The following is a 72,089-nucleotide window of genomic DNA, read 5'->3' as shown; positions in this document are numbered from 1 at the left end:
CTGTGACACAGGTGTTTTGTTTCACCAGAGTTCTGTGACACCAGGGTACTGTGACACTGGTGTACTGTGACAACGGGGTTCTGTGACACCAGGATACTTTGGCACCGGGGTACAGTGACACAGGGGTTCTGTGACACCGGGGTTCTGTGACACCAGGGTTCTGTGACACCGGGGTACTGTGATACCGGTGTTCTGTGACACAGGGATGCTTTGGCACTGGGGTTTTGTGATACCGGAGTTCTGTGACACAGGGGTTCTGTGACACCGGGGTACTGTGATACCGGGGTTCTGTGACACTGGTGTTTTGGGACACCGGGGTACTGTGACACCAGGAGTCTGTGACACCGGGGTTTTGTGACACCGGGGTTCTGTTATACCAGGGTTTTGTTACACCGGGGTACTGCGACACCGGGGTTCTGTGACATCGGTGTTTTGTGACACCGAGGTACTGTGACACCAGGGTTCTGTGACACCGGGGTTCTGTGACACTAGGGTTTTGAGACACCGGGGGAATGTGACACCGGGGTCCTGTCACCGGGGTTCTGTGAAACCAGGGTTCTGTGACACCGGTGTTTTGTTTCACCAGAGTTCTGTGACACCAGGGTACTGTAGCACCGGGGTACTGTGATACTGGGTTTCTATAGCACCGGGGTACTGTGAGACCGGGTTTGTGCAGCACCTGGGTACTGTGACACCGGGTTTCTGTAGCACCGTTGTACAGTGACACGGGGGTTCTGTGACACCAGGATTCTTTGGCACCGGGGAACTGTGATCCCAGGGTTTTGTGACACCGGATTACTTTGGCACTGGGGATTTATGACTCCAGGGTACTGTGATAACAGGGTTCTGTGACACCGGGATAGTTTGGCACTGGGGATTTATGACACCGGGGTTCTGTCACACCGGGGTACTGGGACATCAGGGTTCTGTGACACCAGGGTTCTGTGACACCGGGTTTCTGTGACACCGGGGTTCTGTGACACCAGTGTTTTGTGACACCGGGTTACTGTGACACCAGGGTACTGTGACACCTGGGTTCTGTGACACCAGGGTTTTGTGACACCGGGGTACTGTGATACCGGGATTCTGTGACACCGGGGTTCTGTGACACCAGGGTTCTGTGACACCAGTGTTTTGTTGCACCAGGGTTCAGTGACGCCAGGGTACTGTAGCAGCGGGGTACTGTGATACTGTGTTTCTGTAGCACCGGGGTACTGTGACACCGGGTTTCTGTAGCACCTGGGTACTGTGACACCGGGTTTCTGCTGCACTGGGTTTCTGTGTCAGCGGCGTACAGTGATACCAGGGTTCTGTGACACCGGGTTACTTTGGCACTGGTGTTTTTTGACACCGGGGTACTGTGAAACCGGGGTTCTGTGACACCAGGATACTTTGGCACCGGGGTACTGTGACACAGGGTTTCTGTGACACCGGGGTTCTGTGACACCAGGGTTCAGTGACACGGGGGTTCTGTGACACCGGCGTTTTGTGACACCAGGTTTCCGTGACACCGGGTTCTGTGACACCGGGATTCGGTGACACCAGGGTTTTGTGACACCGGGGTTCTGTGACACCGGGGTTCTGTGACACCAGGGTTTTGTGACAACGGGGTACTGTGACACCGGGTTTCTCTGACACCGTGGTACTGTGACACTGGGGTATTGTGACACCGGGTTTCTCTGACACCGTGGTACTGTGACATAGGGGTTCTGTGACACCAGGAAACTTTGGCACTGGGGTTCTGTGACACCGGGGTCCTGTGACACCACGGTTGCATGACCCCTGGCGTTTTGTGACACCGCGGTTCTGTTATACCAGGGTTTTGTGACACCGGGGTACTGCGACACCAGGGTTCTGTGACACCGGGGTTCTGTGACACCAGGGTTTTGAGACACCGGGGGAATGTGACACCGGGGTCCTGTCACCGGGGTTCTGTGAAACCAGGATTCTGTGACACCGGTGTTTTGTTTCACCAGAGTTCTGTGACACCAGGGTACTGTAGCACCGGGGTACTGTGATACTGGGTTTCTATAGCACCGGGGTACTGTGAGACCGGGTTTGTGCAGCACCTGGGTACTGTGACACCGGGTTTCTGTAGCACCGTTGTACAGTGACACGGGGGTTCTGTGACACCAGGATACTTTGGCACCGTGGTACTGTGATCCCAGGGTTTTGTGACACCGGATTACTTTGGCACTGGGGATTTATGACTCCAGGGTACCGTGATAACAGGGTTCTGTGACACCGGGATAGTTTGGCACTGGGGATTTATGACACCGGGGTACTGTGACACAGGGGTTCTGTGACACCAGGTTTCTGTTACACCGGGGTTCTGTCACACCGGGGTTCTGTGACACCAGGATTTTGTGACAACGGGGTACTGTGACACCGGGGTTCTGTCACACCAGGTTTCTGTGACACCAGGGTTCTGTGACACCGGGTTTCTGTGACACCGGGGTTCTGTGACACCAGTGTTTTGTGACACCGGGTTACTGTGACACCAGGGTACTGTGACACCTGGGTTCCGTGACACCAGGGTTCTGTGACACCGGTGTTTTGTTGCACCAGGGTTCTGTGACGCCAGGGTACTGTAGCAGCGGGGTACTGTGATACTGGGTTTCTGTAGCACCGGGGTACTGTGACACCGGGTTACTGTAGCACCTGGGTACTGTGACACCGGGTTTCTGCTGCACTGGGTTTCTGTGTCACCGGCGTACAGTGATACCAGGGTTCTGTGACACGGGGTTACTTTGGCACTGGTGTTTTTTGACACCGGGGTACTGTGAAACCGGGGTTCTGTGACACCAGGATACTTTGGCACCGGGGTACTGCGACACAGGGTTTCTGTGACACCGGGGTTCTGTGACACCAGGGTTCAGTGACACGGGGGTTCTGTGACACCGGCGTTTTGTGACGCCAGGTTTCCGTGACACCGGGTTCTGTGACACCGGGATTCGGTGACACCAGGGTTTTGTGACACCGGGGTTCTGTGACACCGGGGTTCTGTGACACCAGGGTTTTGTGACAACGGGGTACTGTGACACCGGGTTTCTCTGACACGTGGTACTGTGACACTGGGGTATTGTGACACCGGGTTTCTCTGACACCGTGGTACTGTGACATAGGGGTTCTGTGACACCAGGAAACTTTGGCACTGGGGTTCTGTGACACCGGGGTCCTGTGACACCACGGTTGCATGACCCCTTGCGTTTTGTGACACCGCGGTTCTGTTATACCAGGGTTTTGTGACACCGGGGTACTGCGACACCAGTGTTCTGTGACACCGTGGTTCTGTGACACCGGGTTTCTGTAGCTCCGGTGTACAGTGACACCGGGGTACTGTGACTCCGGGGTTCTGTGACACCAGGGTTCTGTGACACCGGGGTTCTGCGACACCAGGTGTTTTGTGACACCGGGGTTCTGTGACACCGGGGTACTGTGACACCGGGTTTCTGTGAAACCAGGGTTCTGTGACACCGGTGTTTTGTTTCACCAGAGTTCTGTGACACCAGGGTACTGTAGCACCGGGGTACTGTGATACTGGGTTTCTATAGCACCGGGGTACTGTGAGACCGGGTTTCTGTAGCACCTGGGTACTGTGACACCGGGTTTCTGTAGCACCTGGGTACTGTGACACCGGGTTTCTGTAGAACCTGTGTACAGTGACACGGGGGTTCTGTGACACGAGGATACTTTGGCACCGGGGTACTGTGATCCCCGGGTTTTGTCACACCGGGATACTTTGGCACTGGGGATTAATGACTCCGGGGTACTGTGATAACAGGGTTCTGTGACGCTGGGATACTTTGGCACTGGGGATTTATGACACCGGGGTACTGTGACACAGGGGTTCTGTGACACCGGTGTTTTGTGACAATGAGGTACTGTGACACCAGGGTTCTGTGACACTGGTGTTTTGTGACACCGGGGTACTGTGACACCAGGAGACTGTGACACCGGGGTTGTGTCACACCAGCGATCTGTGACCCCGCTAACTGTGACACCGGGGTTCTGTGACACCGGGGTCCTGTGACACCACGGTTCCATGACACCGGGGTTCTGTGACACCAGGGTTTCTGTATCACCGGGGTAACGTGACACCGGGTTTCTGTAGCACAGGGCTAGTGTGTACACCGGCGTACAGTGATACCAGGGTTCTGTGACACCGGGATACTTTGGGACTGTGGTTTTATGACACCGGGGTACTGTGACACAGGCGTTCTGTTACACCAGGATACTTTGGCACTGGGGTTCTGTGACACCAGGGTTCTGTGACACCAGGGTTCTATGACACCGGCGTTTTGTGACACCGGGGTTCTGTTATACCAGGGTTTTGTGACACCAGGGTACTGTGTCACCGGGGTTCTGTGACACCGGTGTTTTGTGACACCGGGGTACTCTGACACCAGGGTTCTGTGACACCGGGATCCTGTGACACCACGGTTGCATGACCCCTGGCGTTTTGTGACACCGCGGTTCTGTTATACCAGGGTTTTGTGACACCGGGGTACTGCGACACCAGTGTTCTGTGACACCGTGGTTCTGTGACACCGGGTTTCTGTAGCTCCGGTGTACAGTGACACCGGGGTACTGTGACTCCGGGGTTCTGTGACACCAGGGTTCTGTGACACCGGGGTTCTGTGACACCAGGGTTTTGTGACACCGGGGTTCTGTGACACCGGGGTACTGTGACACCGGGCTTCTGTGAAACCAGGGTTCTGTGACACCGGTGTTTTGTTTCACCAGAGTTCTGTGACACCAGGGTACTGTAGCACCGGGGAACTGTGATACTGGGTTTCTATAGCACCGGGGTACTGTGAGACCGGGTTTCTGTAGCACCTGGGTACTGTGACACCGGGTTTCTGTAGCACCTGGGTACTGTGACACCGGGTTTCTGTAGAACCTGTGTACAGTGACACGGGGGTTCTGTGACACGAGGATACTTTGTCACCGGGGTACTGTGATCCCCGGGTTTTGTGACACCGGGATACTTTGGCACTGGGGATTAATGACTCCGGGGTACTGTGATAACAGGGTTCTGTGACGCTGGGATACTTTGGCACTGGGGAGTTATGACACCGGGGTACTGTGACACAGGGGTTCTGTGACACCGGTGTTTTGTGACAACGAGGTACTGTGACACCAGGGTTCTGTGACACTGGTGTTTTGTGACACCGGGGTACTGTGACACCAGGAGACTGTGACACCGGGGTTGTGTCACACCAGCGATCTGTGACCCCGCTAACTGTGACACCGGGGTTCTGTGACACCGGGGTCCTGTGACACCACGGTTCCATGACACCGGGGTTCTGTGACACCAGGGTTTCTGTAGCACAGGGCTAGTGTGTACACCGGCGTACAGTGATACCAGGGTTCTGTGACACCGGGATACTTTGGGACTGTGGTTTTATGACACCGGGGTACTGTGACACAGGCGTTCTGTTACACCAGGATACTTTGGCACTGGGTTTCTGTGACACCAGGGTTCTGTGACACCAGGGTTCTATGACACCGGCGTTTTGTGACACCGGGGTACTCTGACACCAGGGTTCTGTGACACCAGGGTTCTGTGACACCAGGGTTTTGTGACAACGGGGTACAGATTCTCCTGCGTACTTTTGCACTGGGGTTCCGTGATACAGGGGATCTGTGAAACCAGGGTTCTGCTTACACCGGAGTACTGTGACACCAGGGTTCTGTGACACAGGGGTTCTGTGACACCGGTGTTTTGTGACGCCGGGGTACTGTGACACCGGGGTTATGTGACACCATGGTTCTGTGACACCGGGTTACTGTGACACCGGGGTTATGTGACACAAGGGTTTTGTGACACTGGGCATCTGTGACACCGGCGTACAGTGATACCAGGATTCTGTGACACCGGGATACTTTGGCACTGGGGTTTTATGACACCGTGTAACTGTGACACCGGGGTTCTGTGACACCGGGGTTATGTGACACCATGGTTCTGTGACACCGGGTTACTGTGACAACGGGGTTATGTGACACAAGGGTTCTGTGACACGAGGATACTTTGGCACCGGGGTACTGTGATCCCAGGGTTTTGTGACACCGGGATACTTTGGCACTGGGGATTAATGACTCCGGGGTACTGTGATAACAGGGTTCTGTGACGCTGGGATACTTTGGCACTGGGGATTTATGACACCGGGGTACTGTGACACGGGGGTTCTGTGACACCAGGTTTCTGTTACACCGGTGTTCTGTGACACCGGGGTACTGTGACACCGGGGTTCTGTGACACCGGTGTTTTGTGACAACGAGGTACTGTGACACCGGGACACTTTGGCACCGGGGTACTGTGAAACCGGGATACTTTGGCACCGGGGTTCTGTGACACCGGGGTTATGTGACACCATGGTTCTGTGACACCGGGTTACTGTGACACCGGGGTTATGTGACACAAGGGTTTTGTGACACTGGGCTTCTGTGACACCGGCGTACAGTGATACCAGGATTCTGTGACACCGGGATACTTTGGCACTGGGGTTTTATGACACCGTGTAACTGTGACACCGGGGTTCTGTGACACCGGCGTTTTGTGACACCAGGGTTCTGTGACACTGGTGTTTTGTGACACCGGGGTACTGTGACACCAGGAGACTGTGACACCGGGGTTGTGTCACACCAGCGATCTGTGACCCCGCTAACTGTGACACCGGGGTTCTGTGACACCGGGGTCCTGTGACACCACGGTTCCATGACACCGGGGTTCTGTGACACCAGGGTTTCTGTAGCACAGGGCTAGTGTGTACACCGGCGTACAGTGATACCAGGGTTCTGTGACACCGGGATACTTTGGGACTGTGGTTTTATGACACCGGGGTACTGTGACACAGGCGTTCTGTTACACCAGGATACTTTGGCACTGGGTTTCTGTGACACCAGGGTTCTGTGACACCAGGGTTCTATGACACCGGCGTTTTGTGACACCGGGGTACTCTGACACCAGGGTTCTGTGACACCAGGGTTCTGTGACACCAGGGTTTTGTGACAACGGGGTACAGATTCTCCTGCGTACTTTTGCACTGGGGTTCCGTGATACAGGGGATCTGTGAAACCAGGGTTCTGCTTACACCGGAGTACTGTGACACCAGGGTTCTGTGACACAGGGGTTCTGTGACACCGGTGTTTTGTGACGCCGGGGTACTGTGACACCGGGGTTATGTGACACCATGGTTCTGTGACACCGGGTTACTGTGACACCGGGGTTATGTGACACAAGGGTTTTGTGACACTGGGCATCTGTGACACCGGCGTACAGTGATACCAGGATTCTGTGACACCGGGATACTTTGGCACTGGGGTTTTATGACACCGTGTAACTGTGACACCGGGGTTCTGTGACACCGGGGTTATGTGACACCATGGTTCTGTGACACCGGGTTACTGTGACAACGGGGTTATGTGACACAAGGGTTCTGTGACACGAGGATACTTTGGCACCGGGGTACTGTGATCCCAGGGTTTTGTGACACCGGGATACTTTGGCACTGGGGATTAATGACTCCGGGGTACTGTGATAACAGGGTTCTGTGACGCTGGGATACTTTGGCACTGGGGATTTATGACACCGGGGTACTGTGACACGGGGGTTCTGTGACACCAGGTTTCTGTTACACCGGTGTTCTGTGACACCGGGGTACTGTGACACCGGGGTTCTGTGACACCGGTGTTTTGTGACAACGAGGTACTGTGACACCGGGACACTTTGGCACCGGGGTACTGTGAAACCGGGATACTTTGGCACCGGGGTTCTGTGACACCGGGGTTATGTGACACCATGGTTCTGTGACACCGGGTTACTGTGACACCGGGGTTATGTGACACAAGGGTTTTGTGACACTGGGCTTCTGTGACACCGGCGTACAGTGATACCAGGATTCTGTGACACCGGGATACTTTGGCACTGGGGTTTTATGACACCGTGTAACTGTGACACCGGGGTTCTGTGACACCGGCGTTTTGTGACACCAGGGTTCTGGGACACCGGGTTTCTGTGACATTGGGGTTCTGTGACACAAGGGTTTTGTGACACCGGGGTACTGTGACACCGGGACACTTTGGCACCGGGTTACTGTGACACCGGGATACTTTGACACCGGGGTTCTGTGACACCGGGGTACTGTGACACCGTGGTTATGTGATTCCAGGGTTATGTGACACAGGGGTACTGTGACACCGGGGTTATGTGACACAAAGGTTTTGTGACACTGGGATACTTTGGAACTGGGGTTTTATGACACAGTGGTACTGTGACACCGGGGTTCTGTGACACGGGGGTTCTGTGATACCGGGGTTTTGTGACACCAGGTTTCTGTTATACCAGGGTTTTGCGACACCAGGGTACTGTGTCACCGGGGTTCTGTGATACCGGTGTTTTGTGACACCGGTGTTTTGTGACACCGGGGTACTGTGACACCGGGGTACTGTGACACCGGGGTTTTGTGACACCGGGGTACTCTGACACAATGGTTCTGTGACACGGGGTTTCTGTGACACCGGTGTTTTGTAACACCGGGGTACCGTGACTCCAGAGTTCTGTGACACCAGGGTACTGTGACACCGGTGTTCTGTGACACCTGGGTTCTATGACACCAGGGTTTTGTGACACCGGTGTACTGTGATACCCGGGTACTGTGACACCGGGGTTCTGTGACGCCAGTGTTCTGTGACACCAGTGTTCTCTGAAACCAGGGTACTGTGACACCGGGGTAATGTGACACCGGGGTTCCGTGACACCGGGATACATTGGCACTGGGGTTCTTTGACCCTGGGTTTCTGTATCACCGGGTTAATGTGACACCGGGTTTCTGTGACACCGGGTTACTGTGACACCGGGGTTATGTGACACAAGGGTTTTGTGACACTGGGCTTCTGTGACACCGGCGTACAGTGATACCAGGATTCTGTGACACCGGGATACTTTGGCACTGGGGTTTTATGACACCGTGTAACTGTGACACCGGGGTTCTGTGACACCGGCGTTTTGTGACACCAGGGTTCTGGGACACCGGGTTTCTGTGACATCGGGGTTCTGTGACACAAGGGTTTTGTGACACCGGGGTACTGTGACACCGGGACACTTTGGCACCGGGTTACTGTGACACCGGGATACTTTGACACCGGGGTTCTGTGACACCGGGGTACTGTGACACCGTGGTTATGTGATTCCAGGGTTATGTGACACAGGGGTACTGTGACACCGGGGTTATGTGACACAAAGGTTTTGTGACACTGGGATACTTTGGAACTGGGGTTTTATGACACAGTGGTACTGTGACACCGGGGTTCTGTGACACGGGGGTTCTGTGATACCGGGGTTTTGTGACACCAGGTTTCTGTTATACCAGGGTTTTGCGACACCAGGGTACTGTGTCACCGGGGTTCTGTGATACCGGTGTTTTGTGACACCGGGGTACTGTGACACCGGGGTACTGTGACACCGGGGTTTTGTGACACCGGGGTACTCTGACACAATGGTTCTGTGACACGGGGTTTCTGTGACACCGGTGTTTTGTAACACCGGGGTACCGTGACTCCAGAGTTCTGTGACACCAGGGTACTGTGACACCGGTGTTCTGTGACACCTGGGTTCTATGACACCAGGGTTTTGTGACACCGGTGTACTGTGATACCCGGGTACTGTGACACCGGGGTTCTGTGACGCCAGTGTTCTGTGACACCAGTGTTCTCTGAAACCAGGGTACTGTGACACCGGGGTAATGTGACACCGGGGTTCCGTGACACCGGGATACATTGGCACTGGGGTTCTTTGACCCTGGGTTTCTGTATCACCGGGTTAATGTGACACCGGGTTTCTGTAGCACAGGGGTAGTGTGTACACCGGCGTACAGTGATACCAGGGTTCTGTGACACCGGGATACTTTGGCACTGTGGTTTTATGACACCGGGGTACTGTGACACAGGCGTTCTGTTACACCAGGATACTTTGGCACTGGGGTTCTGTGACACCAGGGTTCTGTGACACCAGGGTTCTGTGACACCAGGGTTCTATGACACCGGCGTTTTGTGACACCGGGGTACTATGATACCCAGGTACTGTGACACCGGGGTTCTGTGACACCAGTGTTCTGTGACAACAGGGTTCTGTGACACCGGGATACATTGGCACTGGGTTTCTTTGACCCTGGGTTTCTGTCTCACCGGGGTAATGTGACACCGGGTTTCTGTAGCATAGGGGTACTGTGTACACCGGCGTACAGTGATACCAGGGCACTGTGATACCGGGATACTCTGGCACTGGGTTTCATGACACCGGTGTTTTGTGACACCGAGGTACTGTGACTCCAGGGTTCTGTGCCACCAGGGTTCTGTGACACCAGGGTTTTGTGACAGCGGGGTACTGTGACACCGGGGTACTGTGACAACGGGGTTCTGTGAAACCAGGGTTCTGTGACACAAGTGTTTTGTTTCACCAGAGTTCTGTGACACCAGGGTACTGTGATACAAGGGTTCTGTGACACCAGGATACTTTGGCACCGGTGTACTGTGACACCGGGGTTCTGTGACACCAGGATACTTTGGCACCGGGGTACTGTGACACAGGGGTTCTGTGACACCGGCGTTTTGTGACACCAGGGTTCCGTGACACCGGGTTTCTGTGACACCGGGTTTCGGTGACACCAGGGTTTTGTGACACCGGGGTACTGTGACACCACGTTTCCATGACACCGGGGTTCTGTGACACCGGGGTTCTGTGACACCAGGGTTTTGTGACACCGGGGTACTGTGATACCGGGGTTCTGTGACTCCGGGATACTTTGGCACTGGTGTTTTGTGACACCGGGTTTCTGTGACACAGGGGTACTGTGACACCGGGGTACTGTGACACCGGGGTTCTGTGACACTGGTGTTTTGTGACACCGGGGTACTGTGACACCAGGAGTCTGTGACACCGGGGTTGTGTCACACCAGCGATGTGTGACCCCGGGTAAATGTGACACCGGGGTTCTGTGACACCGGGGTAGTTTGGCACTGGGGTTCTGTCACACCAGGTTTCTGTGACACCGGGGTTTTTTTGACACGGGGTACTGTGACACAGGGGTTTTGTGACACCGGCGTTCTGTGATATCGGGATACATTGGTACTGGGGTTCTTTGACCCTGGGTTTCTCTATCACCGGGGTAATGTGACACCGGGTTTCTGTAGCACAGTGGTACTGTGTACTCCGGCATACAATGATACCAGGGTTCTGTGACACCTGGGTACTTTGGCACTGTGGTTTAATGACACCGGGCTACTGTGACACAGGGGTTCTGTGACACCAGGAAACTTTGGCACTGGGGTTCTGTGACACCGGTGTCCTGTGACACCACGGTTCCATGACACCGGCGTTTTGTGACACCGCGGTTCTGTTATACCAGGGTTTTGTGACACCGGGTTTCTCTGACACCGGGGTACTGAGATACCGGGGTTCTGTGACACAGGGAGGCTTTGGCACTGGTGTTTTGTAACACCGGGGTTCTGTGACAACGGGATACTCTGGCACTGGGGTTTAATGACACCGGTGTTTTGTGACACCGGGGTACTGTGACAACGGGGTTCTGTGAAACCAGGGTTCTGTGACACAGGTGTTTTGTTTCACCAGAGTTCTGTGACACCAGGATACTTTGGCACCGGGGTACTGTGACACAGGGGTTCTGTGACACCGGGGTTCTGTGACACCAGGGTTCTGTGACACCGGGGTACAGTGACACCGGGTTACTCTGACACCGGGGTACTGTGATACCGGTGTTCTGTGACACAGGGATGCTTTGGCACTGGGGTTTTGATATACCGCAGTTCTGTGACACAGGGGTACTGTGACACCGGGGTACTGTGATACCGGGGTTCTGTGACACTGGTGTTTTGGGACACCGGGGTACTGTGACACCAGGAGTCTGTGACACCGGGGTTTTGTGACACCGGGGTTCTGTTATACCAGGGTTTTGTTACACCGTGGTACTGCGACACCGGGGTTCTGTGACACCGGTGTTTTGTGACACCGAGGTACTGTGACACCAGAGTTCTGTGACACCGGGGTTCTGTGACACCAGGGTTTTGAGACACCGGGGGACTGTGACACCGGGGTCCTGTCACCGGGGTTCTGTGAAACCAGGGTTCTGTGACAACGGTGTTTTGTTTCACCAGAGTTCTGTGACACCAGGGTACTGTAGCACCGCGGTACTGTGATACTGGGTTTCTATAGTACCGGGGTACTGTGAGACCGGGTTTGTGCAGCACCTGGGTACTGTGACACCGGGTTTCTGTAGCACCGGTGTACAGTGACACGGGTGTTCTGTGACACCAGGATACTTTGGCACCGGGGTACTGTGATCCCAGAGTTTTGTGACACCGGGATACTTTGGCACTGGGGATTTATGACTCCAGGGTACTGTGATAACAGGGTACTGTGACACCGGGATAGTTTGGCACTGGGGATTTATGACACCGGGGTACTGTGACACAGGGGTTCTGTGACACCAGGTTTCTGTTACACCGGGGTTCTGTCACACCGGGGTTCTGTGACACCAGGATTTTGTGACAATGGGGTACTGTGACACCGGGGTTCTGTCACACCAGGTTTCTGTTACACCGGGGTTCTGTCACACCGGTGTACTGGGACATCAGGGTTCTGTGACACCAGGGTTCTGTGACACCGGGTTTCTGTGACACCGGGGTTCTGTGACACCAGTGTTTTGTGACACCGGGTTACTGTGACACCAGGGTACTGTGACACTGGGGTTCTGTGACACCAGGGTTCTGTGACACCGGTGTTTTGTTGCACCAGGGTTCTGTGACGCCAGGGTACTGTGATACTGGGTTTCTGCAGCACCGGGGTACTGTGACACCGGGTTTCTGTAGCACCTGGGTACTGTGACACCGGGTTTCTGCTACACTGGGTTTCTGTGTCACCGGCGTACAGTGATACCAGGGTTCTGTGACACCGGGTTACTTTGGCACTGGTGTTTTTTGACACCGGGGTACTGTGAAACCGGGGTTCTGTGACACCAGGATACTTTGGCACCGGGGTACTGTGACACAGGGTTTCTGTGACACCGGGGTTCTGTGACACCAGGGTTCTGTGACACGGGGGTTCTGTGATACCGGCGTTTTGTGACACCAGGTTTCCGTGACACCCGGGTTCTGTGACAACGGGATTCGGTGACACCAGGGTTTTGTGACACCGGGGTTCTGTGACACCGGGGTTCTGTGACACCAGGGTTTTGTGACACCGGGGTACTGTGACACCGGGTTTCTCTGACACCGTGGTACTGTGACACTGGGGTATTGTGACACCTGGTTTCTCTGACACCGTGGTACTGTGACACAGGGGTTCTGTGACACCAGGAAACTTTGGCACTGGGGTTCTGTGACACCGGGGTTTTATGACACCGGGGTACTGTGACACCGTGGTTATGTGACGCCCGGGTTCTGTGACTCCGGGATACTTTGGCACTGTGGTTTTATGACACCGGGGTACTGTGACACAGGCGTTTTGTTACACCAGGATACTTTGGCACTGGGGTTCTGTGACACCAGGGTTCTGTGTCACCAGGGTTCTATGACACCGGCGTTTGGTGACACCAGGTTTCTGTTATACCAGGGTTTTGCGACACCAGGGTACTGTGTCACCGGGGTTCTGTGATACCGTTGTTTTGTGACACCGGGGTACTGTGACACCGGGGTACTGTGACACCGGGGTTTTGTGACACCGGGGTACTCTGACACCATGGTTCTGTGACACGGGGTTTCTGTGACACCGGTGTTTTGTAACACCGGGGTACCGTGACTCCAGAGTTCTGTGACACCAGGGTACTGTGACACCGGTGTTCTGTGACACCTGGGTTCTATGACACCAGGGTTTTGTGACACCGGTGTACTGTGATACCCGGGTATTGTGACACCGGGGTTCTGTGACGCCAGTGTTCTGTGACACCAGTGTTCTCTGAAACCAGGTTCTGTGACACCGGGATACTTTGGCATTGTGGTTTTATGACACCGGGGTACTGTGACACAGGCGTTCTGTTACACCAGGATACTTTGGCACTGGGGTTCTGTGACACCAGGGTTCTGTGACACCAGGGTTCTATGACACCGGCGTTTTGTGACACCGGGGTACTATGATACCCGGGTTCTGTGACACTGGTGTTTTGTGACACCGGGGTACTGTGACACCAGGAGTCTGTGACACCGGGGTTGTGTCACACCAGCGATGTGTGACCCCGGGTAAATGTGACACCGGGGTTCTGTGACACCGGGGTAGTTTGGTACTGGGGTTCTGTCACACCAGGTTTCTGTGACACCGGGGTTTTTTTGACACGGGGTACTGTGACACAGGTGTTTTGTGACACCGGCGTTCTGTGATATCGGGATACATTGTTACTTGTGTTCTTTGACCCTGGGTTTCTCTATCACAGGGGTAAAGTGACACCGGGTTTCTGTAGCACAGGGGTACTGTGTACTCCGGCATACAGTGATACCAGGGTTCTGTGACACCGGGGTACTTTGGCACTGGGGTTTAATGACAGCGGGCTACTGTGACACAGGGGTTCTGTGACACCAGAAACCTTTGGCACTGGGGTTCTGTGACACTGGTGTCCTGTGACACCATGTTTCCATGACACCGGCGCTTTGTGACACCGGCGGTTCTGTTATACCAGGGTTTTGTGACACCGGGTTTCTCTGACACCGGGGTACTGAGATACCGGGGTTCTGTGACACAGGGAGGCTTTGGCACTGGTGTTTTGTAACACAGGGGTTCTGTGACAACGGGATACTCTGGCACTGGGGTTTAATGACACCGGTGTTTTGTGACACCGAGGTACTGTGACTCCAGGGTTCTGTGCCACCAGGGTTCTGTGACACCTGTGTTTTGTGACACCGGGGTACTGTGACACCGGGTACTGTGACAACGGGGTTCTGTGAAACCAGGGTTCTGTGACACCGGTGTTTTGTTTCACCAGAGTTCAGTGACACCAGGATACTTTGGCACCGGGGTACTGTGACACAGGGGTTCTGTGACACCGGGGTTCTGTGACACCAGGGTTCTGTGACACCGGGGTACTGTGACACCGGGTTACTCTGACACCGGGGTACTGTGATACCGGTGTTCTGTGACACAGGGATGCTTTGGCACTGGGGTTTTGTGATACCGGAGTTCTGTGACACAGGGGTACTGTGACACCGGGGTACTGTGATACCGGGGTTCTGTGACACTGGTGTTTTGGGACACCGGGGTACTGTGACACCAGGAGTCTGTGACACCGGGGTTTTGTGACACCGGGGTTCTGTTATACCAGGGTTTTGTTACACCGGGGTACTGCGACACTGGGGTTCTGTGACACCGGTGTTTTGTGACACCGAGGTACTGTGACACCAGGGTTCTGTGACACCGGGGTTCTGTGACACCAGGGTTTTGAGACACCGGGGGACTGTGACACCGGGGTCCTGTCACCGGGGTTCTGTGAAACCAGGGTTCTGTGACAACGGTGTTTTGTTTCACCAGAGTTCTGTGACACCAGGGTACTGTAGCACCGCGGTACTGTGATACTGGGTTTCTATAGTACCGGGGTACTGTGAGACCGGGTTTGTGCAGCACCTGGGTACTGTGACACCGGGTTTCTGTAGCACCGGTGTACAGTGACACGGGTGTTCTGTGACACCAGGATACTTTGGCACCGGGGTACTGTGATCCCAGAATTTTGTGACACCGGGATACTTTGGCACTGGGGATTTATGACTCCAGGGTACTGTGATAACAGGGTTCTGTGACACCGGGATAGTTTGGCACTGGGGATTTATGACACCGGGGTACTGTGACACAGGGGTTCTGTGACACCAGGTTTCTGTTACACCGGGGTTCTGTCACACCGGGGTTCTGTGACACCAGGATTTTGTCACAATGGGTTTCTGTGACACCGGTGTTCTGTCACACTAGGTTTCTGTTACACCGGGGTTCTGTCACACCGGTGTACTGGGACATCAGGGTTCTGTGACTCCAGGGTTCTGTGACACCGGGTTTCTGTGACACCGGGGTTCTGTGACACCAGTGTTTTGTGACACCGGGTTACTGTGACACCAGGGTACTGTGACACCGGGGTTCTGTGACACCAGGGTTCTGTGACACCGGTGTTTTGTTGCACCAGGGTTCTGTGACGCCAGGGTACTGTGATACTGGGTTTCTGTAGCACCGGGGTACTGTGACACCGGGTTTCTGTAGCACCTGGGTACTGTGACACCGGGTTTCTGCTACACTGGGTTTCTGTGTCACCGGCGTACAGTGATACCAGGGTTCTGTGACACCGGGTTACTTTGGCACTGGTGTTTTTTGACACCGGGGTACTGTGAAACCGGGGTTCTGTGACACCAGGATACTTTGGCACCGGGGTACTGTGACACAGGGTTTCTGTGACACCGGGGTTCTGTGACACCAGGGTTCTGTGACACGGGTGTTCTGTGACACCGGCGATTTGTGACACCAGGTTTCAGTGGCACCCGGGTTCTGTGACACCGGGATTCGGTGACACCAGGGTTTTGTGACACCGGGGTTCTGTGACACCGGGGTTCTGTGACACCAGGGTTTCGTGACACCGGGGTACTGTGACACCGGGTTTCTCTGACACCGTGGTACTGTGACACTGGGGTATTGTGACACCAGGTTTCTCTGACACCGTGGTACTGTGACACAGGGGTTCTGTGACACCAGGAAACTTTGGCACTGGGGTTCTGTGACACCGGGGTCCTGTGACACCACGGTTCCATGACACCGGCGTTTTGTGACACCACGGTTCTGTTATAGAAGGGTTTTGTGACACCGGGGTACTGCGACACCAGTGTTCTGTGACACCGGGGTTCTGTGACACCGGGTTTCTGTAGCTCCGGTGTACAGTGACACAGGGGTACTGTGACTCCGGGGTTCTGTGACACCAGGGTTCTGTGACACCGGGGTTCTGTGACACCAGGGTTTTGTGACACCGGGGTTCTGTGACACCGGGGTACTGTGACACCGGGGTTCTGTGAAACCAGGGTTCTGTGACACCGGTGTTTTGTTTCACCAGAGTTCTGTGACACCAGGGTACTGTGATACAAGGGTTCTGTGAAACCGGGATACTTTGGCACTGGTGTTTTTTGACACCGAGGTACTGTGACACGGGGGTTCTGTGACACCAGGATACTTTGGCACCGGTGTACTGTGACACCGGGGTTCTGTGACACCAGGATACTTTGGCACCGGGGTACTGTGACACAGGGGTTCTGTGACACCGGCGTTTTGTGACACCAGGGTTCCGTGACACCGGGTTTCTGTGACACCGGGTTTCGGTGACACCAGGGTTTTGTGACACCGGTGTACTGTGATACCGGGGTTCTGTGACCCCGGGATACTTTGGCACTGGTGTTTTGTGACACCGGGTTTCTGTGACACAGGGGTACTGTGACACCGGGGTACTGTGACACCGGGGTTCTGTGACACTGGTGTTTTGTGACACCGGGGTACTGTGACACCAGGAGTCTGTGACACCGGGGTTGTGTCACACCAGCGATGTGTGACCCCGGGTAAATGTGACACCGGGGTTCTGTGACACCGGGGTAGTTTGGCACTGGGGTTCTGTCACACCAGGTTTCTGTGACACCGGGGTTTTTTTGACACGGGGTACTGTGACACAGGGGTTTTGTGACACCGGCGTTCTGTGATATCGGGATACATTGTTACTGGGGTTCTTTGACCCTGGGTTTCTCTATCACCGGGGTAAAGTGACACCGGGTTTCTGTAGCACAGGGGTACTGTGTACTCCGGCATACAGTGATACCAGGGTTCTGTGACACCGGGGTACTTTGGCACTGGGGTTTAATGACAGCGGGCTGCTGTGACACAGGGGTTCTGTGACACCAGGAACCTTTGGCACTGGGGTTCTGTGACACTGGTGTCCTGTGACACCACGTTTCCATGACTCCGGCGTTTTGTGACACCGGCGGTTCTGTTATACCAGGGTTTTGTGACACCGGGTTTCTCTGACACCGGGGTACTGAGATACCGGGGTTCTGTGACACAGGGAGGCTTTGGCACTGGTGTTTTGTAACACAGGGGTTCTGTGACAACGGGATACTCTGGCACTGGGGTTTAATGACACCGGTGTTTTGTGACACCGAGGTACTGTGACTCCAGGGTTCTGTGCCACCAGGGTTCTGTGACACCAGTGTTTTGTGACACCGGGGTACTGTGACACCGGGTACTGTGACAACGGGGTTCTGTGAAACCAGGGTTCTGTGACACCGGTGTTTTGTTTCACCAGAGTTCAGTGACACCAGGATACTTTGGCACCGGGGTACTGTGACACAGGGGTTCTGTGACACCGGGGTTCTGTGACACCAGGGTTCTGTGACACCGGGGTACTGTGACACCGGGTTACTCTGACACCGGGGTACTGTGATACCGGTGTTCTGTGACACAGGGATGCTTTGGCACTGGGGTTTTGTGATACCGGAGTTCTGTGACACAGGGGTACTGTGACACCGGGGTACTGTGATACCGGGGTTCTGTGACACTGGTGTTTTGGGACACCGGGGTACTGTGACACCAGGAGTCTGTGACACCGGGGTTTTGTGACACCGGGGTTCTGTTATACCAGGGTTTTGTTACACCGGGGTACTGCGACACTGGGGTTCTGTGACACCGGTGTTTTGTGACACCGAGGTACTGTGACACCAGGGTTCTGTGACACCGGGGTTCTGTGACACCAGGGTTTTGAGACACCGGGGGACTGTGACACCGGGGTTCTGTGAAACCAGGGTTCTGTGACACCGGTGTTTTGTTTCACCAGAGTTCTGTGACACCAGGGTACTGTGATACAAGGGTTCTGTGAAACCGGGATACTTTGGCACTGGTGTTTTTTGACACCGAGGTACTGTGACACCGGGGTTCTGTGACACCAGGATACTTTGGCACCGGTGTACTGTGACACCGGGGTTCTGTGACACCAGGATACTTTGGCACCGGGGTACTGTGACACAGGGGTTCTGTGACACCGGCGTTTTGTGACACCAGGGTTCCGTGACACCGAGTTTCTGTGACACCGGGTTTCGGTGACACCAGGGTTTTGTGACACCGGTGTACTGTGACACCGTGGTTATGTGACGCCCGGGTTCTGTGACTCCGGGATACTTTGGCACTGTGGTTTTATGACACCGGGGTACTGTGACACAGGCGTTTTGTTACACCAGGATACTTTGGCACTGGGGTTCTGTGACACCAGGGTTCTGTGTCACCAGGGTTCTATGACACCGGCGTTTGGTGACACCAGGTTTCTGTTATAACAGGGTTTTGCGACACCAGGGTACTGTGTCACCGGGGTTCTGTGATACCGGTGTTTTGTGACACCGGGGTACTGTGACACCGGGGTACTGTGACACCGGGGTTTTGTGACACCGGGGTACTCTGACACCATGGTTCTGTGACACGGGGTTTCTGTGACACCGGTGTTTTGTAACACCGGGGTACCGTGACTCCAGAGTTCTGTGACACCAGGGTACTGTGACACCGGTGTTCTGTGACACCTGGGTTCTATGACACCAGGGTTTTGTGACACCGGTGTACTGTGATACCCGGGTATTGTGACACCGGGGTTCTGTGACGCCAGTGTTCTGTGACACCAGTGTTCTTGAAACCAGTTTCTGTGACACCGGGATACTTTGGCACTGTGGTTTTATGACACCGGGGTACTGTGACACAGGCGTTCTGTTACACCAGGATACTTTGGCACTGGGGTTCTGTGACACCAGGGTTCTGTGACACCAGGGTTCTATGACACCGGCGTTTTGTGACACCGGGGTACTATGATACCCGGGTACTGTGACACCGGGGTTCTGTGACACCAGTGTTCTGTGACAACAGGGTTCTGTGACACCGGGATACATTGGCACTGGGTTTCTTTGACCCTGGGTTTCTCTCTCACCGGGGTAATGTGACACCGGGTTTCTGTAGCATAGGGGTACTGTGTACACCGGCGTACAGTGATACCAGGGCACTGTGATACCGGGATACTCTGGCACTGGGTTTCATGACACCGGGGTACTGTGACACCGGTGTTCTGTGACACCGGTGTTTTGTGACACCGAGGTACTGTGACTCCAGGGTTCTGTGCCACCAGGGTTCTGTGACACCAGGGTTTTGTGACAGCGGGGTACTGTGACACCGGGGTACTGTGACAACGGGGTTCTGTGAAACCAGGGTTCTGTGACACAAGTGTTTTGTTTCACCAGAGTTCTGTGACACCGGGGTTCTGTGACACCAGGGTTTTGTGACACCGGGGTACTGTGATACCGGGGTTCTGTGACTCCGGGATACTTTGGCACTGGTGTTTTGTGACACCGGGTTTCTGTGACACAGGGGTACTGTGACACCGGGGTACTGTGACACCGGGGTTCTGTGACACTGGTGTTTTGTGGCACCGGGGTACTGTGACACCAGGAGTCTGTGACACCGGGGTTGTGTCACACCAGCGATGTGTGACCCCGGGTAAATGTGACACCGGGGTAGTTTGGCACTGGGGTTCTGTCACACCAGGTTTCTGTGACACCGGGGTTTTTTTGACACGGGGTACTGTGACACAGGGGTTTTGTGACACCGGCGTTCTGTGATATCGGGATACATTGGTACTGGGGTTTCTCTATCACCGGGGTAATGTGACACCGGGTTTCTGTAGCACAGGGGTACTGTGTACTCCGGCATACAGTGATACCAGGGTTCTGTGACACCGGGGTACTTTGGCACTGGGGTTTAATGACACCGGGCTACTGTGACACAGGGGTTCTGTGACACCAGGAAACTTTGGCACTGGGGTTCTGTGACACCGGTGTCCTGTGACACCACGGTTCCATGACACCGGCGTTTTGTGACACCGCGGTTCTGTTATACCAGGGTTTTGTGACACCGGGTTTCTCTGACACCGGGTTACTGAGATACCGGGGTTCTGTGACACAGGGAGGCTTTGGCACTGGTGTTTTGTAACACCGGGGTTCTGTGACAACGGGATACTCTGGCACTGGGGTTTAATGACACCGATGTTTTGTGACACCGAGGTACTGTGACTCCAGGGTTCTGTGCCACCAGGGTTCTGTGACACCAGTGTTTTGTGACACCGGGGTACTGTGACACCGGGGTACTGTGACAACGGGGTTCTGTGAAACCAGGGTTCTGTGACACAGGTGTTTTGTTTCACCAGAGTTCTGTGACACCAGGATACTTTGGCACCGGGGTACTGTGACACAGGGGTTCTGTGACACCGGGGTTCTGAGACACCAGGGTTCTGAGACACCGGGGTACTGTGACACCGGGTTACTCTGACACCGGGGTACAGTGATACCGGTGTTCTGTGACACAGGGATGCTTTGGCACTGGGGTTTTGTGATACCGCAGTTCTGTGACACAGGGGTACTGTGACACCGGGGTACTGTGATACCGGGGTTCTGTGACACTGGTGTTTTGGGACACCGGGGTACTGTGACACCAGGAGTCTGTGACACCGGGGTTTTGTGACACCGGGGTTCTGTTATACCAGGTTCTGTGACACCGGGATACTTTGGCACTGTGGTTTTATGACACCGGGGTACTGTGACACAGGCGTTCTGTTACACAAGGATACTTTGGCACTGGGGTTCTGTGACACCAGGGTTCTGTGACACCAGGGTTCTATGACACCGGCGTTTTGTGACACCGGGGTACTATGATACCCGGGTACTGTGACACCGGGGTTCTGTGACACCAGTGTTCTGTGACAACAGGGTTCTGTGACACCGGGATACATTGGCACTGGGTTTCTTTGACCCTGGGTTTCTCTCTCACCGGGGTAATGTGACACCGGGTTTCTGTAGCATAGGGGTACTGTGTACACTGGCGTACAGTGATACCAGGGCACTGTGATACCGGGATACTCTGGCACTGGGTTTCATGACACCGGGGTACTGTGACACCGGTGTTCTGTGACACCGGTGTTTTGTGACACCGAGGTACTGTGACTCCAGGGTTCTGTGCCACCAGGGTTCTGTGACACCAGGGTTTTGTGACAGCGGGGTACTGTGACACCGGGGTACTGTGACAACGGGGTTCTGTGAAACCAGGGTTCTGTGACACAAGTGTTTTGTTTCACCAGAGTTCTGTGACACCGCGGTTCTGTGACACCAGGGTTTTGTGACACCGGGGTACTGTGATACCGGGGTTCTGTGACTCCGGGATACTTTGGCACTGGTGTTTTGTGACACCGGGTTTCTGTGACACAGGGGTACTGTGACACCGGGGTACTGTGACACCGGGGTTCTGTGACACTGGTGTTTTGTGGCACCGGGGTACTGTGACACCAGGAGTCTGTGACACCGGGGTTGTGTCACACCAGCGATGTGTGACCCCGGGTAAATGTGACACCGGGGTAGTTTGGCACTGGGGTTCTGTCACACCAGGTTTCTGTGACACCGGGGTTTTTTTGACACGGGGTACTGTGACACAGGGGTTTTGTGACACCGGCGTTCTGTGATATCGGGATACATTGGTACTGGGGTTCTTTGACCCTGGGTTTCTCTATCACCGGGGTAATGTGACACCGGGTTTCTGTAGCACAGGGGTACTGTGTACTCCGGCATACAGTGATACCAGGGTTCTGTGACACCGGGGTACTTTGGCACTGGGGTTTAATGACACCGGGCTACTGTGACACAGGGGTTCTGTGACACCAGGAAACTTTGGCACTGGGGTTCTGTGACACCGGTGTCCTGTGACACCACGGTTCCATGACACCGGCGTTTTGTGACACCGCGGTTCTGTTATACCAGGGTTTTGTGACACCGGGTTTCTCTGACACCGGGTTACTGAGATACCGGGGTTCTGTGACACAGGGAGGCTTTGGCACTGGTGTTTTGTAACACCGGGGTTCTGTGACAACGGGATACTCTGGCACTGGGGTTTAATGACACCGATGTTTTGTGACACCGAGGTACTGTGACTCCAGGGTTCTGTGCCACCAGGGTTCTGTGACACCAGTGTTTTGTGACACCGGGGTACTGTGACACCGGGGTACTGTGATAACGGGGTTCTGTGAAACCAGGGTTCTGTGACACAGGTGTTTTGTTTCACCAGAGTTCTGTGACACCAGGATACTTTGGCACCGGGGTACTGTGACACAGGGGTTCTGTGACACCGGGGTTCTGAGACACCAGGGTTCTGAGACACCGGGGTACTGTGACACCGGGTTACTCTGACACCGGGGTACTGTGATACCGGTGTTCTGTGACACAGGGATGCTTTGGCACTGGGGTTTTGTGATACCGCAGTTCTGTGACACAGGGGTACTGTGACACCGGGGTACTGTGATACCGGGGTTCTGTGACACTGGTGTTTTGGGACACCGGGGTACTGTGACACCAGGAGTCTGTGACACCGGGGTTTTGTGACACCGGGGTTCTGTTATACCAGGGTTTTGTTACACCGGGGTACTGCGACACCGGGGTTCTGTGACACCGGTGTTTTGTGACACCGAGGTACTGTGACACCAGGGTTCTGTGACACCGGGGTTCTGTGACACCAGGGTTTTGAGACACCGGGGGACTGTGACACCGGGGTCCTGTCACCGGGGTTCTGTGAAACCAGGGTTCTGTGACAACGGTGTTTTGTTTCACCAGAGTTCTGTGACACCAGGGTACTGTAGCACCGCGGTACTGTGATACTGGGTTTCTATAGTACCGGGGTACTGTGAGACCGGGTTTGTGCAGCACCTGGGTACTGTGACACCGGGTTTCTGTAGCACCGGTGTACAGTGACACGGGTGTTCTGTGAAACCAGGATACTTTGGCACCGGGGTACTGTGATCCCAGAGTTTTGTGACACCGGGATACTTTGGCACTGGGGATTTATGACTCCAGGGTACTGTGATAACAGGGTACTGTGACACCGGGATAGTTTGGCACTGGGGATTTATGACACCGGGGTACTGTGACACAGGGGTTCTGTGACACCAGGTTTCTGTTACACCGGGGTTCTGTCACACCGGGGTTCTGGGATATCAGGGTTCTGTGACACCAGGGTTCTGTGACACCGGGTTTCTGTGACACCGGGGTTCTGTGACACCAGTGTTTTGTGACACCGGGTTACTGTGACACCAGGGTACTGTGACACCGGGGTTCTGTGACACCAGGGTTCTGTGACACCGGTGTTTTGTTGCACCAGGGTTCTGTGACGCCAGGGTACTGTGATACTGGGTTTCTGCAGCACCGGGGTACTGTGACACCGGGTTTCTGTAGCACCTGGGTACTGTGACACCGGGTTTCTGCTACACTGGGTTTCTGTGTCACCGGCGTACAGTGATACCAGGGTTCTGTGACACCGGGTTACTTTGGCACTGGTGTTTTTTGACACCGGGGTACTGTGACACAGGGGTTCTGTGACACCAGGTTTCTGTTACACCGGGGTTCTGTCACACCGGGGTTCTGGGATATCAGGGTTCTGTGACACCAGGGTTCTGTGACACCGGGTTTCTGTGACACCGGGGTTCTGTGACACCAGTGTTTTGTGACACCGGGTTACTGTGACACCAGGGTACTGTGACACCGGGGTTCTGTGACACCAGGGTTCTGTGACACCGGTGTTTTGTTGCACCAGGGTTCTGTGACGCCAGGGTACTGTGATACTGGGTTTCTGCAGCACCGGGGTACTGTGACACCGGGTTTCTGTAGCACCTGGGTACTGTGACACCGGGTTTCTGCTACACTGGGTTTCTGTGTCACCGGCGTACAGTGATACCAGGGTTCTGTGACACCGGGTTACTTTGGCACTGGTGTTTTTTGACACCGGGGTACTGTGAAACCGGGGTTCTGTGACACCAGGATACTTTGGCACCGGGGTACTGTGACACAGGGTTTCTGTGACACCGGGTTTCTGTGACACCAGGGTTCTGTGACACGGGGGTTCTGTGACACCGGCGTTTTGTGACACCAGGTTTCCGTGACACCCGGGTTCTGTGACACCGGGATTCGGTGACACCAGGGTTTTGTGACACCGGGGTTCTGTGACACAGGGGTTCTGTGACACCAGGAAACTTTGGCACTGGGGTTCTGTGACACCGGTGTCCTGTGACACCACGGTTCCATGACACCGGCGTTTTGTGACACCGCGGTTCTGTTATACCAGGGTTTTGTGACACCGGGTTTCTCTGACACCGGGTTACTGAGATACCGGGGTTCTGTGACACAGGGAGGCTTTGGCACTGGTGTTTTGTAACACCGGGGTTCTGTGACAACGGGATACTCTGGCACTGGGGTTTAATGACACCGATGTTTTGTGACACCGAGGTACTGTGACTCCAGGGTTCTGTGCCACCAGGGTTCTGTGACACCAGTGTTTTGTGACACCGGGGTACTGTGACACCGGGGTACTGTGACAACGGGGTTCTGTGAAACCAGGGTTCTGTGACACAGGTGTTTTGTTTCACCAGAGTTCTGTGACACCAGGATACTTTGGCACCGGGGTACTGTGACACAGGGGTTCTGTGACACCGGGGTTCTGAGACACCAGGGTTCTGAGACACCGGGGTACTGTGACACCGGGTTACTCTGACACCGGGGTACTGTGATACCGGTGTTCTGTGACACAGGGATGCTTTGGCACTGGGGTTTTGTGATACCGCAGTTCTGTGACACAGGGGTACTGTGACACCGGGGTACTGTGATACCGGGGTTCTGTGACACTGGTGTTTTGGGACACCGGGGTACTGTGACACCAGGAGTCTGTGACACCGGGGTTTTGTGACACCGGGGTTCTGTTATACCAGGGTTTTGTTACACCGGGGTACTGCGACACCGGGGTTCTGTGACACCGGTGTTTTGTGACACCGAGGTACTGTGACACCAGGGTTCTGTGACACCGGGGTTCTGTGACACCAGGGTTTTGAGACACCGGGGGACTGTGACACCGGGGTCCTGTCACCGGGGTTCTGTGAAACCAGGGTTCTGTGACAACGGTGTTTTGTTTCACCAGAGTTCTGTGACACCAGGGTACTGTAGCACCGCGGTACTGTGATACTGGGTTTCTATAGTACCGGGGTACTGTGAGACCGGGTTTGTGCAGCACCTGGGTACTGTGACACCGGGTTTCTGTAGCACCGGTGTACAGTGACACGGGTGTTCTGTGAAACCAGGATACTTTGGCACCGGGGTACTGTGATCCCAGAGTTTTGTGACACCGGGATACTTTGGCACTGGGGATTTATGACTCCAGGGTACTGTGATAACAGGGTACTGTGACACCGGGATAGTTTGGCACTGGGGATTTATGACACCGGGGTACTGTGACACAGGGGTTCTGTGACACCAGGTTTCTGTTACACCGGGGTTCTGTCACACCGGGGTTCTGGGATATCAGGGTTCTGTGACACCAGGGTTCTGTGACACCGGGTTTCTGTGACACCGGGGTTCTGTGACACCAGTGTTTTGTGACACCGGGTTACTGTGACACCAGGGTACTGTGACACCGGGGTTCTGTGACACCAGGGTTCTGTGACACCGGTGTTTTGTTGCACCAGGGTTCTGTGACGCCAGGGTACTGTGATACTGGGTTTCTGCAGCACCGGGGTACTGTGACACCGGGTTTCTGTAGCACCTGGGTACTGTGACACCGGGTTTCTGCTACACTGGGTTTCTGTGTCACCGGCGTACAGTGATACCAGGGTTCTGTGACACCGGGTTACTTTGGCACTGGTGTTTTTTGACACCGGGGTACTGTGACACAGGGGTTCTGTGACACCAGGTTTCTGTTACACCGGGGTTCTGTCACACCGGGGTTCTGGGATATCAGGGTTCTGTGACACCAGGGTTCTGTGACACCGGGTTTCTGTGACACCGGGGTTCTGTGACACCAGTGTTTTGTGACACCGGGTTACTGTGACACCAGGGTACTGTGACACCGGGGTTCTGTGACACCAGGGTTCTGTGACACCGGTGTTTTGTTGCACCAGGGTTCTGTGACGCCAGGGTACTGTGATACTGGGTTTCTGCAGCACCGGGGTACTGTGACACCGGGTTTCTGTAGCACCTGGGTACTGTGACACCGGGTTTCTGCTACACTGGGTTTCTGTGTCACCGGCGTACAGTGATACCAGGGTTCTGTGACACCGGGTTACTTTGGCACTGGTGTTTTTTGACACCGGGGTACTGTGAAACCGGGGTTCTGTGACACCAGGATACTTTGGCACCGGGGTACTGTGACACAGGGTTTCTGTGACACCGGGTTTCTGTGACACCAGGGTTCTGTGACACGGGGGTTCTGTGACACCGGCGTTTTGTGACACCAGGTTTCCGTGACACCCGGGTTCTGTGACACCGGGATTCGGTGACACCAGGGTTTTGTGACACCGGGGTTCTGTGACACCGGGGTTCTGTGACACCAGGGTTTTGTGACACCGGGGTACTGTGACACCGGGTTTTCCTGACACCGTGGTACTGTGACACTGGGGTATTGTGACACCTGGTTTCTCTGACACCGTGGTACTGTGACACAGGGGTTCTGTGACACCAGGAAACTTTGGCACTGGGGTTCTGTGACACCGGGGTTTTATGACACCGGGGTACTGTGACACCGTGGTTATGTGACGCCCGGGTTCTGTGACTCCGGGATACTTTGGCACTGTGGTTTTATGACACCGGGGTACTGTGACACAGGCGTTTTGTTACACCAGGATACTTTGGCACTGGGGTTCTGTGACACCAGGGTTCTGTGTCACCAGGGTTCTATGACCCCGGCGTTTGGTGACACCAGGTTTCTGTTATACCAGGGTTTTGCGACACCAGGGTACTGTGTCACCGGGGTTCTGTGATACCGGTGTTTTGTGACACCGGGGTACTGTGACACCGGGGTACTGTGACACCGGGGTTTTGTGACACCGGGGTACTCTGACACCATGGTTCTGTGACACGGGGTTTCTGTGACACCGGTGTTTTGTAACACCGGGGTACCGTGACTCCAGAGTTCTGTGACACCAGGGTACTGTGACACCGGTGTTCTGTGACACCTGGGTTCTATGACACCAGGGTTTTGTGACACCGGTGTACTGTGATACCCGGGTACTGTGACACCGGGGTTCTGTGACGCCAGTGTTCTGTGACACCAGTGTTCTCTGAAACCAGGTTCTGTGACACCGGGATACTTTGGCACTGTGGTTTTATGACACCGGGGTACTGTGACACAGGCGTTCTGTTACACCAGGATACTTTGGCACTGGGGTTCTGTGACACCAGGGTTCTGTGACACCAGGGTTCTATGACACCGGCGTTTTGTGACACCGGTGTACTATGATACCCGGGTACTGTGACACCGGGGTTCTGTGACACCAGTTTTCTGTGACAACAGGGTTCTGTAACACCGGGATACATTGGCACTGGGTTTCTTTGACCCTGGGTTTCTCTCTCACCGGGGTAACGTGACACCGGGTTTCTGTAGCATAGGGGTACTGTGTACACCGGCGTACAGTGATACCAGGGCACTGTGATACCGGGATACTCTGGCACTGGGTTTCATGACACCGGGGTACTGTGACACCGGTGTTCTGTGACACCGGTGTTTTGTGACACCGAGGTACTGTGACTCCAGGGTTCTGTGCCACCAGGGTTCTGTGACACCAGGGTTTTGTGACAGCGGGGTACTGTGACACCGGGGTACTGTGACAACGGGGTTCTGTGAAACCAGGGTTCTGTGACACAAGTGTTTTGTTTCACCAGAGTTCTGTGACACCGGGGTTCTGTGACACCAGGGTTTTGTGACACCGGGGTACTGTGATACCGGGGTTCTGTGACTCCGGGATACTTTGGCACTGGTGTTTTGCGACACCGGGTTTCTGTGACACAGGGGTACTGTGACACCGGGGTACTGTGACACCGGGGTTCTGTGACACTGGTGTTTTGTGGCACCGGGGTACTGTGACACCAGGAGTCTGTGACACCGGGGTTGTGTCACACCAGCGATGTGTGACCCCGGGTAAATGTGACACCGGGGTAGTTTGGCACTGGGGTTCTGTCACACCAGGTTTCTGTGACACCGGGGTTTTTTTGACACGGGGTACTGTGACACAGGGGTTTTGTGACACCGGCGTTCTGTGATATCGGGATACATTGGTACTGGGGTTCTTTGACCCTGGGTTTCTCTATCACCGGGGTAATGTGACACCGGGTTTCTGTAGCACAGGGGTACTGTGTACTCCGGCATACAGTGATACCAGGGTTCTGTGACACCGGGGTACTTTGGCACTGGGGTTTAATGACACCGGGCTACTGTGACACAGGGGTTCTGTGACACCAGGAAACTTTGGCACTGGGGTTCTGTGACACCGGTGTCCTGTGACACCACGGTTCCATGACACCGGCGTTTTGTGACACCGCGGTTCTGTTATACCAGGGTTTTGTGACACCGGGTTTCTCTGACACCGGGTTACTGAGATACCGGGGTTCTGTGACACAGGGAGGCTTTGGCACTGGTGTTTTGTAACACCGGGGTTCTGTGACAACGGGATACTCTGGCACTGGGGTTTAATGACACCGATGTTTTGTGACACCGAGGTACTGTGACTCCAGGGTTCTGTGCCACCAGGGTTCTGTGACACCAGTGTTTTGTGACACCGGGGTACTGTGACACCGGGGTACTGTGACAACGGGGTTCTGTGAAACCAGGGTTCTGTGACACAGGTGTTTTGTTTCACCAGAGTTCTGTGACACCAGGATACTTTGGCACCGGGGTACTGTGACACAGGGGTTCTGTGACACCGGGGTTCTGTGACACCAGGGTTCTGAGACACCGGGGTACTGTGACACCGGGTTACTCTGACACCGGGGTACAGTGATACCGGTGTTCTGTGACACAGGGATGCTTTGGCACTGGGGTTTTGTGATACCGCAGTTCTGTGACACAGGGGTACTGTGACACCGGGGTACTGTGATACCGGGGTTCTGTGACACTGGTGTTTTGGGACACCGAGGTACTGTGACTCCAGGGTTCTGTGCCACCAGGGTTCTGTGACACCAGGGTTTTGTGACAGCGGGGTACTGTGACACCGGGGTACTGTGACAACGGGGTTCTGTGAAACCAGGGTTCTGTGACACAAGTGTTTTGTTTCACCAGAGTTCTGTGACACCGGGGTTCTGTGACACCAGGGTTTTGTGACACCGGGGTACTGTGATACCGGGGTTCTGTGACTCCGGGATACTTTGGCACTGGTGTTTTGCGACACCGGGTTTCTGTGACACAGGGGTACTGTGACACCGGGGTACTGTGACACCGGGGTTCTGTGACACTGGTGTTTTGTGGCACCGGGGTACTGTGACATCAGGAGTCTGTGACACCGGGGTTGTGTCACACCAGCGATGTGTGACCCCGGGTAAATGTGACACCGGGGTAGTTTGGCACTGGGGTTCTGTCACACCAGGTTTCTGTGACACCGGGGTTTTTTTGACACGGGGTACTGTGACACAGGGGTTTTGTGACACCGGCGTTCTGTGATATCGGGATACATTGGTACTGGGGTTCTTTGACCCTGGGTTTCTCTATCACCGGGGTAATGTGACACCGGGTTTCTGTAGCACAGGGGTACTGTGTACTCCGGCATACAGTGATACCAGGGTTCTGTGACACCGGGGTACTTTGGCACTGGGGTTTAATGACACCGGGCTACTGTGACACAGGGGTTCTGTGACACCAGGAAACTTTGGCACTGGGGTTCTGTGACACCGGTGTCCTGTGACACCACGGTTCCATGACACCGGCGTTTTGTGACACCGCGGTTCTGTTATACCAGGGTTTTGTGACACCGGGTTTCTCTGACACCGGGTTACTGAGATACCGGGGTTCTGTGACACAGGGAGGCTTTGGCACTGGTGTTTTGTAACACCGGGGTTCTGTGACAACGGGATACTCTGGCACTGGGGTTTAATGACACCGATGTTTTGTGACACCGAGGTACTGTGACTCCAGGGTTCTGTGCCACCAGGGTTCTGTGACACCAGGGTTTTGTGACACCGGGGTACTGTGACACCGGGGTACTGTGACAACGGGGTTCTGTGAAACCAGGGTTCTGTGACACAGGTGTTTTGTTTCACCAGAGTTCTGTGACACCAGGATACTTTGGCACCGGGGTACTGTGACACAGGGGTTCTGTGACACCGGGGTTCTGTGACACCAGGGTTCTGAGACACCGGGGTACTGTGACACCGGGTTACTCTGACACCGGGGTACAGTGATACCGGTGTTCTGTGACACAGGGATGCTTTGGCACTGGGGTTTTGTGATACCGCAGTTCTGTGACACAGGGGTACTGTGACACCGGGGTACTGTGATACCGGGGTTCTGTGACACTGGTGTTTTGGGACACCGGGGTACTGTGACACCAGGAGTCTGTGACACCGGGGTTTTGTGACACCGGGGTTCTGTTATACCAGGGTTTTGTTACACCGGGGTACTGCGACACCGGGGTTCTGTGACACCGGTGTTTTGTGACACCGAGGTACTGTGACACCAGGGTTCTGTGACACCGGGGTTCTGTGACACCAGGGTTTTGAGACACCGGGGGACTGTGACACCGGGGTCCTGTCACCGGGGTTCTGTGAAACCAGGGTTCTGTGACAACGGTGTTTTGTTTCACCAGAGTTCTGTGACACCAGGGTACTGTAGCACCGCGGTACTGTGATACTGGGTTTCTATAGTACCGGGGTACTGTGAGACCGGGTTTGTGCAGCACCTGGGTACTGTGACACCGGGTTTCTGTAGCACCGGTGTACAGTGACACGGGTGTTCTGTGACACCAGGATACTTTGGCACCGGGGTACTGTGATCCCAGAGTTTTGTGACACCGGGATACTTTGGCACTGGGGATTTATGACTCCAGGGTACTGTGATAACAGGGTTCTGTGACACCGGGATAGTTTGGCACTGGGGATTTATGACACCGGGGTACTGTGACACAGGGGTTCTGTGACACCAGGTTTCTGTTACACCGGGGTTCTGTCACACCGGGGTTCTGTGACAACAGGATTTTGTGACAATGGGGTACTGTGACACCGGGGTTCTGTCACACCAGGTTTCTGTTACACCGGGGTTCTGTCACACCGGTGTACTGGGACATCAGGGTTCTGTGACACCAGGGTTCTGTGACACCGGGTTTCTGTGACACCGGGGTTCTGTGACACCAGTGTTTTGTGACACCGGGTTACTGTGACACCAGGGTACTGTGACACCGGGGTTCTGTGACACCAGGGTTCTGTGACACCGGTGTTTTGTTGCACCAGGGTTCTGTGACGCCAGGGTACTGTAGCAGCGGGGTACTGTGATACTGGGTTTCTGTAGCACCGGGGTACTGTGACACCGGGTTTCTGTAGCACCTGGGTACTGTGACACCGGGTTTCTGCTGCACTGGGTTTCTGTGTCACCGGCGTACAGTGATACCAGGGTTCTGTGACACCGGGTTACTTTGGCACTGGTGTTTTTTGACACCGGGGTACTGTGAAACCGGGGTTCTGTGACACCAGGATACTTTGGCACCGGGGTACTGTGACACAGGGTTTCTGTGACACCGGGGTTCTGTGACACCAGGGTTCTGTGACACGGTGGTTCTGTGACACCGGCGTTTTGTGACACCAGGTTTCCGTGACACCCGGGTTCTGTGACACCGGGATTCGGTGACACCAGGGTTTTGTGACACCGGGGTTCTGTGACACCGGGGTTCTGTGACACCAGGGTTTTGTGACACCGGGGTACTGTGACACCGGGTTTCTCTGACACCGTGGTACTGTGACACTGGGGTATTGTGACACCAGGTTTCTCTGACACCGTGGTACTGTGACACAGGGGTTCTGTGACACCAGGAAACTTTGGCACTGGGGTTCTGTGACACCGGGGTCCTGTGACACCACGGTTCCATGACACCGGCGTTTTGTGACACCACGGTTCTGTTATACCAGGGTTTTGTGACACCGGGGTACTGCGACACCAGTCTTCTGTGACACCGGGGTTCTGTGACACCGGGTTTCTGTAGCTCCGGTGTAGTGACACAGGGGTACTGTGACTCCGGGGTTCTGTGACACCAGGGTTCTGTGACACCGGGGTTCTGTGACACCAGGGTTTTGTGACACCGGGGTTCTGTGACACCGGGGTACTGTGACACCGGGGTTCTGTGAAACCAGGGTTCTGTGACACCGGTGTTTTGTTTCACCAGAGTTCTGTGACACCAGGGTACTGTGATACAAGGGTTCTGTGAAACCGGGATACTTTGGCACTGGTGTTTTTTGACACCGAGGTACTGTGACACCGGGGTTCTGTGACACCAGGATACTTTGGCACCGGTGTACTGTGACACCGGGGTTCTGTGACACCAGGATACTTTGGCACCGGGGTACTGTGACACAGGGGTTCTGTGACACCGGCGTTTTGTGACACCAGGGTTCCGTGACACCGGGTTTCTGTGACAAAAGGGTTTCGGTGACACCAGGGTTTTGTGATACCGGGGTACTGTGACACCACGTTTCCATGACACCGGGGTTCTGTGACACCGGGGTTCTGTGACACCAGGGTTTTGTGACACCGGGGTACTGTGATACCGGGGTTCTGTGACCCCGGGATACGTTGGCACTGGTGTTTTGTGACACCGGGTTTCTGTGACACAGGGGTACTGTGACACCGGGGTACTGTGACACCGGGGTTCTGTGACACTGGTGTTTTGTGACACCGGGGTACTGTGACACCAGGAGTCTGTGACACCGGGGTTGTGTCACACCAGCGATGTGTGACCCCGGGTAAATGTGACACCGGGGTTCTGTGACACCGGGGTAGTTTGGCACTGGGGTTCTGTCACACCAGGTTTCTGTGACACCGGGGTTTTTTTGACACGGGGTACTGTGACACAGGTGTTTTGTGACACCGGCGTTCTGTGATATCGGGATACATTGTTACTTGTGTTCTTTGACCCTGGGTTTCTCTATCACAGGGGTAAAGTGACACCGGGTTTCTGTAGCACAGGGGTACTGTGTACTCCGGCATACAGTGATACCAGGGTTCTGTGACACCGGGGTACTTTGGCACTGGGGTTTAATGACACCGGGCTACTGTGACACAGGGGTTCTGTGACACCAGGAAACTTTGGCACTGGGGTTCTGTGACACCGGTGTCCTGTGACACCACGGTTCCATGACACCGGCGTTTTGTGACACCGCGGTTCTGTTATACCAGGGTTTTGTGACACCGGGTTTCTCTGACACCGGGTTACTGAGATACCGGGGTTCTGTGACACAGGGAGGCTTTGGCACTGGTGTTTTGTAACACCGGGGTTCTGTGACAACGGGATACTCTGGCACTGGGGTTTAATGACACCGATGTTTTGTGACACCGAGGTACTGTGACTCCAGGGTTCTGTGCCACCAGGGTTCTGTGACACCAGTGTTTTGTGACACCGGGGTACTGTGACACCGGGGTACTGTGACAACGGGGTTCTGTGAAACCAGGGTTCTGTGACACAGGTGTTTTGTTTCACCAGAGTTCTGTGACACCAGGATACTTTGGCACCGGGGTACTGTGACACAGGGGTTCTGTGACTCCGGGGTTCTGTGACACCAGGGTTCTGTGACACCGGGGTTCTGTGACACCAGGGTTTTGTGACACCGGGGTTCTGTGACACCGGGGTACTGTGACACCGGGGTTCTGTGAAACCAGGGTTCTGTGACACCGGTGTTTTGTTTCACCAGAGTTCTGTGACACCAGGGTACTGTGATACAAGGGTTCTGTGAAACCGGGATACTTTGGCACTGGTGTTTTTTGACACCGAGGTACTGTGACACCGGGGTTCTGTGACACCAGGATACTTTGGCACCGGTGTACTGTGATACCGGGGTTCTGTGACACCAGGATACTTTGGCACCGGGGTACTGTGACACAGGGGTTCTGTGACACCGGCGTTTTGTGACACCAGGGTTCCGTGACACCGGGTTTCTGTGACACCGGGTTTAGGTGACACCAGGGTTTTGTGACACCGGTGTACTGTGATACCGGGGTTCTGTGACCCCGGGATACTTTGGCACTGGTGTTTTGTGACACCGGGTTTCTGTGACACAGGGGTACTGTGACACCGGGGTACTGTGACACCGGGGTTCTGTGACACTGGTGTTTTGTGACACCGGGGTACTGTGACACCAGGAGTCTGTGACACCGGGGTTGTGTCACACCAGCGATGTGTGACCCCGGGTAAATGTGACACCGGGGTTCTGTGACACCGGGGTAGTTTGGCACTGGGGTTCTGTCACACCAGGTTTCTGTGACACCGGGGTTTTTTTGACACGGGGTACTGTGACACAGGTGTTTTGTGACACCGGCGTTCTGTGATATCGGGATACATTGTTACTGGGGTTCTTTGACCCTGGGTTTCTCTATCACCGGGGTAAAGTGACACCGGGTTTCTGTAGCACAGGGGTACTGTGTACTCCGGCATACAGTGATACCAGGGTTCTGTGACACCGGGGTACTTTGGCACTGGGGTTTAATGACAGCGGGCTGCTGTGACACAGGGGTTCTGTGACACCAGGAACCTTTGGCACTGGGGTTCTGTGACACTGGTGTCCTGTGACACCACGTTTCCATGACACCGGCGTTTTGTGACACCGGCGGTTCTGTTATACCAGGGTTTTGTGACACCGGGTTTCTCTGACACCGGGGTACTGAGATACCGGGGTTCTGTGACACAGGGAGGCTTTGGCACTGGTGTTTTGTAACACAGGGGTTCTGTGACAACGGGATACTCTGGCACTGGGGTTTAATGACACCGGTGTTTTGTGACACCGAGGTACTGTGACTCCAGGGTTCTGTGCCACCAGGGTTCTGTGACACCAGTGTTTTGTGACACCGGGGTACTGTGACACCGGGTACTGTGACAACGGGGTTCTGTGAAACCAGGGTTCTGTGACACCGGTGTTTTGTTTCACCAGAGTTCAGTGACACCAGGATACTTTGGCACCGGGGTACTGTGACACAGGGGTTCTGTGACACCGGGGTTCTGTGACACCAGGGTTCTGTGACACCGGGGTACTGTGACACCGGGTTACTCTGACACCGGGGTACTGTGATACCGGTGTTCTGTGACACAGGGATGCTTTGGCACTGGGGTTTTGTGATACCGGAGTTCTGTGACACAGGGGTACTGTGACACCGGGGTACTGTGATACCGGGGTTCTGTGACACTGGTGTTTTGGGACACCGGGGTACTGTGACACCAGGAGTCTGTGACACCGGGGTTTTGTGACACCGGGGTTCTGTTATACCAGGGTTTTGTTACACCGGGGTACTGCGACACTGGGGTTCTGTGACACCGGTGTTTTGTGACACCGAGGTACTGTGACACCAGGGTTCTGTGACACCGGGGTTCTGTGACACCGGTGTTTTGTGACACCGAGGTACTGTGACACCAGGGTACTGTGACACCGGGGTTCTGTGACACCAGGGTTCTGTGACACCGGTGTTTTGTTGCACCAGGGTTCTGTGACGCCAGGGTACTGTGATACTGGGTTTCTGTAGCACCGGGGTACTGTGACACCGGGTTTCTGTAGCACCTGGGTACTGTGACACCGGGTTTCTGCTACACTGGGTTTCTGTGTCACCGGCGTACAGTGATACCAGGGTTCTGTGACACCGGGTTACTTTGGCACTGGTGTTTTTTGACACCGGGGTACTGTGAAACCGGGGTTCTGTGACACCAGGATACTTTGGCACCGGGGTACTGTGACACAGGGTTTCTGTGACACCGGGGTTCTGTGACACCAGGGTTCTGTGACACGGGTGTTCTGTGACACCGGCGTTTTGTGACACCAGGTTTCAGTGACACCCGGGTTCTGTGACACCGGGATTCGGTGAAACCAGGGTTTTGTGACACCGGGGTTCTGTGACACCGGGGTTCTGTGACACCAGGGTTTTGTGACACCGGGGTACTGTGACACCGGGTTTCTCTGACACCGCGGTACTGTGACACTGGGGTATTGTGACACCAGGTTTCTCTGACACCGTGGTACTGTGACACAGGGGTTCTGTGACACCAGGAAACTTTGGCACTGGGGTTCTGTGACACCGGGGTCCTGTGACACCACGGTTCCATGACACCGGCGTTTTGTGACACCACGGTTCTGTTATAGAAGGGTTTTGTGACACCGGGGTACTGCGACACCAGTGTTCTGTGACACCGGGGTTCTGTGACACCGGGTTTCTGTAGCTCCGGTGTACAGTGACACAGGGGTACTGTGACTCCGGGGTTCTGTGACACCAGGGTTCTGTGACACCGGGGTTCTGTGACACCAGGGTTTTGTGACACCGGGGTTCTGTGACACCGGGGTACTGTGACACCGGGGTTCTGTGAAACCAGGGTTCTGTGACACCGGTGTTTTGTTTCACCAGAGTTCTGTGACACCAGGGTACTGTGATACAAGGGTTCTGTGAAACCGGGATACTTTGGCACTGGTGTTTTTTGACACCGAGGTACTGTGACACCGGGGTTCTGTGACACCAGGATACTTTGGCACCGGTGTACTGTGACACCGGGGTTCTGTGATACAAGGGTTCTGTGAAACCGGGATACTTTGGCACTGGTGTTTTTTGACACCGAGGTACTGTGACACCGGGGTTCTGTGACACCAGGATACTTTGGCACCGGTGTACTGTGACACCGGGGTTCTGTGACACCAGGATACTTTGGCACCGGTGTACTGTGACACCGGGGTTCTGTGACACCAGGATACTGTGATACAAGGGTTCTGTGAAACCGGGATACTTTGGCACTGGTGTTTTTTGACACCGAGGTACTGTGACACCGGGGTTCTGTGACACCAGGATACTTTGGCACCGGTGTACTGTGACACCGGGGTTCTGTGACACCAGGGTACTGTGATACAAGGGTTCTGTGAAACCGGGATACTTTGGCACTGGTGTTTTTTGACACCGAGGTACTGTGACACCGGGGTTCTGTGACACCAGGATACTTTGGCACCGGTGTACTGTGACACCGGGGTTCTGTGATACAAGGGTTCTGTGAAACCGGGATACTTTGGCACTGGTGTTTTTTGACACCGAGGTACTGTGACACCGGGGTTCTGTGACACCAGGATACTTTGGCACCGGTGTACTGTGACACCGGGGTTCTGTGACACCAGGATACTTTGGCACCGGTGTACTGTGACACCGGGGTTCTGTGACACCAGGATACTTTGGCACCGGGGTACTGTGACACAGGGGTTCTGTGACACCGGCGTTTTGTGACACCAGGGTTCCGTGACACCGGGTTTCTGTGACACCGGGTTTCGGTGACACCAGGGTTTTGTGACACCGGTGTACTGTGATACCGGGGTTCTGTGACCCCGGGATACTTTGGCACTGGTGTTTTGTGACACCGGGTTTCTGTGACACAGGGGTACTGTGACACCGGGGTACTGTGACACCGGGGTTCTGTGACACTGGTGTTTTGTGACACCGGGGTACTGTGAACCAGGAGTCTGTGACACCGGGGTTGTGTCACACCAGCGATGTGTGACCCCGGGTAAATGTGACACCGGGGTTCTGTGACACCGGGGTAGTTTGGCACTGGGGTTCTGTCACACCAGGTTTCTGTGACACCGGGGTTTTTTTGACACGGGGTACTGTGACACAGGTGTTTTGTGACACCGGCGTTCTGTGATATCGGGATACATTGTTACTGGGGTTCTTTGACCCTGGGTTTCTCTATCACCGGGGTAAAGTGACACCGGGTTTCTGTAGCACAGGGGTACTGTGTACTCCGGCATACAGTGATACCAGGGTTCTGTGACACCGGGGTACTTTGGCACTGGGGTTTAATGACAGCGGGCTGCTGTGACACAGGGGTTCTGTGACACCAGGAACCTTTGGCACTGGGGTTCTGTGACACTGGTGTCCTGTGACACCACGTTTCCATGACACCGGCGTTTTGTGACACCGGCGGTTCTGTTATACCAGGGTTTTGTGACACCGGGTTTCTCTGACACCGGGGTACTGAGATACCGGGGTTCTGTGACACAGGGAGGCTTTGGCACTGGTGTTTTGTAACACAGGGGTTCTGTGACAACGGGATACTCTGGCACTGGGGTTTAATGACACCGGTGTTTTGTGACACCGAGGTACTGTGACTCCAGGGTTCTGTGCCACCAGGGTTCTGTGACACCAGTGTTTTGTGACACCGGGTTACTGTGACACCGGGTACTGTGACAACGGGGTTCTGTGAAACCAGGGTTCTGTGACACCGGTGTTTTGTTTCACCAGAGTTCAGTGACACCAGGATACTTTGGCACCGGGGTACTGTGACACAGGGGTTCTGTGACACCGGGGTTCTGTGACACCAGGGTTCTGTGACACCGGGGTACTGTGACACCGGGTTACTCTGACACCGGGGTACTGTGATACCGGTGTTCTGTGACACAGGGATGCTTTGGCACTGGGGTTTTGTGATACCGGAGTTCTGTGACACAGGGGTACTGTGACACCGGGGTACTGTGATACCGGGGTTCTGTGACACTGGTGTTTTGGGACACCGGGGTACTGTGACACCAGGAGTCTGTGACACCGGGGTTTTGTGACACCGGGGTTCTGTTATACCAGGGTTTTGTTACACCGGGGTACTGCGACACTGGGGTTCTGTGACACCGGTGTTTTGTGACACCGAGGTACTGTGACACCAGGGTTCTGTGACACCGGGGTTCTGTGACACCAGGGTTTTGAGACACCGGGGGACTGTGACACCGGGGTCCTGTCACCGGGGTTCTGTGAAACCAGGGTTCTGTGACAACGGTGTTTTGTTTCACCAGAGTTCTGTGACACCAGGGTACTGTAGCACCGCGGTACTGTGATACTGGGTTTCTATAGTACCGGGGTACTGTGAGACCGGGTTTGTGCAGCACCTGGGTACTGTGACACCGGGTTTCTGTAGCACCGGTGTACAGTGACACGGGTGTTCTGTGACACCAGGATACTTTGGCACCGGGGTACTGTGATCCCAGAGTTTTGTGACACCGGGATACTTTGGCACTGGGGATTTATGACTCCAGGGTACTGTGATAACAGGGTTCTGTGACACCGGGATAGTTTGGCACTGGGGATTTATGACACCGGGGTACTGTGACACAGGGGTTCTGTGACACCAGGTTTCTGTTACACCGGGGTTCTGTCACACCGGGGTTCTGTGACACCAGGATTTTGTGACAATGGGGTTCTGTGACACCGGGGTTCTGTCACACCAGGTTTCTGTTACACAGGGGTTCTGTCACACCGGTGTACTGGGACATCAGGGTTCTGTGACACCAGGGTTCTGTGACACCGGGTTTCTGTGACACCGGGGTTCTGTGACACCAGTGTTTTGTGACACCGGGTTACTGTGACACCAGGGTACTGTGACACCGGGGTTCTGTGACACCAGTGTTCTGTGACACCGGTGTTTTGTTGCACCAGGGTTCTGTGACGCCAGGGTACTGTGACACCGGGTTTCTGTAGCACCTGGGTTCTGTGACACCGGGTTTCTGCTACACTGGGTTTCTGTGTCACCGGCGTACAGTGATACCAGGGTTCTGTGACACCGGGTTACTTTGGCACTGGTGTTTTTTGACACCGGGGTACTGTGAAACCGGGGTTCTGTGACACCAGGATACTTTGGCACCGGGGTACTGTGACACAGGGTTTCTGTGACACCGGGGTTCTGTGACACCAGGGTTCTGTGACACAGGGATTCGGTGACACCAGGGTTTTGTGACACCGGGGTTCTGTGACACCGGGGTTCTGTGACACCAAGGTTTTGTGACACCGGGGTACTGTGACACCGGGTTTCTCTGACACCGTGGTACTGTGACACTGGGGTATTGTGACACCAGGTTTCTCTGACACCGTGGTACTGTGACACAGGGGTTCTGTGACACCAGGAAACTTTGGCACTGGGGTTCTGTGACACCGGGGTCCTGTGACACCACGGTTCCATGACACCGGCGTTTTGTGACACCACGGTTCTGTTATACCAGGGTTTTGTGACACCGGGGTACTGCGACACCAGTGTTCTGTGACACCGGGGTTCTGTGACACCGGGTTTCTGTAGCTCCGGTGTACAGTGACACAGGGGTACTGTGACTCCGGGGTTCTGTGACACCAGGGTTCTGTGACACCGGCGGTTCTGTTATACCAGGGTTTTGTGACACCGGGTTTCTCTGACACCGGGGTACTGAGATACCGGGGTTCTGTGACACAGGGAGGCTTTGGCACTGGTGTTTTGTAACACAGGGGTTCTGTGACAACGGGATACTCTGGCACTGGGGTTTAATGACACCGGTGTTTTGTGACACCGAGGTACTGTGACTCCAGGGTTCTGTGCCACCAGGGTTCTGTGACACCAGTGTTTTGTGACACCGGGGTACTGTGACACCGGGTACTGTGACAACGGGGTTCTGTGAAACCAGGGTTCTGTGACACCGGTGTTTTGTTTCACCAGAGTTCAGTGACACCAGGATACTTTGGCACCGGGGTACTGTGACACAGGGGTTCTGTGACACCGGGGTTCTGTGACACCAGGGTTCTGTGACACCGGGGTACTGTGACACCGGGTTACTCTGACACCGGGGTACTGTGATACCGGTGTTCTGTGACACAGGGATGCTTTGGCACTGGGGTTTTGTGATACCGGAGTTCTGTGACACAGGGGTACTGTGACACCGGGGTACTGTGATACCGGGGTTCTGTGACACTGGTGTTTTGGGACACCGGGGTACTGTGACACCAGGAGTCTGTGACACCGGGGTTTTGTGACACCGGGGTTCTGTTATACCAGGGTTTTGTTACACCGGGGTACTGCGACACTGGGGTTCTGTGACACCGGTGTTTTGTGACACCGAGGTACTGTGACACCAGGGTTCTGTGACACCGGGGTTCTGTGACACTAGGGTTTTGAGACACCGGGGGACTGTGACACCGGGGTCCTGTCACCGGGGTTCTGTGAAACCAGGGTTCTGTGACAACGGTGTTTTGTTTCACCAGAGTTCTGTGACACCAGGGTACTGTAGCACCGCGGTACTGTGATACTGGGTTTCTATAGTACCGGGGTACTGTGAGACCGGGTTTGTGCAGCACCTGGGTACTGTGACACCGGGTTTCTGTAGCACCGGTGTACAGTGACACGGGTGTTCTGTGACACCAGGATACTTTGGCACCGGGGTACTGTGATCCCAGAGTTTTGTGACACCGGGATACTTTGGCACTGGGGATTTATGACTCCAGGGTACTGTGATAACAGGGTTCTGTGACACCGGGATAGTTTGGCACTGGGGATTTATGACACCGGGGTACTGTGACACAGGGGTTCTGTGACACCAGGTTTCTGTTACACCGGGGTTCTGTCACACCGGGGTTCTGTGACACCAGGATTTTGTGACAATGGGGTTCTGTGACACCGGGGTTCTGTCACACCAGGTTTCTGTTACACAGGGGTTCTGTCACACCGGTGTACTGGGACATCAGGGTTCTGTGACACCAGGGTTCTGTGACACCGGGTTTCTGTGACACCGGGGTTCTGTGACACCAGTGTTTTGTGACACCGGGTTACTGTGACACCAGGGTACTGTGACACCGGGGTTCTGTGACACCAGTGTTCTGTGACACCGGTGTTTTGTTGCACCAGGGTTCTGTGACGCCAGGGTACTGTGATACTGGGTTTCTGTAGCACCGGGGTACTGTGACACCGGGTTTCTGTAGCACCTGGGTTCTGTGACACCGGGTTTCTGCTACACTGGGTTTCTGTGTCACCGGCGTACAGTGATACCAGGGTTCTGTGACACCGGGTTACTTTGGCACTGGTGTTTTTTGACACCGGGGTACTGTGAAACCGGGGTTCTGTGACACCAGGATACTTTGGCACCGGGGTACTGTGACACAGGGTTTCTGTGACACCGGGGTTCTGTGACACCAGGGTTCTGTGACACGGGGGTTCTGTGACACCGGCGTTTTGTGACACCAGGTTTCCGTGACACCCGGGTTCTGTGACACCGGGATTCGGTGACACCAGGGTTTTGTGACACCGGGGTTCTGTGACACCGGGGTTCTGTGACACCAGGGTTTTGTGACACCGGGGTACTGTGACACCGGGTTTCTCTGACACCGTGGTACTGTGACACTGGGGTATTGTGACACCAGGTTTCTCTGACACCGTGGTACTGTGACACAGGGGTTCTGTGACACCAGGAAACTTTGGCACTGGGGTTCTGTGACACCGGGGTCCTGTGACACCACGGTTCCATGACACCGGCGTTTTGTGACACCACGGTTCTGTTATACCAGGGTTTTGTGACACCGGGGTACTGCGACACCAGTGTTCTGTGACACCGGGGTTCTGTGACACCGGGTTTCTGTAGCTCCGGTGTACAGTGACACAGGGGTACTGTGACTCCGGGGTTCTGTGACACCAGGGTTCTGTGACACCGGGGTTCTGTGACACCAGGGTTTTGTGGCACCGGGGCTCTGTGACACCGGGGTACTGTGACACCGGGGTTCTGTGAAACCAGGGTTCTGTGACACCGGTGTTTTGTTTCACCAGAGTTCTGTGACACCAGGGTACTGTGATACAAGGGTTCTGTGAAACCGGGATACTTTGGCACTGGTGTTTTTTGACACCGAGGTACTGTGACACCGGGGTTCTGTGACACCAGGATACTTTGGCACCGGTGTACTGTGACACCGGGGTTCTGTGACACCAGGCTACTTTGGCACCGGGGTACTGTGACACAGGGGTTCTGTGACACCGGCGTTTTGTGACACCAGGGTTCCGTGACACCGGGTTTCTGTGACACCGGGTTTCGGTGACACCAGGGTTTTGTGATACCGGGGTACTGTGACACCACGTTTCCATGACACCGGGGTTCTGTGTCACCGGGGTTCTGTGACACCAGGGTTTTGTGACACCGGGGTACTGTGATACCGGGGTTCTGTGACCCCGGGATACTTTGGCACTGGTGTTTTGTGACACCGGGTTTCTGTGACACAGGGGTTCTGTGACACCGGGGTACTGTGACACCGGGGTTCTGTGACACTGGTGTTTTGTGACACCGGGGTACTGTGACACCAGGAGTCTGTGACACCGGGGTTGTGTCACACCAGCGATGTGTGACCCCGGGTAAATGTGACACCGGGGTTCTGTGACACCGCGGTAGTTTGGCACTGGGGTTCTGTCACACCAGGTTTCTGTGACACCGGGGTTTTTTTGACACGGGGTACTGTGACACAGGGGTCTTGTGACACCGGCGTTCTATGATATCGGGATACATTGTTACTGGGGTTCTTTGACCCTGGGTTTCTCTATCACCGGGGTAATGTGACACCGGGTTTCTGTAGCACAGGGGTACTGTGTACTCCGGCATACAGTGATACCAGGGTTCTGTGACACCGGGGTACTTTGGCACTGGGGTTTAATGACAGCGGGCTACTGTGACACAGGGGTTCTGTGACAGCAGGAAACTTTGGCACTGGGGTTCTGTGACACTGGTGTCCTGTGACACCACGGTTCCATGACACCGGCGTTTTGTGACACCGGCGGTTCTGTTATACCAGGGTTTTGTGACACCGGGTTTCTCTGACACCGGGGTACTGAGATACCGGGGTTCTGTGACACAGGGAGGCTTTGGCACTGGTGTTTTGTAACACCGGGGTTCTGTGACAACGGGATACTCTGGCACTGGGGTTTAATGACACCGGTGTTTTGTGACACCGATGTACTGTGACTCCAGGGTTCTGTGCCACCGGGGTTCTGTGACACCGAGGTACTGTGACTCCAGGGTTCTGTGCCACCAGGGTTCTGTGACACCAGTGTTTTTTGACACCGGGGTGCTGTGACACCGGGGTACTGTGACAACGGGGTTCTGTGAAACCAGGGTTCTGTGACACAGGTGTTTTGTTTCACCAGAGTTCTGTGACACCAGGGTACTGTGACAACGGGGTTCTGTGACACCAGGATACTTTGGCACCGGGGTACTGTGAAACAGGGGTTCTGTGACACCGGGGTGCTGTGACACCAGGGTTCTGTGACACCGGGGTACTGTGACACCGGGTTACTCTGACACCGGGGTACTGTGATACCGGTGTTCTGTGACACAGGGATGCTTTGGCACTGGGGTTTTGTGATACCGGAGTTCTGTGACACAGGGGTACTGTGACACCGGGGTACTGTGATACCGGGGTTCTGTGACACTGGTGTTTTGGGACACCGGGGTACTGTGACACCAGGAGTCTGTGACACCGGGGTTTTGTGACACCGGGGTTCTGTTATACCAGGGTTTTGTTACACCGGGGTACTGCGACACCGGGGTTCTGTGACACCGGTGTTTTGTGACACCGAGGTACTGTGACACCAGGGTTCTGTGACACCGGGGTTCTGTGACACCAGCGTTTCGTGACACCGGTGTACTGTGACACCGGCGTTTTGTGACTCCGGGTTACTGTGACACCAGGGTTCTGTGACACCGGCGTTTTGTGACACCGGTGTTCTGTGACACCGGGGTTCTGTGCCACCAGCGTTCTGTGACATGGGGGTTCTGTGATACCGGGATACTGTGACACCGGGTACTGTGACACCGGGGTTCTGTGACACCAGGGTTTCTTGACACCGGGGTTACTGTGACACCAGGGTTCTGTGACACCGGGGTTCTGTGACACCAGGGTTCTGTGACACCGGGATACTGTGACACCGGGTACTGTGACACCGGGGTTCTGTGACACCAGGGTTTAGTGACACCGTGGTACTATGACACCGGGGTTATGTGACACCATGGTTCTGTGACACCGGGTTACTGTGACACCGGGGTTATGTGACACAAGGGTTTTGTGACACTGGGCTTCTGTGACACCGGCGTACAGTGATACCAGGATTCTGTGACACCGGGATACTTTGGCACTGGGGTTTTATGACACCGTGTAACTGTGACACCGGGGTTCTGTGACACCGGCGTTTTGTGACACCAGGGTTCTGGGACACCGGGGTTCTGTGACACCGGGGTTCTGTGACACCAGGGTTTTGTGACACCGGGGTACTGTGACACAGGGACACTTTGGCACCGGGGTACTTTGACACAGGGATACTTTGGCACCGGGGTTCTCTGACACCGGGGTACTGTGACACCGTGGTTATGTGACTCCAGGGTTCTGTGACACAGGGGTACTGTGACACCGGGGTTATGTGACACAAGGGTTTTGTGACACTGGGATACTTTGGCACTGGGTTTTATGACACCGTGGTACTGTGACACCGGGGTTCTGTGACACGGGGGTTCTGTGACACCGGGGTTTTGTGACACCGGGGTACTGTGACACCGGGATACTTTGGTACCGGGGTTCTGTGACACCGGGGTACTGTGACACCGGGGTACTGTTACACAGGGGTTCTGTGACAGCGGGGTTTTGTGACACCGGGGTACTGTGACACCGTGATTATGTGACTCCAGGGTTCTGTGACTCCGGGATACTTTGGCACTGTGGTTTTATGACACCGGGGTACTGTGACACCAGGGTTCTATGACACCGGCGTTTTGTGACACCGGGGTTCTGTTATACCAGGGTTTTGCGGCACCAGGGTACTGTGTCACCGGGGTCCTGTGTCACCGGGGTTCTGTGATACCGGTGCTTTGTGACACCGGGGTACTGTGACACGGGGGTACTGTCACACCGGGGTTTTGTGACACCGGGGTACTCTGACACCATGGTTCTGTGACACCAGGGTTTCTGTATCACCGGGGTAATGTGACACCGGGTTTCTGTAGCACAGGGGTAGTGTGTACACCGGCGTACAGTGATACCAGGGTTCTGTGACACCGGGATATTTGGGACTGAGGTTTTATGACACCGGGGTACTGTGACACAGGCGTTCTGTTACACCAGGATACTTTGGCACTGGGGTTCTGTGACACCAGGGTTCTATGACACCGGCGTTTTGTGACACCGGGGTTCTGTTATACCAGGGTTTTGTGACACCGGGGTTCTGTGTCACCGGGGTCCTGAGTCACCGGTGTTCTGTGATACCGGTGTTTTGTGACACCGGGGTACTGCGACACCGGTGTTCTGTGACACAGGGATGCTTTGGCACTGGGGTTTTGTGATACCGGAGTTCTGTGACACAGGGGTACTGTGACACCGGGGTACTGTGATACCGGGGTTCTGTGACACTGGTGTTTTGGGACACCGGGGTACTGTGACACCAGGAGTCTGTGACACCGGGGTTGTGTCACACCAGCGATCTGTGACCCCGGGGTTCTGTGACCCCGGGGTAGTATGGCACTGGGTTTCTGTCACACCAGGGTTCTGTGACACTGGGGTTTTGTGACACGGGGTACTGTGACACAGGGGTTTTGTGACACCTGGGTAATGTGACACCGGGTTTCTGTAGCACAGGGGTACTGTGTACACCGGCATACAGTGATACCAGGGTTCTGTGACACCGGGATACTTTGGCACTGGGGTTTTATGACACCGGGGTACAGTGACACAGGGGTTCTGTGACACCAGGAAACTTTGGCGCTGGGGTTCCGTGACACCGGGGTCCTGTGACACCAGGGTTCCATGACACCGGCGTTTTGTGACACCGGGGTTCTGTTATACCAGGGTTTTGTTACACCGGGGTACTGCGACACCGGGGTTCTGTGACACCGGGGTTTTGTGACACCGAGGTACTGTGACACCAGGGTTTTGTGACACCGGGGTACTGTGACACCGGGGTACTGTGTCACCGGGGTTCTGTGAAACCAGGATTCTGTGACACCGGTGTTTTGTTTCACCAGAGTTCTGTGACACCAGGGTACTGTAGCACCGGGGTACTGTGATACTGGGTTTCTATAGCACCGGGGTACTGTGAGACCGGGTTTGTGCAGCACCTGGGTACTGTGACACCGGGTTTCTGTAGCACCGGTGTACAGTGACACGGGGGTTCTGTGACACCAGGATACTTTGGCACCGGGGTACTGTGATCCCAGGGTTTTGTGACACCGGGATACTTTGGCACTGGGGATTTATGACTCCAGGGTACTGTGATAACAGGGTTCTGTGACACCGGGATAGTTTGGCACTGGGGATTTATGACACCGGTGTACTGTGACACAGGGGTTCTGTGACACCAGGTTTCTGTTACACCGGGGTTCTGTCACACCGGGGTACTGTGACACAAGGATTTTGTGACAATGGGGTACTGTGACACCGGGGTTCTGTCACACCAGGTTTCTGTTACACCGGGGTTCTGTCACACCGGGGTACTGGGACATCAGGGTTCTGTGACACCAGGGTTCTGTGACACCGGGTTTCTGTGACACCGGGGTTCTGTGACACTAGTGTTTTGTGACACCGGGTTACTGTGACACCAGGGTACTGTGACACCGGGGTTGTGTCACACCAGCGATCTGTGACCCCGGGTAACTGTGACACCGGGGTTCTGTGACACCGGGGTCCTGTGACACCAGGGTTTCTGTATCACCGGGGTAACGTGACACCCGGTTTCTGTAGCACAGGGGTAGTGTGTACACCGGCGTACAGTGATACCAGGGTTTCTGTGACACTGGTGTTTTGGGACACCGGGGTTCTGTGACACCAGGGTTTTGTGACACCGGGGTACTGTGACACCGGGACACTTTGCCACCGGGGTACTGTGACACAGGGGTACTGTGACTCCAGGGTTCTGTGACACCGGGATACTTCGGCACTGTGGTTTTATGACACCGGGGTACTGTGACACAGGCGTTCTGTTACACCAGGATACTTTGGCACTGGGGTTCTTTGACACCAAGGTTCTGTGACACCAGGGTTCTATGACACAGGCGTTTTGTGACACCGGGGTTCTGTTATACCAGGGTTTTGTGACACCGTGGTTCTGTGACACCGGTGTTTTCTGACACCGGGGTACTGTGACACCGGGGTTTTGTGACTCCGGGGTACTCTGACACCATGGTTCTGTGACACCGGGGTTCTGTGACACCGGGGTATTGTAACACCGGGGTACCGTGACACCAGAGTTCTGTGACACAAGGGTACTGTGACACCGGTGTTCTGTCACACCTGGGTTCTATGACACCAGGGTTTTGTGACATTGGGGTACTGTGTCACCGGGGTACTTTGACACCAGGGTTCTGTGCAAACGGGGTTCTGTGAAAACGGGGTTCTGTGACACCAGGTTTCTGTGACACCGGGGTTCTGTGAAAACGGGGTTCTGTGACACGGGGGTTTTGTGACAGCGGGGTATTGTGACACCAGGGTTCTGTGACACCAGGTTTCTGTGACACCAGGGTTTTGTGACACCGGGGTTCTGTGACACCGGGTACTGATAACCGGGGTGCTGTGACACCGGGGATCTGTGACACGAGGGTTCTGTGACACAGGGGTTCTGTGACACCGGAGTTTTGTGACGCCGGGGTACTGTGACACCGGGTTACTGTGACACCGGGGTTATGTGACACCGGGGTTTTGTGACACTGGGCTTCTGTGACACCAGGGTACTGTGACACCGGGTTACTGTTACACCGGGGTTATGTGACACAAGGGTTTTGTGACACTGGGCTTCTGTGACACCGGCGTATAGTGATACCAGGGTTCTGTGCCACCGGGATACTTTGGCACTGGTGTTTTATGACACCGTGGTACTATGACACCGGGGTTCTGTGACACCGGGTTTCTGTGACACCAGGGTTTTGTGACACCGGGGTACTGTGACACCGGGATACTTTGGCACCGGGGTTCTGTGACACCGGGGTACTGTGACACCGGGGTACTGTTACACCGGGGTTCTGTGACACCGGGGTTTTGTGACACCGGGGTACTGTGACACCGTGGTTATGTGACTCCAGGGTTCTTTGACAACGGGATGCTTTGGCACTGTTGTTTTATGACACCGGGGTACTGTGACACATGCGTTCTGTTACACCAGGATACTTTGGCACTGGGGATCTTTGACACCAGGGTTCTGTGACACCAGGGTTCAATGACACCGGCGTTTTGTGACACCGGGGTTCTGTTATACCAGGGTTTTGCGACACCAGGGTACTGTGACACCGTGCTTCTGTGACACCGGTGTTTTGTGACACCGGGGTACTCTGACACCGGGATACTTTGGCACCGGGGTTCTGTGACACAGGGGTACTGTGACACCGGGGTACTGTTACACCGGGGTTCTGTGAAACCAGGATTCTGTGACACCGGTGTTTTGTTTCACCAGAGTTCTGTGACACCAGGGTACTGTAGCACCGGGGTACTGTGATACTGGGTTTCTATAGCACCGGGGTACTGTGAGACCGGGTTTGTGCAGCACCTGGGTACTGTGACACCGGGTTTCTGTAGCACCGGTGTACAGTGACACGGGGGTTCTGTGACACCAGGATACTTTGGCACCGGGGTACTGTGATCCCAGGGTTTTGTGACACCGGGATACTTTGGCACTGGGGATTTATGACTCCAGGGTACTGTGATAACAGGGTTCTGTGACACCGGGATAGTTTGGCACTGGGGATTTATGACACCGGTGTACTGTGACACAGGGGTTCTGTGACACCAGGTTTCTGTTACACCGGGGTTCTGTCACACCGGGGTACTGTGACACAAGGATTTTGTGACAATGGGGTACTGTGACACCGGGGTTCTGTCACACCAGGTTTCTGTTACACCGGGGTTCTGTCACACCGGGGTACTGGGACATCAGGGTTCTGTGACACCAGGGTTCTGTGACACCGGGTTTCTGTGACACCGGGGTTCTGTGACACTAGTGTTTTGTGACACCGGGTTACTGTGACACCAGGGTACTGTGACACCGGGGTTGTGTCACACCAGCGATCTGTGACCCCGGGTAACTGTGACACCGGGGTTCTGTGACACCGGGGTCCTGTGACACCAGGGTTTCTGTATCACCGGGGTAACGTGACACCCGGTTTCTGTAGCACAGGGGTAGTGTGTACACCGGCGTACAGTGATACCAGGGTTTCTGTGACACTGGTGTTTTGGGACACCGGGGTTCTGTGACACCAGGGTTTTGTGACACCGGGGTACTGTGACACCGGGACACTTTGCCACCGGGGTACTGTGACACAGGGGTACTGTGACTCCAGGGTTCTGTGACACCGGGATACTTCGGCACTGTGGTTTTATGACACCGGGGTACTGTGACACAGGCGTTCTGTTACACCAGGATACTTTGGCACTGGGGTTCTTTGACACCAAGGTTCTGTGACACCAGGGTTCTATGACACAGGCGTTTTGTGACACCGGGGTTCTGTTATACCAGGGTTTTGTGACACCGTGGTTCTGTGACACCGGTGTTTTCTGACACCGGGGTACTGTGACACCGGGGTTTTGTGACTCCGGGGTACTCTGACACCATGGTTCTGTGACACCGGGGTTCTGTGACACCGGGGTATTGTAACACCGGGGTACCGTGACACCAGATTTCTGTGACACAAGGGTACTGTGACACCGGTGTTCTGTCACACCTGGGTTCTATGACACCAGGGTTTTGTGACATTGGGGTACTGTGTCACCGGGGTACTTTGACACCAGGGTTCTGTGCAAACGGGGTTCTGTGAAAACGGGGTTCTGTGACACCAGGTTTCTGTGACACCGGGGTTCTGTGAAAACGGGGTTCTGTGACACGGGGGTTTTGTGACAGCGGGGTATTGTGACACCAGGGTTCTGTGACACCAGGTTTCTGTGACACCAGGGTTTTGTTACACCGGGGTTCTGTGACACCGGGTACTGATAACCGGGGTGCTGTGACACCGGGGATCTGTGACACGAGGGTTCTGTGACACAGGGGTTCTGTGACACCGGAGTTTTGTGACGCCGGGGTACTGTGACACCGGGTTACTGTGACACCGGGGTTATGTGACACCGGGGTTTTGTGACACTGGGCTTCTGTGACACCAGGGTACTGTGACACCGGGTTACTGTGACACCGGGGTTATGTGACACAAGGGTTTTGTGACACTGGGCTTCTGTGACACCGGCGTATAGTGATACCAGGGTTCTGTGCCACCGGGATACTTTGGCACTGGTGTTTTATGACACCGTGGTACTATGACACCGGGGTTCTGTGACACCGGGTTTCTGTGACACCAGGGTTTTGTGACACCGGGGTACTGTGACACCGGGATACTTTGGCACCGGGGTTCTGTGACACCGGGGTACTGTGACACCGGGGTACTGTTACACCGGGGTTCTGTGACACCGGGGTTTTGTGACACCGGGGTACTGTGACACCGTGGTTATGTGACTCCAGGGTTCTTTGACAACGGGATACTTTGGCACTGTTGTTTTATGACACCGGGGTACTGTGACACATGCGTTCTGTTACACCAGGATACTTTGGCACTGGGGTTCTTTGACACCAGGGTTCTGTGATACCAGGGTTCAATGACACCGGCGTTTTGTGACACCGGGGTTCTGTTATACCAGGGTTTTGCGACACCAGGGTACTGTGACACCGTGCTTCTGTGACACCGGTGTTTTGTGACACCGGGGTACTCTGACACAGGGATACTTTGGCACCGGGGTTCTGTGACACAGGGGTACTGTGACACCGGGGTACTGTTACACCGGGGTTCTGTGACACCGGGGCTTTGTGACACTGGGGTACTGTGACACCATGGTTATGTGACTCCAGGGTTCTGTGACACCGGGATACTTTGGCACCGGGGTTATGTGACACCGGGGTTTTGTGACACTGGGCTTCTGTGACACCAGGGTACTGTGACACCGGGTTACTGTGACACCGGGGTTATGTGACACAAGGGTTTTGTGACACTGGGCTTCTGTGACACCGGCGTATAGTGATACCAGGGTTCTGTGCCACCGGGATACTTTGGCACAGGTGTTTTATGACACCGTGGTACTGTGCCACCGGGGTTCTGTGACACCGGGTTTCTGTGACACCAGGGTTTTGTGACACCGGGGTACTGTGACACCGGGATACTTTGTCACCGGGGTTCTGTGACACAGGGGTACTGCGACACCGGGGTACTGTTACACCGGGGTTCTGTGACACCGGGGCTTTGTGACACTGGGGTACTGTGACACCATGGTTATGTGACTCCAGGGTTCTGTGACACCGGGATACTTTGGCACCGGGGTTCTGTGACACCGGGGTACTGTGACACCGGGGTACTGTTACACCGGGGTTCTGTGACACCGGGGTTTTGTGACACCGGGGTACTGTGACACCGTGGTTATGTGACTCCAGGGTTCTTTGACAACGGGATACTTTGGCACTGTTGTTTTATGACACCGGGGTACTGTGACACCGTGGTTCTGTGACACCGGGGTTTTGTGACACCGGGGTACTGTGACACCGTGGTTATGTGACTCCAGGGTTCTGTGACACCGGGATACTTTGGCACTGTGGCTTTATGACACCGGGGTACTGTGACACAGGCGTTCTGTTACACCAGGATACTTTGGCACTGGGGTTCTGTGACACCAGGGTTCTGTGACACCAGGGTTCTATGACACCGGCGTTTTGTGACACCGGGGTTCTGTTATACCAGGGTTTTGTGAAACCAGGGTACCGTGTCACTGGTGTTCTGTGACACCAGGGTTCTGTGACACCAGGGTTTTGTGACACCAGGGTTTTGTGACACAGGCGTTCTGTTACACCAGGATACTTTGGCACTGGGGTTCTGTGACATTAGGGTTCTGTGACACCAGGGTTCTATAACACCAGGGTTTTGTGACACCGGGGTTCTGTGACACCAGGGTTCCGTGACAACGGCGTTTTGTGACACCGGGATACTTTGGCACTGTGGTTTTATGGCACCGTGGTACTGTGACACCGGGGTTCTGTGACTCGAGGTTCTGTGACACCGGCGTTTTGTGACACCAGGGTTCTGGGACACCGGGTTTCTGTGACACCGGGGTTCTGTGACACCAGGGTTTTGTGACACCGGGGTACTGTGACACCGGGACACTTTGCCACCGGGGTACTGTGACACCGGGATACTTTGGCACCGGGGTTCTGTGACACAGGGGTACTGTGACACCGGGGTACTTTTACACCGGGGTTCTGTGACACCGGGGTTTTGTGACACCGGGGTACTGTGACACCGTGGTTATGTGACTCCAGGGTTCTGTGACACCGGGATACTTTGGCACTGTGGTTTTATGACACCGGGGTACTGTGACACAGGCGTTCTGTTACACCAGGATACTTTGGCACTGGGGTTCTGTGACACCAGGGTTCTGTGACACAAGGGTTCTATGACACCGGCGTTTAGTGACACCGGGGTTCTGTTATACCAGGGTTTTGTGACACCAGGGTACTGCGTCACCGGGGTTCTGTGACACCATGGTTCTGTGACACCGGGGTTATGGGACACAAGGGTTTTGAAACTCTGGGCTTCTGTGACACCGGCGTACAGTGATACCAGGATTCTGTGACACCGGGATATTTTGGCACTGTGGTTTTATGACACCGCGGTACTGTGACACCGGGGTTCTGTGACTCGGGGGTTCTGTGACACCGGCGTTTTGTGACACCAGGGTTCTGGGACACCGGGATTCTGTGACACCGGGGTTCTGTGACACCAGGGTTTTGTGACACCGGGGTACTGTGACACCGGGACACTTTGCCACCGGGGTACTGTGACACAGGGGTACTGTGACTCCAGGGTTCTGTGACACCGGGATACTTTGGCACTGTGGTTTTATGACACCGGGGTACTGTGACACAGGCGTTCTGTTACACCAGGATACTTTGGCACTGGGGTTCTTTGACACCAAGGTTCTGTGACACCAGGGTTCTATGACACAGGCGTTTTGTGACACCGGGGTTCTGTTATACCAGGGTTTTGTGACACCGTGGTTCTGTGACACCGGTGTTTTCTGACACCGGGGTACTGTGACACCGGGGTTTTGTGACTCCGGGGTACTCTGACACCATGGTTCTGTGACACCGGGGTTCTGTGACACCGGGGTATTGTAACACCGGGGTACCGTGACACCAGAGTTCTGTGACACAAGGGTACTGTGACACCGGTGTTCTGTCACACCTGGGTTCTATGACACCAGGGTTTTGTGACATTGGGGTACTGTGTCACCGGGGTACTTTGACACCACGGTTCTGTGCAAACGGGGTTCTGTGAAAACGGGGTTCTGTGACACCAGGTTTCTGTGACACCGGGGTTCTGTGAAAACGGGGTTCTGTGACACGGGGGTTTTGTGACAGCGGGGTATTGTGACACCAGGGTTCTGTGACACCAGGTTTCTGTGACACCAGGGTTTTGTGACACCGGGGTTCTGTGACACCGGGTACTGATAACCGGGGTGCTGTGACACCGGGGATCTGTGACACGAGGGTTCTGTGACACAGGGGTTCTGTGACACCGGAGTTTTGTGACGCCGGGGTACTGTGACACCGGGTTACTGTGACACCGGGGTTATGTGACACCGGGGTTTTGTGACACTGGGCTTCTGTGACACCAGGGTACTGTGACACCGGGTTACTGTGACACCGGGGTTATGTGACACAAGGGTTTTGTGACACTGGGCTTCTGTGACACCGGCGTATAGTGATACCAGGGTTCTGTGCCACCGGGATACTTTGGCACTGGTGTTTTATGACACCGTGGTACTATGACACCGGGGTTCTGTGACACCGGGTTTCTGTGACACCAGGGTTTTGTGACACCGGGGTACTGTGACACCGGGATACTTTGGCACCGGGGTTCTGTGACACCGGGGTACTGTGACACCGGGGTACTGTTACACCGGGGTTCTGTGACACCGGGGTTTTGTGACACCGGGGTACTGTGACACCGTGGTTATGTGACTCCAGGGTTCTTTGACAACGGGATACTTTGGCACTGTTGTTTTATGACACCGGGGTACTGTGACACATGCGTTCTGTTACACCAGGATACTTTGGCACTGGGGTTCTTTGACACCAGGGTTCTGTGACACCAGGGTTCAATGACACCGGCGTTTTGTGACACCGGGGTTCTGTTATACCAGGGTTTTGCGACACCAGGGTACTGTGACACCGTGCTTCTGTGACACCGGTGTTTTGTGACACCGGGGTACTCTGACACCGGGATACTTTGGCACCGGGGTTCTGTGACACAGGGGTACTGTGACACCGGGGTACTGTTACACCGGGGTTCTGTGACACCGGGGCTTTGTGACACTGGGGTACTGTGACACCATGGTTATGTGACTCCAGGGTTCTGTGACACCGGGATACTTTGGCACCGGGGTTCTGTGACACCGGGGTACTGTGACACCGGGGTACTGATACACCGGGGTTCTGTGACACCGGGGTTTTGTGACACCGGGGTACTGTGACACCGTGGTTATGTGACTCCAGGGTTCTTTGACAACGGGATACTTTGGCACTGTTGTTTTATGACACCGGGGTACTGTGACACCGTGGTTCTGTGACACCGGGGTTTTGTGACACCGGGGTACTGTGACACCGTGGTTATGTGACTCCAGGGTTCTGTTACACCAGGATACTTTGGCACTGGGGTTCTGTGACACCAGGGTTCTGTGACACCAGGGTTCTATGACACCGGCGTTTTGTGACACCGGGGTTCTGTTATACCAGGGTTTTGTGACACCAGGGTACCGTGTCACCGGTGTTCTGTGACACCGGGGTTCTGTGACACCAGGGTTTTGTGACACCAGGGTTTTGTGACACAGGCGTTCTGTTACACCAGGATACTTTGGCACTGGGGTTCTGTGACACCAGGGTTCTGTGACACCAGGGTTCTATAACACCAGGGTTTTGTGACACCGGGGTTCTGTGACACCAGGGTTCTGTGACACCGGCGTTTTGTGACACCGGGATACTTTGGCACTATGTTTTTATGGCACCGTGGTACTGTGACACCGGGGTTCTGTGACACCGGGACACTTTGCCACCGGGGTACTGTGACACCGGGATACTTTGGCACCGGGGTTATGTGACACAGGGGTACTGTGACACCGGGGTACTTTTACACCGGGGTTCTGTGACACCGGGGTTTTGTGACACCGGGGTACTGTGACACCGTGGTTATGTGACTCCAGGGTTCTGTGACACCGGGATACTTTGGCACTGTGGTTTTATGACACCGGGGTACTGTGACACAGGCGTTCTGTTACACCAGGATACTTTGGCACTGGGTTTCTTTGACACCAAGGTTCTATGACACAGGCGTTTTGTGACACCGGGGTTCTGTTATACCAGGGTTTGGTGACACCGTGGTTCTGTGACACCGGGGTACTGTGACTCCGGGGTTTTGTGACTCCGGGGTACTCTGACACCATGGTTCTGTGACACCTGGGTTCTATCACACCAGGGTTTTGTGACATTGGGGTACTGTGTCACCGGGGTTTCGTGACACCGGGATATATTGGCACCGGGGTTCTTTGACCATGGGTTTCTGTATCACCGGGGTAAAGTGACACCGGGTTTCTGTAGCACAGGGGTAGTGTGTACACCGGTGTACAGTGATACCAGGGTTCTATGACACCGGGATACTTTGGCACTGTGGTTTAAGTCACCGGGGTACAGTGACACAGGCGTTCTGTTACACCAGGATACTTTGGCACTGGGGTTCTGTGACACCAGGGTTCTGTGACACCAGGGTTCTATGACACCGGCGTTTTGTGACACCGGGGTTCTGTTATACCAGGGTTTTGTGACACCAGGGTTTTGTGACACAGGCGTTCTGTTACACCAGGATACTTTGGCACTGGGGTTCTGTGACACCAGGGTTCAGTGACACCAGGGTTCTATGACACCAGGGTTTTGTGACACCGGGGTTCTGTGACACCAGGGTTCTGTGACACCGGCGTTTTGTGACACCGGGTTACTGTGACACCGGGGTTCTGTGACACCGGGGTTCTGTGACACCAGGGTTCTGTGACACGGGTGTTCTGTGACACCGGGATACTTTGGCACTGGGGTTTTATGACGCCGGGGTACTGTGACACAGGCGTTCTGTGACACCAGGATACTTTGGCACTGGGGTTCTTTGACACCAGGGTTCTATGACACCGGCGTTTTGTGACACCGGTGTTCTGTTATACCGGGGTTCTGTGACACCGGGGTTCTGCGACACCGGGGTACTGTGATACCGGGGTTCTGCGAAACCAGTGTTCTCTGAAACCAGGGTACTGTGACACCGGGGTTTTGTGACACAGGGGTACTGTGACACCGGGGTTCTGTGACACCGGGATACATTGCCACTGGGGTTCTTTGACCCTGGGTTTCTCAATCACCGGGGTAATGTGACACCGGGTATCTGTAGCACAGGGGTAGTTTGTACACCGGCGTACAGTTATACCAGGGTTCGGTGACACCGGGATACTTTGGCACTGTGGTTTTATGACACCGGGGTACTGTGACACAGGCGTTCTGTTACACCAGGATACTTTGGCTCTGGGGTTCTGTGACACCAGGGTTCTGTGACACCAGGGTTCTATGACACCGGCGTTTTGTGACACCGGGGTTCAGTTATACCAGGGTTTTGTGACACCAGTGTACTGTGTCACCGGGGTTCTGTGACACCGGGGTTCTGTGACACCAGGGTTTTGTGACACCAGGGTTTTGTGACACAGGCGTTCTGTTACACCAGGATACTTTGGCATTGGGGTTCTGTGACACCAGGGTTCTATGACACCAGGGTTTTGTGACACCAGGGTACTGTGTCACCGGGGTTCTGTGACACCGGTGTTTTGTTACACCGGGGTACTCTGAGACCAGGGTTCTGTGACACCAGGGTTTTGTGACAACGGGGTACTGTGACTCCGGGGTACTTTGGCACTGGGGTTTTGTGACACCGGGGTTCTGTGACACCGGGGTACTGTGTCACCGGGGTTCTGTGACACCGGGGTACTTTGGCACTCTGGTTCCGTGATACCGGGGATCTGTGACACCAGGGTTCTGCTTACTCCGGCGTACTGTGATTCCAGGGTTCTGTGACACCGGTGTTTTGTGACGCCGGGGTACTGTGACACCGGGGTTATGTGACACCATGGTTCTGTGTCACCGGGGTTATGGGACACAAGGGTTTTGAAACACTGGGTTTCTGTGACACCGGCGTACAGTGATACCAGGATTCTGTGACACCGGGATACTTTGGCACTGTGGTTTTATGACACCGCGGTACTGTGACACCGGGGTTCAGTGACTCGGGGGTTCTGTGACACCGGGATTCTGTGACACCGGGGTTCTGTGACACCGGGATACTTTGGCACCGGAGTTCTGTGACACAGGGGTACTGTGACACCGCGGTACTGTGACACCGTGGTTATGTGACTCCAGGTTTCTGTGACACCGGGATACTTTGGCACTGTGGTTTTATGACACCGGGGTACTGTGACACAGGCGTTCTGTTACACCAGGATACTTTGGCACTGGGGTTCTTTGACACCAAGGTTCTGTGACACCAGGGTTCTATGACACAGGCGTTTTGTGACACCGGGGTTCTGTTATACCAGGGTTTTGTGACACCGTGGTTCTGTGACACCGGTGTTTTCTGACACCGGGGTACTGTGACACCGGGGTTTTGTGACTCCGGGGTACTCTGACACCATGGTTCTGTGACACCGGGGTTCTGTGACACCGGGGTTTTGTAACACCGGGGTACCATGACACCAGAGTTCTGTGACACAAGGGTACTGTGACACCGGTGTTCTGTCACACCTGTGTTCTATGACACCATGGTTTTGTGACATTGGGGTACTGTGTCACCGGGGTACTTTGACACCAGGGTTCTGTGCAAACGGGGTTCTGTGAAAACGGGGTTCTGTGACACCAGGTTTCTGTGACACCGGGGTTCTGTGAAAACGGGGTTCTGTGACACGGGGGTTTTGTGACAGCGGGGTATTGTGACACCGGCGTTTTGTGACACCGGTGCTCTGTGACACCAGCGTTTCGTGACACCGGTGTACTGTGACACCGGCGTTTTGTGACTCCGGGTTACTGTGACACCAGGGTTCTGTGACACCGGCGTTTTGTGACACCGGTGTTCTGTGACACCGGGGTTCTGTGACACCAGCGTTCTGTGACATGGGGGTTCTGTGATACCGGGATACTGTGACACCGGGTACTGTGACACCGGGGTTCTGTGACACCAGGGTTTCTTGACACCGGGGTTACTGTGACACCAGGGTTCTGTGACACCGGGGTTCTGTGACACCAGGGTTCTGTGACACCGGGGTTCTGTGACACCAGCGTTCTGTGACACCAGGGTTTAGTGACACCGGGGTACTGTGACACCGGGGTTCTGTGACACCAGGGTTCTGTGACACGGGGATACTGTGACACCGGGTACTGTGACACCGGGGTTCTGTGACACCAGGGTTTAGTGACACCGGGGTACTGTGACACCGGGGTTCTGTGACACCAGGGTTCTGTGACACCGGTGTTTTGTGACACCGGGTTACTGTGACACCGGGGTTCTGTGACACCGGGGTTCTGTGACACCGGGGTTCTGTGACACCGGGGTTCTGTGACACGGGTGTTCTGTGACACCGGGATACTTTGGCACTGGGGTTTTATGACGCCGGGGTACTGTGACACAGGCGTTCTGTGACACCAGGATACTTTGGCACTGGGGTTCTTTGGCACCAGGGTTCTATGACACCGGCGTTTTGTGACACCGGTGTTCTGTTATACCGGGGTTCTGTGACACCGGGGTACTGCGACACCGGGGTACTGTGACACCGGGTTTCTGTGACACCAGTGTTCTGTGAAACCCGGGTTTTGTGAAACCGGTGTTTTGTGACACCGGGGTACTGTGACACCAGGGTTCTGTGACACCAGGTTTCTGTGACACCAGGGTTTTGTGACACCGGGGTTCCGTGACACCGGGTACTGATAACCGGGGTTCTGTGACACCGGGGATCTGTGACACGAGGGTTCTGTGACACAGGGGTTCTGTGACACCGGAGTTTTGTGACGCCGGGGTACTGTGACACCGGGTTACTGTGACACCGGGATACTTTGGCACTGTGGTTTTATGACACCGGGGTACTGTGACACCGGGGTTCTGTGACACCGGGGTTTTGTGACACCGGGGTACTGTGACACCGTGGTTATGTGACTCCAGGTTTCTGTGACACCGGGATACTTTGGCACTGTGGTTTTATGACACCGGGGTACTGTGACACAGGCGTTCTGTTACACCAGGATACTTTGGCTCTGGGGTTCTGTGACACCAGGGTTCTGTGACACCAGGGTTCTATGACACCGGCGTTTTGTGACACCGGGGTTCTGTTATACCAGGGTTTTGTGACCCCAGGGTACCGTGTCACCGGGGTTCTGTGACACCGGGGTTCTGTGACACCAGGGTTTTGTGACACCAGGGTTTTGTGACACAGGCGTTCTGTTACACCAGGATACTTTGGCACTGGGGTTCTGTGACACCAGGGTTCTGTGACACCAGGGTTCTATAATACCAGGGTTTTGTGACACCGGGGTTCTGTGACACCAGGGTTCTGTGACACCGGCGTTTTGTGACACCGGGATACTTTGGCACTGCGGTTTTATGACACCGTGGTACTGTGACACCGGGGTTCTGTGACTCGGGGTTCTGTGACACCGGCGTTTTGTGACACCAGGGTTCTGGGACACCGGGTTTCTGTGACACCGGGGTTCTGTGACACCAGGGTTTTGTGACAGCGGGGTACTGTGACACCGGGACACTTTGCCACCGGGGTACTGTGACACCGGGATACTTTGGCACCGGGGTTCTGTGACACAGGGGTACTGTGACACCGGGGTACTTTTACACCGGGTTTCTGTGACACCGGGGTTTTGTGACACCGGGGTATTGTGACACCGTGGTTATGTGACTCCAGGGTTCTGTGACACCGGGATACTTTGGCACTGTGGTTTTATGACACCGGGGTACTGTGACACAGGCGTTCTGTTACACCAGGATACTTTGGCACTGGGGTTCTTTGGCACCAAGGTTCTGTGACACCAGGGTTCTATGACACAGGCGTTTTGTGACACCGGGGTTCTGTTATACCAGGGTTTTGTGACACCGTGGTTCTGTGACACCGGGGTACTGTGACACCGGGGTTTTGTGACTCCGGGGTACTCTGACACCATGGTTCTGTGACACCGGTGTTCTGTGACACCTGGGTTCTATGACACCAGGGTTTTGTGACATTGGGGTACTGTGTCACCGGGGTACTTTGACACCAGGGTTCTGTGAAAACGGGGTTCTGTGAAAACGGGGTTCTGTGACACCAGGTTTCTGTGACACCGGGGTTCTGTGAAAACGGGGTTCTGTGACACGGGGGTTTTGTGACAGCGGGGTATTGTGACACCGGGTACTGTGACACTGGGGTTCTGTGACACCAACGTTTCGTGACACCAGGGTTCTGTGACACCGGCGTTTTGCGTCACCGGTGTTCTGTGACACCAGCGTTTCGTGACACCGGGGTACTGTGACACCGGCGTTTTGTGACTCCGGGTTACTGTGACACCAGGGTTCTGTGACACCGGGGTTCTGTGACACCAAGGTTTTGTGACACCGGGGTACTGTGACACCGGGATACTTTGGCACCGGGGTTCTGTGACACCGGGGTACTGTGACACCGGGGTACTGTTACACCGGGGTTCTGTGACACCGGGGTTTTGTGACACCGGGGTACTGTGACACCGTGGTTATGTGACTCCATGGTTCTTTGACAACGGGATACTTTGGCACTGTTGTTTTATGACACCGGGGTACTGTGACACATGCGTTCTGTTACACCAGGATACTTTGGCACTGGGGTTCTTTGACACCAGGGTTCTGTGACACCAGGGTTCAATGACACCGGCGTTTTGTGACACCGGGTTACTGTGACACCGGGGTTCTGTGACACCGGGGTTCTGTGACACCGGGGTTCTGTGACACGGGTGTTCTGTGACACCGGGATACTTTGGCACTGGGGTTTTGTGACGCCGGGGTACTGTGACACAGGCGTTCTGTGACACCAGGATACTTTGGCACTGGGGTTCTTTGGCACCAGGGTTCTATGACACCGGCGTTTTGTGACACCGGTGTTCTGTTATACCGGGGTTCTGTGACACCGGGGTACTGCGACACCGGGGTACTGTGACACCGGGTTTCTGTGACACCGGTGTTTTGTGACACCAGTGTTCTGTGAAACCCGGGTTTTGTGAAACCGGTGTTTTGTGACACCGGGGTACTGTGACACCAGGGTTCTGTGACACCAGGTTTCTGTGACACCAGGGTTTTGTGACACCGGGGTTCCGTGACACCGGGTACTGATAACCGGGGTTCTGTGACACCGGGGATCTGTGACACGAGGGTTCTGTGACACAGGGGTTCTGTGACACCGGAGTTTTGTGACGCCGGGGTACTGTGACACCGGGTTACTGTGACACCGGGATACTTTGGCACTGTGGTTTTATGACACCGGGGTACTGTGACACCGGGGTTCTGTGACACCGGGGTTTTGTGACACCGGGGTACTGTGACACCGTGGTTATGTGACTCCAGGTTTCTGTGACACCGGGATACTTTGGCACTGTGGTTTTATGACACCGGGGTACTGTGACACAGGCGTTCTGTTACACCAGGATACTTTAGCTCTGGGGTTCTGTGACACCAGGGTTCTGTGACACCAGGGTTCTATGACACCGGCGTTTTGTGACACCGGGGTTCTGTTATACCAGGGTTTTGTGACCCCAGGGTACCGTGTCACCGGGGTTCTGTGACACCGGGGTTCTGTGACACCAGGGTTTTGTGACACCAGGGTTTTGTGACACAGGCGTTCTGTTACACCAGGATACTTTGGCACTGGGGTTCTGTGACACCAGGGTTCTGTGACACCAGGGTTCTATAATACCAGGGTTTTGTGACACCGGGGTTCTGTGACACCAGGGTTCTGTGACACCGGCGTTTTGTGACACCGGGATACTTTGGCACTGCGGTTTTATGACACCGTGGTACTGTGACACCGGGGTTCTGTGACTCGGGGTTCTGTGACACCGGCGTTTTGTGACACCAGGGTTCTGGGACACCGGGTTTCTGTGACACCGGGGTTCTGTGACACCAGGGTTTTGTGACAGCGGGGTACTGTGACACCGGGACACTTTGCCACCGGGGTACTGTGACACCGGGATACTTTGGCACCGGGGTTCTGTGACACAGGGGTACTGTGACACCGGGGTACTTTTACACCGGGGTTCTGTGACACCGGGGTTTTGTGACACCGGGGTATTGTGACACCGTGGTTATGTGACTCCAGGGTTCTGTGACACCGGGATACTTTGGCACTGTGGTTTTATGACACCGGGGTACTGTGACACAGGCGTTCTGTTACACCAGGATACTTTGGCACTGGGGTTCTTTGGCACCAAGGTTCTGTGACACCAGGGTTCTATGACACAGGCGTTTTGTGACACCGGGGTTCTGCTATACCAGGGTTTTGTGACACCGTGGTTCTGTGACACCGGGGTACTGTGACACCGGGGTTTTGTGACTCCGGGGTACTCTGACACCATGGTTCTGTGACACCGGTGTTCTGTGACACCTGGGTTCTATGACACCAGGGTTTTGTGACATTGGGGTACTGTGTCACCGGGGTACTTTGACACCAGGGTTCTGTGAAAACGGGGTTCTGTGAAAACGGGGTTCTGTGACACCAGGTTTCTGTGACACCGGGGTTCTGTGAAAACGGGGTTCTGTGACACGGGGGTTTTGTGACAGCGGGGTATTGTGACACCGGGTACTGTGACACTGGGGTTCTGTGACACCAACGTTTCGTGACACCAGGGTTCTGTGACACCGGCGTTTTGCGTCACCGGTGTTCTGTGACACCAGCGTTTCGTGACACCGGGGTACTGTGACACCGGCGTTTTGTGACTCCGGGTTACTGTGACACCAGGGTTCTGTGACACCGGGGTTCTGTGACACCAAGGTTTTGTGACACCGGGGTACTGTGACACCGGGATACTTTGGCACCGGGGTTCTGTGACACCGGGGTACTGTGACACCGGGGTACTGTTACACCGGGGTTCTGTGACACCGGGGTTTTGTGACACCGGGGTACTGTGACACCGTGGTTATGTGACTCCATGGTTCTTTGACAACGGGATACTTTGGCACTGTTGTTTTATGACACCGGGGTACTGTGACACATGCGTTCTGTTACACCAGGATACTTTGGCACTGGGGTTCTTTGACACCAGGGTTCTGTGACACCAGGGTTCAATGACACCGGCGTTTTGTGACACCGGGGTTCTGTTATACTAGGGTTTTGCGACACCAGGGTACTGTGACACCGTGGTTCTGTGACACCGGTGTTTTGTGACACCGGGGTACTCTGACACCGGGATACTTTGGCACCGGGGTTCTGTGACACCGGAGTACTGTGACACCGGGTTACTGTTACACCGGGGTTCTGTGACACGGGGGCTTTGTGACACTGGGGTACTGTGACACCATGGTTATGTAACTCCAGGGTTCTGTGACACCGGAATACTTTGGCACTGTGGTTTTATGACACCGGGGTACTGTGACACCGGGGTTCTGTGCCACCGGGATACTCTGGCACTGGTGTTTTATGACACCGTGGTACTGTGACACCGGTGTTCTGTGACACCGGGGTTTCTGTGACACCAGGGTTTTGTGACACCGGGGTACTGTGACACCGGGATACTTTGGCACCGGGGTTCTGTGACACCGGGGTACTGTGACACCGGGGTACTGTTACACCGGGGTTCTGTGACACCGGGGTTTTGTGACACCGGGGTACTGTTATACTAGGGTTTTGCGACACCAGGGTACTGTGACACCGTGGTTCTGTGACACCGGTGTTTTGTGACACCGGGGTACTCTGACACCGGGATACTTTGGCACCGGGGTTCTGTGACACAGGAGTAGTGTGACACCGGGGTACTGTTACACCGGGGTTCTGTGACACGGGGGCTTTGTGACACTGGGGTACTGTGACACCATGGTTATGTGACTCCAGGGTTCTGTGACACCGGAATACTTTGGCACTGTGGTTTTATCACACCGGGGTACTGTGACACCGGGGTTCTGTGCCACCGGGATACTTTGGCACTGGTGTTTTATGACACCGTGGTGCTGTGACACCGGGGTACCGTTACACCGGGGTTCTGTGACACCGGGGTTTTGTGACACCGGGGTACTGTGACACCGTGGTTATGTGACTCCAGGGTTCTTTGACAACGGGATACTTTGGCACTGTTGTTTTATGACACCGGGGTACTGTGACACATGCGTTCTGTTACACCAGGATACTTTGGCACTGGGGTTCTTTGACACCAGGGTTCTGTGACACCAGGGTTCAATGACACCGGCGTTTTGTGACACCGGGGTTCTGTTATACCAGGGTTTTGCGACACCAGGGTACTGTGACACCGTGCTTCTGTGACACCGGTGTTTTGTGACACCGGGGTACTCTGACACCGGGATACTTTGGCACCGGGGTTCTGTGACACAGGGGTACTGTGACACCGGGGTACTGTTACACCGGGGTTCTGTGACACCGGGGCTTTGTGACACTGGGGTACTGTGACACCATGGTTATGTGACTCCAGGGTTCTGTGACACCGGGATACTTTGGCACCGGGGTTCTGTGACACCGGGGTACTGTGACACCGGGGTACTGATACACCGGGGTTCTGTGACACCGGGGTTTTGTGACACCGGGGTACTGTGACACCGTGGTTATGTGACTCCAGGGTTCTTTGACAACGGGATACTTTGGCACTGTTGTTTTATGACACCGGGGTACTGTGACACCGTGGTTCTGTGACACCGGGGTTTTGTGACACCGGGGTACTGTGACACCGTGGTTATGTGACTCCAGGGTTCTGTTACACCAGGATACTTTGGCACTGGTGTTCTGTGACACCAGGGTTCTGTGACACCAGGGTTCAATGACACCGGCGTTTTGTGACACCGGGGTTCTGTTATACCAGGGTTTTGTGACACCAGGGTACCGTGTCACCGGTGTTCTGTGACACCGGGGTTCTGTGACACCAGGGTTTTGTGACACCAGGGTTTTGTGACACAGGCGTTCTGTTACACCAGGATACTTTGGCACTGGGGTTCTGTGACACCAGGGTTCTGTGACACCAGGGTTCTATAACACCAGGGTTTTGTGACACCGGGGTTCTGTGACACCAGGGTTCTGTGACACCGGCGTTTTGTGACACCGGGATACTTTGGCACTGTGGTTTTATGGCACCGTGGTACTGTGACACCGGGGTTCTGTGACACCGGGACACTTTGCCACCGGGGTACTGTGACACCGGGATACTTTGGCACCGGGGTTATGTGACACAGGGGTACTGTGACACCGGGGTACTTTTACACCGGGGTTCTGTGACACCGGGGTTTTGTGACACCGGGGTACTGTGACACCGTGGTTATGTGACTCCAGGGTTCTGTGACACCGGGATACTTTGGCACTGTGGTTTTATGACACCGGGGTACTGTGACACAGGCGTTCTGTTACACCAGGATACTTTGGCACTGGGGTTCTTTGACACCAAGGTTCTATGACACAGGCGTTTTGTGACACCGGGGTTCTGTTATACCAGGGTTTGGTGACACCGTGGTTCTGTGACACCGGGGTACTGTGACTCCGGGGTTTTGTGACTCCGGGGTACTCTGACACCATGGTTCTGTGACACCGGTGTTCTGTGACACCTGGGTTCTATGACACCAGGGTTTTGTGACATTGGGGTACTGTGTCACCGGGGTTTCGTGACACCGGGATACATTGGCACTGGGGTTCTTTGACCATGGGTTTCTGTATCACCGGGGTAAAGTGACACCGGGTTTCTGTAGCACAGGGGTAGTGTGTACACCGGTGTACAGTGATACCAGGGTTCTATGACACCGGGATACTTTGGCACTGTGGTTTAAGTCACCGGGGTACTGTGACACAGGCGTTCTGTTACACCAGGATACTTTGGCACTGGGGTTCTGTGACACCAGGGTTCTGTGACACCAGGGTTCTATGACACCGGCGTTTTGTGACACCGGGGTTCTGTTATACCAGGGTTTTGTGACACCAGGGTTTTGTGACACAGGCGTTCTGTTACACCAGGATACTTTGGCACTGGGGTTCTGTGACACCAGGGTTCAGTGACACCAGGGTTCTATGACACCAGGGTTTTGTGACACCGGGGTTCTGTGACACCAGGGTTCTGTGACACCGGCGTTTTGTGACACCGGGTTACTGTGACACCGGGGTTCTGTGACACCGGGGTTCTGTGACACCAGGGTTCTGTGACACGGGTGTTCTGTGACACCGGGATACTTTGGCACTGGGGTTTTATGACGCCGGGGTACTGTGACACAGGCGTTCTGTGACACCAGGATACTTTGGCACTGGGGTTCTTTGACACCAGGGTTCTATGACACCGGCGTTTTGTGACACCGGTGTTCTGTTATACCGGGGCTCTGTGACACCGGGGTTCTGCGACACCGGGGTACTGTGATACCGGGGTTCTGCGGAACCAGTGTTCGCTGAAACCAGGGTACTGTGACACCGGGGTTTTGTGACACAGGGGTACTGTGACACCGGGGTTCTGTGACACCGGGATACATTGCCACTGGGGTTCTTTGACCCTGGGTTTCTGTATCACCGGGGTAATGTTACACCGGGTATCTGTAGCACAGGGGTAGTTTGTACACCGGCGTACAGTTATACCAGGGTTCGGTGACACCGGGATACTTTGGCACTGTGGTTTTATGACACCGGGGTACTGTGACACAGGCGTTCTGTTACACCAGGATACTTTGGCACTGGGGTTCTGTGACACCAGGGTTCTGTGACACCAGGGTTCTATGACACCGGCGTTTTGTGACACCGGGGTTCAGTTATACCAGGGTTTTGTGACACCAGTGTACTGTGTCACCGGGGTTCTGTGACACCGGGGTTCTGTGACACCAGGGTTTTGTGACACCAGGGTTTTGTGACACAGGCGTTCTGTTACACCAGGATACTTTGGCACTGGGGTTCTGTGACACCAGGGTTCTATGACACCAGGGTTTTGTGACACCAGGGTACTGTGTCACCGGGGTTCTGTGACACCGGTGTTTTGTTACACCGGGGTACTCTGAGACCAGGGTTCTGTGACACCAGGGTTTTGTGACAACGGGGTACTGTGACTCCGGGGTACTTTGGCACTGGGGTTTTGTGACACCGGGGTTCTGTGACACCGGGGTACTGTGTCACCGGGGTTCTGTGACACCGGGGTACTTTGGCACTCTGGTTCCGTGATACCGGGGATCTGTGACACCAGGATTCTGTGACACCGGGATACTTTGGCACTGTGGTTTTATGACACCGCGGTACTGTGACACCGGGGTTCTGTGACTCGGGGGTTCTGTGACACCGGCGTTTTGTGACACCAGAGTTCTGGGACACCGGGATTCTGTGACACCGGGGTTCTGTGACACCAGGGTTTTGTGACACCGGGGTACTGTGACACCGGGATACTTTGGCACCGGAGTTCTGTGACACAGGGGTACTGTGACACCGCGGTACTGTGACACCGTGGTTATGTGACTCCAGGTTTCTGTGACACCGGGATACTTTGGCACTGTGGTTTTATGACACCGGGGTACTGTGACACAGGCGTTCTGTTACACCAGGATACTTTGGCACTGGGGTTCTTTGACACCAAGGTTCTGTGACACCAGGGTTCTATGACACAGGCGTTTTGTGACACCGGGGTTCTGTTATACCAGGGTTTTGTGACACCGTGGTTCTGTGACACCGGTGTTTTCTGACACCGGGGTACTGTGACACCGGGGTTTTGTGACTCCGGGGTACTCTGACACCATGGTTCTGTGACACCGGGGTTCTGTGACACCGGGGTTTTGTAACACCGGGGTACCATGACACCAGAGTTCTGTGACACAAGGGTACTGTGACACCGGTGTTCTGTCACACCTGGGTTCTATGACACCAGGGTTTTGTGACATTGGGGTACTGTGTCACCGGGGTACTTTGACACCAGGGTTCTGTGCAAACGGGGTTCTGTGAAAACGGGGTTCTGTGACACCAGGTTTCTGTGACACCGGGGTTCTGTGAAAACGGGGTTCTGTGACACCGGCGTTTTGTGACTCCGGGTTACTGTGACACCAGGGTTCTGTGACACCGGCGTTTTGTGACACCGGTGTTCTGTGACACCGGGGTTCTGTGACACCAGCGTTCTGTGACATGGGGGTTCTGTGATACCGGGATACTGTGACACCGGGTACTGTGACACCGGGGTTCTGTGACACCAGCGTTCTGTGACACCAGGGTTTAGTGACACCGGGGTACTGTGACACCGGGTTTCTGTGACACCGGTGTTTTGTGACACCAGTCTTCTGTGAAACCCGGGTTTTGTGAAACCGGTGTTTTGTGACACCGGGGTACTGTGACACCAGGGTTCTGTGACACCAGGTTTCTGTGACACCAGGGTTTTGTGACACCGGGGTTCCGTGACACCGGGTACTGATAACCGGGGTTCTGTGACACCGGGGATCTGTGACACGAGGGTTCTGTGACACAGGGGTTCTGTGACACCGGAGTTTTGTGACGCCGGGGTACTGTGACACCGGGTTACTGTGACACCGGGATACTTTGGCACTGTGGTTTTATGACACCGGGGTACTGTGACACCGGGGTTCTGTGACACCGGGGTTTTGTGACACCGGGGTACTGTGACACCGTGGTTATGTGACTCCAGGTTTCTGTGACACCGGGATACTTTGGCACTGTGGTTTTATGACACCGGGGTACTGTGACACAGGCGTTCTGTTACACCAGGATACTTTGGCTCTGGGGTTCTGTGACACCAGGGTTCTGTGACACCAGGGTTCTATGACACCGGCGTTTTGTGACACCGGGGTTCTGTTATACCAGGGTTTTGTGACCCCAGGGTACCGTGTCACCGGGGTTCTGTGACACCGGGGTTCTGTGACACCAGGGTTTTGTGACACCAGGGTTTTGTGACACAGGCGTTCTGTTACACCAGGATACTTTGGCACTGGGGTTCTGTGACACCAGGGTTCTGTGACACCAGGGTTCTATAATACCAGGGTTTTGTGACACCGGGGTTCTGTGACACCAGGGTTCTGTGACACCGGCGTTTTGTGACACCGGGATACTTTGGCACTGTGGTTTTATGACACCGTGGTACTGTGACACCGGGGTTCTGTGACTCGGGGTTCTGTGACACCGGCGTTTTGTGACACCAGGGTTCTGGGACACCGGGTTTCTGTGACACCGGGGTTCTGTGACACCAGGGTTTTGTGACAGCGGGGTACTGTGACACCGGGACACTTTGCCACCGGGGTACTGTGACACCGGGATACTTTGGCACCGGGGTTCTGTGACACAGGGGTACTGTGACACCGGGGTACTTTTACACCGGGGTTCTGTGACACCGGGGTTTTGTGACACCGGGGTATTGTGACACCGTGGTTATGTGACTCCAGGGTTCTGTGACACCGGGATACTTTGGCACTGTGGTTTTATGACACCGGGGTACTGTGACACAGGCGTTCTGTTACACCAGGATACTTTGGCACTGGGGTTCTTTGGCACCAAGGTTCTGTGACACCAGGGTTCTATGACACAGGCGTTTTGTGACACCGGGGTTCTGTTATACCAGGGTTTCGTGACACCGTGGTTCTGTGACACCGGGGTACTGTGACACCGGGGTTTTGTGACTCCGGGGTACTCTGACACCATGGTTCTGTGACACCGGTGTTCTGTGACACCTGGGTTCTATGACACCAGGGTTTTGTGACATTGGGGTACTGTGTCACCGGGGTACTTTGACACCAGGGTTCTGTGAAAACGGGGTTCTGTGAAAACGGGGTTCTGTGACACCAGGTTTCTGTGACACCGGGGTTCTGTGAAAACGGGGTTCTGTGACACGGGGGTTTTGTGACAGCGGGGTATTGTGACACCGGGTACTGTGACACTGGGGTTCTGTGACACCAACGTTTCGTGACACCAGGGTTCTGTGACACCGGCGTTTTGCGTCACC

Source organism: Hypanus sabinus, chromosome 6, assembly GCF_030144855.1.
Source record: "Hypanus sabinus isolate sHypSab1 chromosome 6, sHypSab1.hap1, whole genome shotgun sequence".
NCBI classification, from domain to species: domain Eukaryota; kingdom Metazoa; phylum Chordata; class Chondrichthyes; order Myliobatiformes; family Dasyatidae; genus Hypanus; species Hypanus sabinus.
The sequence above is the reverse complement of the archived record's forward strand: the minus strand, read 5'-3'. Positions refer to the sequence as shown.